Genomic DNA, 58,144 nt, shown 5'->3' with positions numbered 1-58,144 from the left:
TCCAGGGTGTCAGCTTTGTAACCTTCACCCTTCTCCTTAGCTTGCAATTCAGCAGCGAGCAGGGCTGGCAGAGAGACAGAAGTCAATCTGCCATTGCCGTGGCGAGGAAAGCTGTTTCAGTAGGCAAGAGAGCTGCTGGCAAGGCATGCATGAGGAAGTCCCTTACTGCCACTTTGTTCCACTCAGGTTCCCATCCGCTTTTTCCCAAGATGGGGGTTAACAACAACAATACACACACAAAACCACCGCCAACAACAAAATCTTTCCTATTCTATTTTTCAGTAAATGTTGACTGTCAAAATGGAAGAAGCACTCCCATATCATGTAATAATTATCTTTTTAGAAACCTTCTGCAGCCAAGAAGTATCACATGGGAGATTCGAAGGACCTCTCAAAAAGAATGGATTCTAAAGATCTTCTATTTGGGAGTTGCCTAAACAAAGAAAATCCTTGTAATATTTTAAACCCGTACCTATGTAGAGCTCTATTTTAGCATTCCTGCTAACCAATGCAGAGATGAAGATTTGCTCTGACTTTTCAATCATCTTTTCATTCTACAAATCGTTATCTCTGATATTTGTAAAGCAAGAAGCAACTCGAGGTGTTTTTTTTATTACATTAAATGTTAACTGCTTGTATCATTAACATAATATTCCATGTCCTGTGATCATCTTTTCTCTTGTACTTTTTCCAACTCAGATTTTACATTTTCTGAGGCAAGGATTGTACCCCAAAGTAATCGTTTGCATAGTGCCCAGCTCAGCCCATGGCTCAGTTAGTTTTTAGGAGCTTCAAAGCGAGAAAACGCATTAATGAAACAGTAATTGACATATGTCCTCACTTAAAAAGTTTCAGCATCAAAAGGAGAAGCACAGTGGAAATAAAAATGCAAAAAGAGATGCTCTGAAAACAGAGCTGCCATCTTAAATGTACCTTTAAGCTTCTCCAAATGCTGTGGCTGAAAGATTGCTACCCCTCCTCCAGAAAAGGAAGCTCTAGTTTAAAATCTAGCAGTATCATAATTAATGTGAATATTATGCTAATCTCGGGGAAAAAAAATGCCACTACTTATCAGGTTAATTTACATTTTTTAATAACTCCTTGGCTTAGGCTTTTAATATTAATTTCGAAAATTGCTTAGGAGGTTCCATGTGTCAGCTCACACCCTAAAGCCACCCAGCCCTTCCCTGGGGCAAAACGCACTCAGGAATACAGATGGCCAAAAATGCCTCCAGTCAATCGCCTCTCCCAAAGGAAGATCATTGCCACATCCTGTTTTGGCAACAGGACATTCAGCTTCACAGTATAGAATTGACCAGTAGCACACAGACATGTCACCAGCCTCCACTTACCTTTTATTATATTACTAAAGTGATACCTCCATTTTTGTTTGGTGCTTCTGAACATTTTCTATCAGGACAGATATTAGGAACTGGCAATTAAAACTCAGTCTACACTGAGCATCGCTCTGTTGTTATCATTCTGGGTTGCATTTTTAAGTGAGAGAACCATCTTTGCCCACCTTTAAACTGCTCATAGATCTGAGTGATGAATGCACAGTCTACATTTACTGCTGCCATCAAATACTCTCTACAGCCCAAGAGCACAAGTTTAACAAGTTATCAAAAAGACTGCCTTTGAAGTTAAAGTCCAAAGGAACAGTTTGAAGTCCATGATTATTTGGAACTAATGCAGATACTATTCTTTGCTTCTTTCATTTTAGTGAAAGAAAAAGGCAATTAAGCCAAAAAGGTAATACTAACAAATTAGTACTCTTGATGTAATCCTGACTAGTGTTGAAAGTGACCTTGTGGTCTGCTTCTTCAGGGTTGAAAGGCAGTTCATAATTTTATGTATTATTCATGGTAGTTAATTCACTGGGGAAGAGGGGGAAGGCACTGCAGGAATTAATACAGTAGTAAGTTAAAAAGGAGGCTGAAGAAGAATCTCACCTGGTAACAGTGCTCTTTCACTATGTTTACTGAACAAAACTTTTCAGTTCACCAGGTTAGAGACAGCCTAGTTTAAGTTAAAGGAGAAAAAAAAAAAAAAAAAAAGAGCAGCAGGAAATAATAAAAGTCCTATATCTTGAACATTGTTGAAGAGAAACAAAGTTTGTCTTGGGAATTATAGCAAAGTAACTGTAGGCTGAAGGTGAGCTACTTGCACTTCTGTGCATCAGACAGTAGCAGGGATTAGTACCTGTGTCAAAATCTAATAAAGATATGTTTCAGCTGATACAAAAGTTTTTCCATATGAAATAAAAAATAAGCAATGATAAAACCTATTCTAATAAATACCTGCATATATTATTATATTACATTACACTTATTAATTGCATAAGAGAACATTTACATGCAGTGTCTGAAAAAGAGCTGCTGTTAAACATCTTACATTTTGATTCTGCTTCTCCTTACCCTCCCACCTGCTCTTAAAATAATAATAATAATAATAATAATAATAATAATAATAATAATAATAATAATTTAAAAAATCATTGTTTGGGTTTTATTTTCCATTATATGATTCCATGTTCATGCTATGGATTTCACTGATGTATATCCTACAATGCAAAACTAGGAAGGAGAAATAATAGTCTCAGGTAAAGCTGATGAAAGGCATGTTAGCTGCCTGAAAAGAAGTGTAAGCACAAAGCTCCCACACAGCTGAGACACTCAAGGCCAGGATTTCCAGCAGGAACATCTCCCCATATCCTAGGGTGTAGCAGAACTTCACCGTTGTTGAAGTGAAATGATGCAAGAAAAAGCAGTTCTTGGAAGAAAATTTGTGGGCTAAAACTCATCATAACCTCAACAATACCTAATAACATCAGGTTGTTGCCAAAAAAAAAAAAAAAACCAACCCAAAAAAAGAGAAACACAATGACAAATTCTGTGAACAAGTACCTCACTAGCAAGACCTTACCCAGAGTATTGTGCCTTGTGTAGGGCATCACATTCAGCACAAGAAAGGCATCAACTAGCACTTAAGGGAGAATAATGAGAATGGACTAAACATGTCCAGTTAATGTAGTTTTCCTACACAGTCATATTTAGCAGACTTCAGATCAAAGGGGATGCAGTAGCAGTTTTCAAAGCTGTTGCATAAGGGAAGGATGGGATAGGGGAAACAGTAATCAGCTTAAACCATAGCAAGAAAGAGTCAGGTTAATCAGTAGGGAACTTCTAACATGCAGTGCAGTGAAGCAATAGAACAGGTTACCTGGGAATATGGTGTAGTCTCCATCACAGATGAGAAGGCGGCACACAGACTATTTTTTCCAGATAATACAGGATAATGGAGTAGGCAACCTCATGAAATCTCTTCCAGACTGATTTCTTCTGACTGTACGTGAAGGAATAGTATTTACACTGACCTATACTACTGGGTAGGCTTTTCTTCATGGCTGGTGTTCCAGAGAGACAAGACAAAAGATATAAATCAACAAAAAATATTCATGAGTAGTGATGTCATCACAGCTGCTGTTTGCTTTTAGCTGCCCTGTCTTCTATCCTCTTCCCCAGGGATTTTTGTTGCTGGATGTTAGTTCATATTTTGATTAACTTCAGAAAAGTCTTTAGCTTTAAGGATGTTACTGAAGAAGGTAATTTCCAAGAAGGATGCTCCTAAAAGAAGGGAGTTTGGAGGCATGGCAAGATAAAATTGGAAAGACAACTTAGAAATCACATAGTCTGAAAAAAGGGGTAAAGTAACAGAAAATAAACACAAGGAATATGGAAAGTTAATTATCTGGCACTGACAACCTATTCCCTTCTCACCATCTTGGTTTTAATAAATAAACAAACTAACTAACTTTTCTGACAGCTTATTTCCCTATGGTTACTTGGATCTATGCAACAATAATATCTAGAACAGATATTTCTCAAAAGCATATTAAACACATAAAACCCAGAATATTATAACTTGGTTTAAACTGTGTTGCTATATTGGGCACTTCCAAAATGTTGGTTTTAAAGGGAAAAAAAAAGTTAAATTGTAGCATGGGTTTGACCTCTGTTGCTGTTCCCTTTGGTCATGAAACACTGAGAAAGGAGAAGAATTCAAGAATGTCTAATGGATGAAAACAACTGCAGGATTCACAAGTGAAACCTGTAGTTAATCACTAGCATCTGCAAGTCAAATACTATTGTCAAAAGAAATTATTTCAGGGGAATAATTTTACCAGTGCAAGTGTGGGATTTAATTCATGCCAAGACAAATCATAGGATCCCAGAATTAGTCATAGGAGTGTGTTCACAGAAGTTGTAAGAAAAGGGAATATTGCGTTAAGCTGCTGAAGCTTCCTGAACATCCCTGAAGCTGCTATTTTCAGCTTCCACCGATTTTAACCCGTGCTGCCGTGTAACAGCCTGGGGTTTCCCCGCATGAAGTGTAAAGCAGGTATCACCCATGGCATGCTCCTCCCACAACTAATTTTGTGAAGGCCTTGGCCAAAACTCTCAAGATTACCACAGGATAAAAACAGGACACCAGAATAGAAGGAGGTATCCTTGGAGCAGAGCCTTTTTGAACCTTAATTAACCAGTTCCTGCTGAGTTTCTCTCTCAACCTATAACCAAATGTGAGACGTGGCATAGAATAGAAATAGGGAAGAAGTTCCTCAAATCCCTGCTGCAAAGGAGCTCTTTACCATCCTCTGCTTTTTCATCTCCACCACTGCCCCTAAGTGCTACCATTTTATGTCTTCTGCCTGTCCTCTCTCCATGTCTTCTCTCCAGTTTGTCCAGGTCCAGCCTCTGTCCTCTCCATTACCCTTGCCTGCAGCTAGACAGTACTAAGGGCTGACGTTTTGAAAAGCTCCTATAAAGAGCAGCTTTACCACGAGAGGGACAGTCCTTGTGTTCTAGCTTGGCACTAGCTTGGCAAATATCTGCAAGAAGCCTCCTTCCCACAAGCCTCTCCCAACCAGGGTTAGGAAAGGAGCCCACTGTGGGAATCCAGCAAGCAAAGCAGGCAGAGATCATTTCTGGGACCGAAGCAGCCACCTTCACTGCTCCCAGCCATGAGGTTAAGCCCTTATCGCCTGTGCTTGTCCTTGGCTGTCTGAGGAGAAACCTCTCTGGTGGACTGCTTCCAAGTACACAAAGACCTAAGAGGTTCTTTAAGACTACTCAAAAGGGCAGTTCGAAAGCAGTGTCAAGTTTCTGCAGGGAGAATCCTTATTAGTTAGTTATCTAGACAGCACACCTTATAAATACCATTTTTCCTACCTTTTCTAGAGTATCTCAGGTTCCTCTTCTCTGTTAAAACTGGGAGGAAAAATGACAGCAAAAGGTCAGAAGACAAAAGCTAAAAAAATACACAAGCCAGCAAAAGATCCTAAAATATTAAACATCTTTCATGAGAATGCTGCCTGCAAAAAAAAAAAAAAAAAAAAAAAAATCAAAAAATCAAACCACAAAGAAATGGCTATTACTTTCCTTATTTTGAAGCCGCTTCTGTGGGGATGCTGGACACAGAAAATTCTGCTGGTAGCAACACAGAAGTTGCCATGCACAAATCCATTTAATTCCATCCAAACTATAACATGAGTGAGGGGGGGAAAAAGGCAGCAAACAGGTACCCAGGTACTATAAATTCCAGGTAAACACAGCAGATATTATAATAAACATTAAGAAACCTGTGATAGACATTTATTTTTTTTTTCCTGAAGGGTACTTTATCACATTTAAACCTCTAGCTCCCCACAGTCAAAAAGGGGTACAACAAAATAGGAGCCACAAAATATTGCACAGGGTCATCATGTAGGTACCATCTTACCACACTTCTTCCCTAGGTATCTTCCAGTTCAGTTAATATTTTGAAATGTTCTCTGTGGAAAAAATAGCCTAAATAGATCAGGAAGGAAATACTACTTGCCTCTTTCATCACTGGAGATGACCCATGATTACAACAGAGTCCTTCTGACTCAGCTTCTCAAAGATGAGATGGGTAACAACATGAAAAGCAGGTACAGAATTATCTCAGTCTCTGAATTGCTGAGCGTGAAGGGGAGGCAGGATAAATCATTAGAGTAATATCCAGAAAAAAGAAAGCATGTGATTTTGTACCTTCCCTTTTTCTGCCACAGAAACTTACCTGCTTTGTTCTTCCATGGATTTAACAGACCAACACATAAGAAATCAGTCCTAGGCTTTCTCTTTTACTATCTAGAAATAGCACACTCAAAAAAGAACCCGATCAACAAACTGAATAACCAAACCCCAAAAAACCCACAAGACCAAAAAACCTCAAACTCCCCTAAACCAAACAGCACCTCCATACAAACACAGTGGTAGATACAGTTGTCATCTTTTGGGTTTTCTGGCCCCAAAGACCCACCAAATTTGACCAGCTGGTGGTAACTCTTATGAAAGAGAAATGAGTTTACGGGTGTGAATCAGTAAGAATCTCTCCTCTTCTGATAGTCTCCATTACGGCAGGTTGCTAAAACTTTTTAGCAGAAGTGTACATCAGGGTGGCATGAAGACAATTAGTTTTATTAAGCAGTGAGTTTCAGGAAAGAAGCCAGCCACCTTCTCTGAGAACAGCCCTTCTAACTAAGAACACATCCTATTTCAGAAAACATGGGAAATTCTGGGAAAGGTAGCAAATGTAGGAGAAGTTTTGTTTGAAACACATTTGAAGGCAGGAAACTCCAGTAAGCAGTAAGTTTTAAAGCTACAAAGCATTGATCAAAGAAAAGGATTCAGTTTCATCAAATGTTTACAACTAAGAGCAAATCAGAATGCAATTAATCAGGGCATTGAGACCACCATTAATGAAAAGAAGCCAGACATGACAGGCCTTGGTTTGAATACAATTTCTGTGTTTTTCTACTAACTATAAGCATGGAGGGCCAGCATCGGGTAGAAGTTGCTCTGAATTCTTTGTAACCATCTAGAAGTTTAGGCAATGAAAAACAGCAGGCAGATGGAAAACTACTTTTGTGAACTCCATTAAAAATTCACCATAGACATCATACCTGATGTTTTGGGGCAGCCACTGATGCCTAACTGACCTCGTAGTTAATAGAAAGTATATACCTAGCAGGTTTTACATAATTACCAGAGTACCTACTTGTATATTCAGGAAACCTCTAACCTTTAGAATTTATTGTAGATTATCCTGTTAAGGGTCTGCCTTCAGATTAAAAAACAAAACAAAACAAAAACAAACCATCAACAAAAAAAACCAAAAATGTGACCACCAAAGCTACAGAAATAATGTTCTTATAACAGCGCTTCATTTTAGTAATAAGAGCAAAATAAAGAACGCTTAATTTGCCATAGATGTGATCAATAGAGCCTCTGCTGATAAGGAGCCCCACTAAGGGTACATCCACTTGTCATCATTTTTTCCATTCCAGAGGATAACATGGAATAATCTTCCTAAAAGTACTGCAAAAAGAATTAAGCATTGCAAAAAGAAATTTGTCAATACCTTATTTCACAATAATTTTCACATTTATTAAACTGAGCTACATTTTATACATTGGTACAACTCTCCTAAGTGAACAAGTCTAAACAGAGTAGGTGATTCTTTGAAAAACTAATAAAAATGTCACTTGATACTTTTCAGTTACTCAAACGGACACATTAACAAGCAGATCTCTGTAAAACCATCTGAAGTTGCCTTTCTCAGAATCACCAATTCCAAGAACACTAATCAACAAAATTGTTCCAGCAAGAGAAATTCCAGCAGGAGTGGGGAGTAAGAAAATAAGAAGCAGCCACATCAGAATTCTCACTTAGAATAAGCATTGACAGAATTTGCCTTTCTCTGTAAACCAATACATACAGACTTTTGCAGCCCGAAAAGAACATCCCAAAATCCCTCATTTGAGGATTTAGAGCAGAAACTGCAATTCCAGTTACAAGTGAGGACAGGGCACAAACAATCGAAAGATAACAATACACAAGCTATTAGAACACGAAAGTGCTATATCTAGAATTAACCAGAGGGACGGACCAAAGTCCCTCATTTCAGTGTTCGTTTCAGCACTGCCCTTTAATTCCTACAAAACATAAATTCTGTTTCAGAGGAAGGTTCTGTTAACCACAAACTATAAATTCAAAACCAGGCAGACAAGCACAAAGAAAACTAAAATATTTTAATTGCATAGGCTTAAGAAATGCAGTTCAACATACAGTTAACTTTGGTGACAGGTATACTGAAACCAGAGGTAATCTCTCTCTATATATATATAAAATTAAGAATACATTTTTAATTTCTTAACATAAAGAATTTTACAGAATTAACAAGCTGTATTACATTGAAAAGCATATCCTGCTGAATATTTGAAGTAGCAAGGCGTATTTTAATTCATGGTTTGATTTTTGTTGTGACAGAGGTGGGGTTTTTTACACTTTTTTGTTTTATACTTTCAGAGTAGATAGGAAATGCTACATATCAGTCTGACAAAGGATATAACTGCTAAGTTTTAGTTAAAAAAAATAAATCACAGCAATAGAAAAATACAGAAACCAGGTATTTAAATATAAATTATTTGTTTTAAAAATCACTTTGCAAAATACAGAAGAGGAAGAAATGAATTAAAATTATACATGTGTGCTTATTAAAACCTTTGCGATTCAGTGCTCAGTTTCAGATGCCTGATGAAAAAATAAGATCAGTTGAGACGGTCCACATAGCAGTTCAAAGGCTAATTGGTGTGAACATCTCTGCACTTTCAGTACTGCAGACATCCTCAAAACTGGGAAAGGATGACCTGCTCTCTCTCAGGCCAAGTACCAGCATAAGAAACAAGAAACAAGACAAAGGATATTATGAGAATAAACATATTATTTTTATAAGAAGAAAACTCTGAAGAAAAGCTACCATTGTTTTTTACACAATCAAATCTAAAGCCTTTCACAATGCATCATAAAACTAAATTTGCTCTTGCATATACTCCTTTATGCATTTTAGTATTCTGATTCCCTCTTATTTTAAGATAGGCTACTTTATTCTAATATCAAGTAAAGGACATATTTTGGTATGGGGAACAGCCTTTTTTATTTCCAATGAAAAGGACTGAACAGCATTTCTATTAAAAAAGCAGAGAGCATTGCTCAACAGACACTTGTAAGAAATTTGCAATGTATTCTGAAAGCATCTAAAATATTCAGTCCCTGAAATCAGTTTAAGACACTAATTATGAAGTAATGTACATCAAGACTAAATCCTCCCTTATTTAGCTTACTCCTTGTTTGGAAAATATCTCTTCATTTTTGTTGTCTTCCACTCTAAATTCCCCAAGGGTTCCTTAAGATATTAACAAAATCCTCATCATCCATGATTCCAATACTTAATCCTTCATAGTAATCTTCGAACTCAGAATAGGACACTTCATGGGGGTTGCTGCAGGACTCTCCTAATGTTTCTAGAAACGATGATTTAATCTCTTCTTCTGTAGCTTTGCCTGCGAAAGTATATTTTTTCATTAAAGACATTTTCAAGAACAGTGAATATATAGCATTTGATATATTTCAGGCAAGAAACTTTTCCATTTTAGCTTGCAAACATTTTTTGCTTGAACAAATTCAATATTCTGATTTCAGAATGAAGTCATTGGCTCACTTAATACCAGCTGCAGAAATCATCCTACTTTAATAGCACATGATAGGATTAAATATCAACAGAGGTATGAAGCCACAGTAAATTTCAATGAACTTTGAGATCAGGAAGGTGTTTTGTTTTCTTCAAATGACTGCAAAAACTGAATAATGCATTCATAAACTAAAATTTTGGTAATTCAGAAGTTATCTTGTAATAAAGCATATGTTTAATGTAATACAAGTTCAAAGCTGTAGGAAAAACTTAAGATGCAAGTTTGCATTCAACAAGTGTTCTGCAATTGACATGTTTTAGTGACTTAATAAAGATTATACTCAAGATGATTTCATAGCATTGAGAAAAAAAATGGAAAAAATATAGCATTGGAAAAAACTGCATATGTAACATTCTATACCACCATGTGTCTTCCTGTGTTACCAATAAAATCACTGGCAATACAAAAACCATCCTCTCTTCTACAGGTAAAACAGAAAAGATCAGGACACTACGGAGACTTCACAATGACTAGGTTGGTACATGGAGATGTTTAGAAACTGACATACAAATATTTAAATTCCTACTTTTTCAATGGCAAATTCTAAATATTTTTGAGAATCCCGAAAAAATAAGGAAGACAACAACACTTCCTCTGTAAATGATGACAATCCTGTTCCAGAAGTAAATGAATAATTTATTCAGAAGGAACTTCAAGTGCTGAGTACATTCAGTGTCAGTTGGAAACCTTGCATATTTTGATGGAAAACAGTAATATGAAAATGAGAGAATCCTCCCAAGTGAAAATTACTAATATCATATGTGTCACTGGTAACTTGCACACCAAAGCTGAAAACTACCTACATAAATGTAGTCCAACACAGCAGGGAAAGGAACTACTCTGTGTGTATGCAGTATTTGCAGCTTGATAAAAAGCAACTATTAAAATTGTTTATATGTACTCATTTACTATTTATAGTCCTGTTCCAACTAGATATGTTATCAGCTCATCAGAGGAAAAAAAGTTCTCCTTAACAGCTCAAGTCTAAGCCAATATGAAAACAGTTTGTATCTGTAACTAGTATCTGGATCTGGTATCTCTACTAACAGATGACTTCAGCAGTTACAGATTTTAATTTTGTTTGTGTGAATTACCTGCCAATACTAGAGGATGTTTCTTTGCACAGTAACATTTTCTGATATCTACCATAGGCACCCTCCCAGTTTTGTTGAAATCTAGTTTCATATAAGCCTATAAAGGGAAAAAAAAATAATCATGTAAGCATATAAGGAAAAAGAAAAAAAACACCAAAAAACAAACAGGTGGAAAGCTCTAAAGATCAAATGTACTTAACTACCTAGCACATATTTTTAGATCTTGTGCAATGGATTATGCCAATTTACGTATTTTATTTAAGGCACCAGATAACAGAAAATTATTCCAGATTGTGGAATTTTGTGATTATTTTATCTCAACAGCTTTCACATCAAACGTGGTCCCCTCACCAACTCAAAAAAAAAAAAAAATTCCTTCTCTCTGAAATTTCTATCTTGTCCTTAGAATCAGAGGTTAAACCTGCTTCCCTTCTGCCTCCTCCAATTACTAAGATTCCTGCGTCATTCTGACAGGCCTCAGCACAGCCTCTTTGGCACTGCTAAAGGCAGCTTCATTTTCATTTCAGTTTAGTCAAATACACGTGCTTGATACATAAGGCAAGGAGGGTCAGATCCTCCATGATTAAAAGTATGAAAGTGCGTGTTACTTCTCTTGATCTTGATATCCAGTCACTACTCTGTTGGCTGGTTGGTAATCAGTGTCTCATACTGCAAACAGCTCCACATTACATTAAAGACATATAAAAAATGGCTTTTCAAATATAAGAAGACTCACAAATATGACTCTAATTGTAGGTCTCAAAGGAGGCAAGTATTATTGCCCCTATTTCAGACACTGAAGAATAAAAGTCTGCACACAGATACAGTGATCTGCCAAAAAAAGGAAGAGATAGTTTCTCTTCTCTGGAAGTGATAGTTTCAGGGTGCCAGGTGCTTTATCCACTGGACTGAACTGCAAGAATAGCACACATACGCATAAGCTCCAAATAATACAGGAATTAACTCTAGAGTTCAAAATTAACTCAATTCAACAATGGGGCAGCATGCAGTCTTCTAATTTATGTTTAATAAACAGATCTGAAAGTTTAAAAAGTCAATTACGAGACACACAATTCAAGAAAAACAACAACAACGACATCCCATCAACCAGAACATGATGAATAACCAGCTTCAAAGTCGGACTGCAAAATATCTACACCTAGAACATCTGCAACAAAACTTACTTTTCTTACAAATGCTTTCCGATATTCATTCATTTCTCCACATACAGCACGAGTAAATTCTCCATACTCAACCTTGTCGCTCTTGCTATCATCAAGAATAAGCCATAAGGATTCAAAGTCCTGAAATTTAAAAATAATTTGCCAAAGGTGTTCACTATGTCCTAGAATGAAACAATTGCTTTGTTGAAATGAAACAAAAGGAAATTACAGTATTCTCATAAAAAAACAACTTCAAAATCAAAACTGACTCAAAGATTCATCAAAATAATGCAAGACACCATCAGTCAGTGATGACCATAATTCACATTATTTGCAGTTTTGATAGCTGTGAACTGTTTTTAAAACATAATATATAAATCCAGAAAAAAAGATAAGTAAACAGCATCATATAAATTACTTTTAGAAGGCAAAGAAGAAAAGAATGGATTGCAATCCCACTTGCTTCTTCATGATGCAAAAAGATTGCACATTTGTACATTTAACTTTTTATTAAAAATTTCCCATAGGACTGAATGCAGAGATGCCAACATACAACAAGGGGAAAAAAAAAAAACCCTTTGAAAAAAATAGCTATTAAACTATTGATTTAAGCAAAGAAAGGAAGTGATTCTATAAATTAAGGTAAGATGATGCCCAGGATTACAGTCTCAGCTAGACTTACCCCTTCAGGTATTTCCAAATGGAATACTTTTAGAGCTTCTTTAAATTCTGCCTGAGAGAGAAAACCATTTCTGTTCTTGTCTATGTTTCGGAAATACTTTCCTAAACCTGTTATAACCCGAACTCCTCTTTTGCTTAGTGTCTTTCTGAGTATACCTGAGGATTTAGAGAAATAAAAGACACAACATTTACCTCAAGTTGGCCACATGCTATGGAGCTGATATAAAAGTAAACCACAACTACTTATGATACTGCTGATTAAACTGACACATCCACACATCCAGGCTCCCTTATCTTTGATGAGAGAATGTCAGTTCAAAATTAAACTCTCAGTTACCTAACATTTGAGTAGATATCATATAAAGCATCAGCCAACATATAAAAAAACATTTAAAGAGATCACAGAAGGAAAGGAAGAACGGACATCTTTGGATGGACATGGACAAATGGGACTTTATGTGCCCAGATTATAAAACTTCTATCTTCTGCTAGAATTGATTATATACCATGACTCAACGAACAAAGCGATTTAAGAACACTACTTTGGTAATACAAACATTCCATTATGGGACATGCAGTTGCTCCATCATTGTACAATATGGAAATACACGTGGAAACAAGTAGTTCTGCAAAATCATTCCAAAAGGATATAGACAGGACTATTTCTATGGTAAAAATGACAGCCTTATCAAAATCTCTAGGTAGTGGGTTTACTTTAAGGATGTGTGAGGTTTCTTAGCATACTCTGTTAACAGAAGTAATGTGATATTATAATATATTTTCAGATTACTTATATCTACAATTATAAAGCCAAATGGGGGGACAGGAGGGGGGGGAGCAGTGAAAGAAGAAAGTTTTTTCCAGTGAAGTTCAAATTCAGATCTATGTTAAAAGATGTCTTGAAGTATATACACATAACCATCTTCCAAGCCAAACCAGCAAACCTTAAACCTTAAAATAGGTTCAGCTAATGATAGTAAATAGTGGAGTTTTTACGAGCCAGTCTGTTTAAAGAAAGAGAGAGGAAAAAATATTCTGATGATTGGTTTATTCTGTCATCAGATTCTAATAATATTCTGATAAATATCTAGCTTCTGTTTAATTTCATTTATAAAGTTACTATTGTTCTTGGCGTTGAGCTGTAGAGATACAGAATTAAAATTAAATGGGTTCTGGTATACACAAACCTTGAATCTTCTTGAAAACTTTGCTGTTATCAACCTCTTGCTTGGAACACTCCTGCTTGAATTCCATAGAAGAAGCTCTAAAATAATCAAAATTAATCTTGATTGGTGAAAGTATGTGTAATATTACTGAATTCAAAACAGCTGTAACAAAAAACGTATTGAGCTTTATATTTAATTCTTATACTACCCTTAAAAGCATACTATCCAATCGCTTGAGTTTAAGATGGCACACACAATAGTCTGCTGAACAGCTGCAGATATGCAGAAATTCTGACGATATTGCATTAGCAGCTCCTCTACTAATGCATTAGTCACGGATAATTTCTCCTGTACGTAAAATCTCCAGAAATCTATTTCAAGACAGTCCTAATCTTCAGCTCAGGCCACTGGAAGAGTTTGTTAAGGCAAATACATTTAGTTGCCAATAGAAAAATAACATGATATAGCTACATATTTCTCTTTAGAAGAGACATAGCAAGGGTGTAGACCAAAATCTGGACCATCATATCTTAGGTATGATCTAGGAATTAAAGTTACATTTTGTGTTTTGTCTGACAAGTGATTCCCTTCTGAGAAGAGCTTCCCAGAAACCCACATTAGAAATTATTATAGAGTTTGATAAAAAAATACTATAGAATAACCTATTTGGGGGGAAAAAAAATGCAACAGTTATTTTAATCAAATAGGAAAGCAAAAGCAAAAATACTACTGTCAACTTTCAACTGCTTGCTCGCTAGTGCTTTGCCATGGAGCACTCCTCCTCCTGCTTTCTGAGGCCAAAGACTTACCTCTCTACTGTTCATTAAGACTTTTCATCTCCACTTTGGGTATCTCCCATTATGAAGTCCCCAAAAAACTTGTTCTATATCAAACCACCTAATCTGTAAAGTCAACAACCACATACAGAGGACAGCATACTCTCTCTAAAATACATGTTAAACAAAAGATTCATGGCTTTAGACAGCAGGGCATAGCTGCTCCCAAAAACCCGCAATACCAAGACCTTTTGGACTGAGCAGGATTCTCTGTGAGTAGAGTAATGGAGGTAAGAGAACTCAGTTGAAGAGTTTTGCACCCAGAGAACACTGAGTTCAATAACACTCCCATTCAGAAGAAAAAGACAGACTTCACAATCTGAAATTTAGTCACTAATGGAAAGAACACAGAGAGAGAGTATAAAAAAGAAACAATCTGTTCCACCAGAGGTAGCAGAAAATCCAAAATTATAACCCAGTGAGCAGGTCTTCTTTCCAGAGCTTTCAGAGATAACATTGGATCAACTCCAAATTTCACAGGTATAAGATCAGCAACAAAAGAAAGAAAAAGCTGTTTACCAGAGTGATAGGCTTCTGAGATGTAAAATGTCTTACATAAACTATTTGAAATTAAACTATACTGGTTTTAATTTCATGGAAACCTTGCAGAGAGAGAACAATTAGCACTAAACATCATACAACTATATATTTCTATAACCAATTACATTTTAATTTACTGTTCTATGCACTTTTAGCTCGCTATGGCTCCTTTGCACAGCTTTCCCTGTAAAGCTCTAAATACCTTATAGTGAATATTACTGTAAATGAGTACAAGCTTCCTGTGTCTAAACACTTGCAGAAAAAAAAATAAAAGTCAGTTAAGCTGTGCTAACAAAGTAGTCTTTAGATAGTGAAAGTATTTAACTGAGATTCTGTTATTGGTGTTCCTAGTCAAAAAGGGATTAAAGCATCTGATACATGAGGAGAGGCTGGGAGAGACAGAACTGTTTAGCCTGGAGAAGAGAAGGCTCAAGGGATCTTATCAGTGCGTACAAATACCTGACACGAGGGAATAAAGGATTGACTGAGACAGGCTCTGCTCAGTGGGGCCCAGTGGCAGGACAAGAGGCCATGGGCACAAACTGAAATACAGGCAGTTCCCTCTGAACAGCAGGAAGCACTTTTGTACTGTGAGGGTGATCAAACACCAGAACAGGTTGCCCAAAGAGGCTGCAGAGTCTCTGCATCCTTGGAGATACTAAAAAACGCAACTGCATGCAGCCCTGAGCAACCTGCTGTAGTAAATGCTGCTTTGAGCGCTGGGGTTGGACTAGAGATCCTCTTGAGGTCCCTTTTCTATGAATCCATGAAAATTTTTACCTTGTAATATCTGCTATTCACTAACACTGCTCACCAAAATTTAAGTAATCAAACTCGGACTATACTTTCAATGCTGTTAAGTAACTTCCATGTTCAGGCAACACAGCAATGCAATATATTTTATACCAAGATTTTATTTGTGCTAAAAACCACTGTACTCACAATGAAAGCCACAAAATCCAGAGAAAAATGCTTCATTCCCTAGAAAGTTTACTTCCGTATGATACTGAGATGAGAATATTACCTTCAAAAATAACTCATACTCAAAGATTAACCATTCACTTAACCACCTGACAATGTTCAAAAAAATTCTCATCTTTCACACTATGGAACAATATAATTTACTAAAACTTATTTTGAAAGAATAAGTGCAGAAATCCTGTCCCAGAGCCTGAAGTCTTCAACATGTGGCAATATCTAGAAGAATGAAGGGATAGCAAAAGGAAGGGAAAAGAAAATGAGAAAGAAAAAACAGAAACTTCCAATCCTTCCCCTACCTGTGTTCAAACACTTGCGTTATCATGACTGATACCAGCTTTTAACACAAGCTTCACAAAAGACTTCATTCTAGAAAGTAATTGAATTACAGAACACCCACTAAGATCTATTACGAATTTCTTCTAACAGCAGCCTAAATAGAGATATATTTTTTAGCAGTATAAGGAATAAGATATTAGAAGCTCTTACTAAAAAAATCTTTTTTGCTTAAGGAAGGAAAGGTAATTTGAAAAACACTTTTCTGCACTTACTTTAGAAAATCCATAGCTGCTTCATCAATACCTATCACACGAAGGGTGAGAACTGGGTTCTGCTTAAAACTTTCTGGAAGGTTATGATCAACACTTCGGAAAGTTAGGTTAGCTCCCTGTTGGTAAAGCATACAATGATTTACAAATAGGTGGTGTATTTGGTAAAAAAAAATACTGCAAGACTTTCAAGAAGTATGATTGTTAAAAGCTTTGGTACAAAATCATGAAAAAGCTTAGCTAAGGTCAGACCTTCTTAACCCCTTTCTAGTACTGAATAAAACCAGCTGCAGGCTCCAAGATGACACATTATCCTCTACATAGAGGTTTGTCTAGTAAGAGGGCTTACTGTTGCCTAATCTACAGCTGAGAAACATGAGACTACAGATAGTTGTTCCCGCAGCCAGGCTCTACTTTTCAATATTCTTCTTCCTTCATCTTTATGGGATCCAAAACTCACTGGACCACGGAAGAGTCACAGAAGGTGCCACACTGGTTCCATGACAGCAAAGTTCTCTCAGACTAGAAGAAACCCTCCAGTTATTTTCAATAACCTGAAAGCATACTTGAGATAAATAACTAAAAAGTAGCCTTCCCAAAGTTCAAATAATTCCTGCAATGTTTAAATTTAAAGTTATTCTTTAAAATTACTAGATTTCACTAAATAAATGCTGAATAAGAACATGTTATTAGTAGCATACAGTTCTATTAACCAGTATTTTCTCTTCTGAGTATTACAAATTCCCCTTCGCACCAAGCTGGGGACAGAGGACACACCTCACATATTCTGCAAAATTAAAGATGCTTTTTGGTTTGGGAGAAGAGGGAAGGGGAGAGAAAGAAAAGCAGTAAACTAGAAGCAAAGAATGCTGAGAAGAATCAAAAAAAGCAGTAGCTCTAACTGTAATATCCATGCAGGCTTGGGTTATAAAGCCTCCAAAACTCATAAATTAGGAAGGAGACAGAGTCACTGTTACTGTGCCGGTGTCTCAACCATTTGGACTTTGTGAGAGATTTTTGAATCTAAATGTCAGCACAGAAACCTAGTTTGCAGATACGAAGATTCACAGATACGACGTCATTCCTAAGAGCTATCGAACTCGGTATCAGTACATTTTCGGGATGGCTTTAAGACGCATCTTTATTCAGAACACATTTCCATCTGCAGGTTGCAAAAATACACATGAAAATAAATAAATAAAAAAAAAGACCACACACAAAAAAAACCCAACTAAAAAAACGTCTAAAAATAGCTTCAACCTCCATACCATAAAGAAATATATTTCATCTTGGAAACTCTTATATTGTAGCCACATGTAAACAGTTAGGATTAGGCTGGTGATTAGACAAAACACTCTAAAAACTAATGTTGTCTTTTACTTTCAATTCTTCCTTCAAACACAGTTTTTGCTCTAAACTTAAGATTTGCAGGAGGATGTGAAGAACTCAGTGGAAACACTCTGTACTTGAAATATTGTTAAAGCATTTATAAACCAGGAACACTTAGCCCAGTACAGAAGTACAGCAATACAGAAGATGCAATATGATTTGTAGTCACTCGTCAGATTAGCTGGGAGATGATGTTTACCACTGTTTCAGAAGCTCTCTCTAAACAGCTGGTGCTAAACATTTTCAAACTTCAGGTTAAAACCAATTAACTTGCAATTTCCTCACATTTAAAAAAATATTTAATAATCACCTCGTGTCACTTTGGTCTACATCTTCAGGACTCTCCTTCCCAAAACGTTCATTTTGCCTACAAAAAGGTCTACACTGTCTGCAGTGTTGTGCCCTCTAGTGGGAAAATTACAAACTACAGCTTAATCTGAAACAAAAATGGACCCTCTAAAACGTGGGACAACAAAATAATCCTGAAAATCTTTAATTCGAAAATGTTACTGAAGGGAAAGACTTCTGGTCTTCCTTGAAAGCTAGATCACAATTATCAACTCGAATATCTAAATATTACTTCCAAATCACCAAGTGACTTATGTTCAACAGAAGAATACTTACAATATAGAAGTCACTAAGATCATAAGCTTTTCCCTTCTTCTGTCCACGTTGATGTTGATAAACTCCCTTCTGAATGAAAGGCAAGGCATTTGTTCTGTGAAATAATTCAGAACTACTATTAATATTAAAGCAATTAAATTTATTTAACTTTCTTAGATAGTGGAATATGTTTTCTAAAACCTTTTTAAAAAGTAATTTATCCTACCTATTTTTTCCAAACTGTCGAAATTCATACACAGTAAGAGATCTGTCACATGCAAAAAAAAATCCGATCAACTCTCTACAAGCATCACGACCATTTCTAGAAGGAAAATTGAAAAGTACCTTTATGTTTTTGCATCTATATAAACCCAATTCAACCCAAACACAAATAATATTTCTGTTTTGGAATATCCATATTATTTCCAATGTTGCATATTGTACAATCTTTTTATTTTAAACAGGTATTGGACTATTTTCTCTAAACCACTATGGAATTAGACTTCTGGATTTGGACACATACTTTTATGTAATATTCCATTATCCATAATGGTTTCATGTTTTAGTATACCAATGTAATTTTCACTCATTAAAGGATTACTTACACCAGGACTACTGCATTCATTATGGTATATGAAGCTATGTGGCTGAATCCTCAGCTATGTCTAACAAGTACCCAGTTCACTGCTTCAGAAAAGTGCCACTTTCAGAGCTGAAGAACGTGTTTTTGTCACTGCTACTTAATTCAGAACACTTTCAAAAAAGCCCTAAACCTACAAGTTTTCTACTTAATACGTAAGGAGCTACAAACAACACACAAAGCTACCCTTTCCATCCACAGTGGTTGCCATATACTAAGACAAGGCTAAAATAATTTTTAATCAACTGAGGTGCAACACCCAAGACCTCTATTTTACACAGCCCCTGTGCTAGCTGTCCTGCACAGAGCTATGGGTATGATGGTAACGTAACATTACTTACACATCTTAACACTGTACAATGGGACAGTAAAGCCACTATCCATCAGCCACGTCAAAATTTATATTATACATATATATATATGGGGTTGGACTAGATGATCTCCAGAGGTCCCTTCCAACCCCTGTCATTCTATGATTCTGTGATATATACCCACACGGCACATAACTTTTTTCTAAACATAGGGAATAGAAAGGTTCAGTGCAATTAATTAATTTCAAGTGGGTAAAGATCATCATTGATAAAGTCATAGAATTGAAAAGCCTTAAAAAATTTGTGATTACCTTGATATAATCCTACTATCAAAGCGTAGCTTGTTAGAGAGCATGTTTTCAGTTAATCCTGATTTGGTCCTTATTCTGTGAAAATAATGCAGCACAGCATGGTAATGATACCTATATGCTCACAGAGAAACGTTACATAAAAATCAACTGTTTAAAAACAGCAAAAAATGTGAAATACGGTAACCTTGGCAACTGGCTGAGGAGATGATCTCTAATAGTTGAATTAGAAAGCACCTCTGAGTTGTAATGTGGAAGGTGTTCTGTCATTATATAATATGAGCGTACATTCACAAAAGGCACAAACATGAATGGGATATTTTGTTTACATACACTTTATATCAAGAATTAAAGCTCTACCACTCACCATACATCCACCAATCAATGTGTTTTCTTGCAAAAATACCCAGGTTGGGGCTTCTTAACCCACCAATATTGGACATATTACCAGTTCCAGAAATGGAGATTTGTCCACGTGACAGGTGTAAGAGATTGAGACTGCTTTTGTTGACTTTTTTTTTTAAGAATACAAAGATGACATTTGTTGAGAAAGACTTTAAAGCAGGATGTTAAAACGCACAAAGCAGAGATGTTTGCCTGCATGTTGAGAAAGATTAAATGAACAAAACTCAGACCTGCAGATTCATTTAATGTTATGGATCACAATGTTTTCAGTTTTTCTTAAGCCCTTGGAGTTACTATTTCAATGCTCACAGGCCAGGAATGACACTTAAATGCCAATATGGTTAATTATTGCAGCAGAAATCAAAACATGAAAGAAAAGTATGATTATATTGTGAAGATGTACATTAGCATTTACAGATGCAGATTTATGCAATTTTATGCACCTCAGGATAGGAATCTCTAAAAGGATGTGACAAGATTGCAAGCATTCAACAGCTCAGAAAAGGCTGGCAAAACCCTGTGATGAACAATATCAATATAAGCTTAAGAATGTTCTCCCAGGTTTTATGACTTCTATGAATCAATCACTATACACAGAGAACCCACATAAAAAGGTCCCTCTAGGCAACTATACGCATGGGGAGGCGACAAAAAGGCCTCACATGAAGCTGGTGAATCCAAGCCAGAAATAAAACATCTGGAAAGGCAAACAGACTTCACAGAGCCCAAAATAATAAAAGAATACAGCAGAAGATGTAGTTCTAAAAAAAATGACCACTAGAGAAAACTTACTTTGTTTCATGCAGCGTTCTTTTTCTGAAACGCATTGGTGCTGTCCCAAATCCCACAAATCCATGAGCTTCCTTGGAAACATCAGCACGCGTGGATTGCTCCGGGTCACTTATAACAGCTCTGACCAGAAAGAGCAGGGAGAAGCTCTCTGACTATTAGTAAGTTTGAATTTCAGATCTTACATATTCTTACTCAGGGGAGAGTCCCAGAGACATCATCCAACAAAACCATTGGCACTTCCTCTTCCAAAGCACTGACTACCCAGCCCATAGGATCTCAAAAGTCACATCAAGCAGACCAGAAACAGATGAACTGGTTTCTGAACATTTTTATATTCTCTGTATCAGTTTAACAAGTAAACAAAAGGAGCGACCCCTTAAGAGTACCTTAGATTCTTTTTATGTTATTGCAATGGTTCATAATCAGAAGGAAAGAATAATTTTGCACAGCTAATATAATTTTATGAACTTGCTCTCTGATCTATACAGATCCATCTTTGCACACATCAGTTACACCGACAACTGCAAGATTGGCTCTACTACAAAAAAAATAAAATCTCAAAACACCTTTGAGTTTCCTCTAACAGGTTTTTTTTAATGCAACAGTTTTGCACTAATCTTCCCCAAATAACATCCTGCTCTCCCATACCAATTTGTTTGGCAGTACTGCCACAGTTATATTTGGAACATAGAGAGATTTTTTTAAATTAGAAGTTCATCCTGATGCAGCTGCAGCACTACTGAATATTGTTTTGACATTGTCCACACAAGGGTTCAGAGTAGGAGAAGGAATCCATGGAAAAATTAAGGCAAAGCAGCTAAAGGAGGGTAAGCACAGAATGAACATCCGTGATCCAAGATGCACAAAACAGTGCATTCAAAAGACTTTTCATTTACTGATCTTTTAATTTAAGTTAAAAAGTCTTTTCATTTAACGAATTTATGCAAATAATAACACTACATAAGACTACATAAGGCTTGGAACAAGATGATCAAAACATATTCTAGGCAAGAAAAGCCATGGACTCACAGATCTAAATTCTTCTGTAGGGAAAACAGAAATTTCACATTATAAGTTCAGTTACCTAGATAATTGATCCACCATCACTTGTTCTACAACAGCCTGTTTTCTCCTCTCTGCAGCAACATCCTCCTGCAATGAAAAACTGGCTGAGAGAAAATGAAATATATAACACCAGACACTTCAAATAATAAATTACCCTTTAAGATAGCATTCAGAGGTCACAATCTTTTTTTTCCATCTTTTTTGAATAGAGTTCTATTTGCATAACAAATAGACAAACAATATTCTCTGCTACACACTCAAATTGTCTATGCATATTAGCTGAAAATAAATATAAGAATTCTAGTATTTCTGTTGACAGACAGCATCCTTATCTCTGTATTCTTTCCAATAAATTCTGTGAGTACAACAGAGCCTGAGGAAACTCACACTCTTCCAGGTTTCATGGTTGACACATATTCCAACTCAGAGAATGAAACTTTACCTCCAGCAATATTTAGTCAAAGAAATTCTTTTAAGACTTAGTCTCAAGGCACAATTTTTACTTGCTGTGTGCCACAATGATTTTCTGCTGAGACAGGCCATTCTGAAAAACCTTCCAGGAAAGATCATCCTAAGGGGGAAGGGGATTTAACATGATCTTATTTTTATTAGAATAACACTGAACCATAACCTTGTGCCATTCACTGTGAAGTGCTCAGGCACTGATCATTGTTCATTTCATAGAAAGAAAAACCAAAGCACAAGAGGAAGCCCCAGGACAGCATGGAGGCCACTGGCAACAACCAAGCCCCAGCATATCTCTTCGACTTATCTTTCAGATTTCTCGACTTCTTCTCTGCACTTAAATTTGCCTTTTTTTCCCCAAAACATAATTTTAATATATGAGAAAACAGAGATTATTATTACTGAGGGGGTTTATGTAACCTTTTTGACAACTCTGTAGATATTCTGAAACTGAAGAATTAAGATATTTTTCTGATTGGTTATTTTTTCTGCACAATTCTTGTGTGCAAACCAAATTCTAGATAGATCAAGCCTTCCCATGGCTGAAGAAGAACCTGAAGTTGGTTCTGTACCAGGTAACTGTAAGGAATGATCTCTAATTCCATAGAGATGTTACAGGTATAATTCACAACCTTCAAGTAAATACTGATGGGCATTAGCCAAAAAAACCAAACCCATCCCCCCAAAAACCCACCAACCATAAAATGCAAATAAATAATGTAACATCAGACCAGCTGGTGTTTATTCTGAACTGACTTTAAGCCTTAAAAGATTTTTGAATTATAGAAGATAAGGGGCTTTTTAGTTTTCTTTCATATTTCATCTTTGCACCTACCAGAACTACAAGTGCTTTATCCCGAGCTACTGAATCTTTGCCTGTTAACCGTCACAACAGATGTATTAAAAAGCATTATGTAAAGAAGGCCACAGGCATGATACAGAGCAGTGTTTGTTAAAACACAACGTAGTCCATGGGCCCCAGCTTATAGAGCCAAACCAGCTAGCATGCTGAAAAAAGAAACCTTACACTTTGAATTTCAATTGAATACTAGGTCAACTAAATGTACTCCTCCATGGAACATCTTCCATTCACTTCTTAAGACAAAAGCTCTACTATGAATTTCCAAAGTTGCTGAGACAAAAGCTCTGCTACGAATTTACAAAATTGCTGAGGCAAACACTAAACTTGCAGCAGCTCTCACTGTTTAAAAAGTAGTAACTCTTGTTCACGATATATGATTATTCAGAGAAAAGCAACCTTCTTCCAAAAAGCTCTGGTTTAATTATACGTAGCATCTATTGGCAATTACACATGTACTATAATCTGTCTTGACTATGGAACTTTCAGCCCAAACTACAGAAAAATTAAGAGGAATTCTACTGTACAGTTTTTGGTAATGATTACAGTAAAAGGAAACTTTAACAATGCATATTCTTAAGCAAATTTTTAAAACACCTTAAGATCAAATGTCAACAATTGAGGCAACATATACCCCGTGGAATTAATATGTATGCAGTTTCTACTGCCAGTTTTTTCCATTATTCCTACTGCTATCAGAAGCTCGAACCCGAGAGATACTCCTAGAAAGAGACAGCCAGCCTGTGCAACCACCAGTGCTAATCAATAACAAAAGTGCTTCTACAGGTCCCTGTGACACCTTGCTCAGACGCCTGCTGGCTTCCTTTTAAAGCACACCAGCTGCAGTGTACCTGTTATTTTGTGGTCCTGCACTGCTCCCTTTCTCAGGGTTTTCAGCTTATTTGACTTAGCATTAAGTAGTTACTCTAATGATACTTCAAAACTTCTTCCCATTATCTTCACCCTGTAGTATGGATTTTTAAATTTATTCTAAAAATAACAAACAGGAAGTTCTTCAAGTTCTTCATAAAAGTACTTTCTGAAAAGATTTTCTTATCATGCAAATGAATAGTGACCTCAGTAGTGTAACACCCACACTCACTTTGATGAGACTAGAAATCAAATAAATGTTTGCAGTGATGCAAAACTCAGTGCATAGTGATAAGCAAACAAAATATATGAAAATTATTTACTTCTACAAGCTTATAACATTTCTCGTGGCTTAGAATTCCATGAGAAAGTTAGAATGGTAACTCTGTTCAATAATACCTCCAAAAACCAGTTTTGAAAGCCATCACTCTGCACATGCAAATACTGAATCATGCAATATCAAATCTCAAGGTTCTTCCTCATTGTAAATGATCCTAAATTCAAGGCTTTGCCTTAGATGGGCAAGACTCCTATTGTTCAGTTCTAAAAAGAGTAAAAATCGTGTCTATGTAAGAAATTAAAGAAACATATTGGGTACGTCCATATAAGAAAAGTTTTAATTCCCCTCTACACATGCTAGACGCTATACTTGTTGCCAGTTTTTGGGGCTCCCTCCTTCCCAAGTTCAATAGGGATGAGAGGAATCTGGAAAGGATCTAACAGAGGACTGGAGCAAAAGCAATTGAAAGGGAAGGCTAAGAGGGCTTGGGTTTGTTTAGTTTGCAGCAGCAGCAGCTATGAGGCATTCTGAAAACTTCCTACCAACCAAAGTGAAGTTACAAAGAAGACAGAACCAAACTTTTTTTGACAGTGGCCAACAGCGTAACAGGAGGCTAAGGTTAAAAACTGAGCCTTGAGAGGGTTGGTGTGAATAATAGGAAGAAATTCTTCACAAGGATAGTAGTGTATCACGGGAAGATGTTGCCTGGAAATGATGTAGAAACTCCATCCTTGGAGCTTGAAGACTCAAAGCCATGGCCGACTCGATCTAATACCCACAGCAGAGCCCACACATCTTACAAAGCCAGTTCCTATCACATACTACATCTCAGGAGTAAATGAGGAAAAACAGCCTATTTACTCTAGAAACAAGTCAGAGTAAACGCTGATGGAGTCATGGAATCCATGGATCATGAAATACAGGCTTGGGTACAAGCTACAGACCAGAGGAAAAGTTATCACTATACCCAGGATCACACAAGTCAATCAGTTAATCTTAGTTGTATATACATATTTGTATTTATTTTTTGTAATTTGCATTCTCATTTATATACATTACTGCATAAAATACAAGCATTGCAGATAGCATTAAAAAAATGCTCACTGGATTGCGCAGTTCAGCTCTCCTTGAAACAAATGTTTAAACTCCCATGATTTCAATGGGTCCAGTTACATACTAGGACCACATCATCAAAGGCCTAACGTCTGTTGAACATCTGGGAAGTCATTCCATGAGTCTAGACATTTAACAGCATAGTATAAGCCAAAATACTTACAACTTCTGATTTCCTTATACTGTGCTGCATATTATAGGGCTTGCTTGTATAGCATTGTTGCAGGAGAGCTTTCTCATCGAGAGCTGTAAGACCATCATTATGTCCATCTTCAAGCTGTGTACCCCATACAGAAATACATTGAAAAACAAACAAACAAATGCATTTTCCAACAAACACATTTTCCTCAACAATTGATTTAAAAATATTTTCCTTTTTTCTTCTTTTTTAAAGTGTCTGCTTCTTCCACTACACAGAAGCTGAACTTAGAAATCTTGTTCTTTAGTCTTCCCTTACAGCTTTTGAATACTCACCAGCTTTCGACCACATTGAAAAAAAAAGAAAAATCTCAAAAATACTGTGTTCCTACAAGCTTTGTGAATTTTCAGCAGCATCTCAGAGAAAGCAGACTGTTAGCACCTCTCTGAAGATGACAAGAGCTCATCCTTTCTCTGTTCTGCTCTAGAACAGCCAAGAGAAAGAGGCAGATTTGCCATTATGAATATAGCTCGAAGTTCACCATTGCAGAGATGCTGCTTTTTGACCAGCAAAGAAGTTAAATACAGTCTAGACAGGGCAATACCAAAGCATACTGCTGAACTGGGTCTAACAGACTTGTTAATAAGTCCAAGGTTATTACAGAAGTACCTCCTACATGGAGGATATAATGAAAACTGAAAAAGGAGACTGTGTTTACAGAAGTCAGCAAGGAGGAAACATAGGAAAGAAATCAGAAGAGTAGGTTTTGTCAGCTAGGCTCCTCTAGGAACAGCTTCTTTTCAGATATGAAAAGTTATTACAAGTTCCACTAATCACATAAAATAATAAGTACCTTGAAATCCAAAAAGATTTTGATTTAGTAATTTAATCAGGTAGTGATTATATATAACACAGAAAATTGTTCAGCTAGACTTTATATTATTATCTGTCATAAGAACTGACATACATGGCTTCTAGTGATTAGCAAGTATCTTTCTGGAACCCAAAATCAACAGAATAAGCCAGTCCTGCTTTTTCTCTCCCAGTATCCACTTGCCACCTGTTTCTTCAGTTTCAGATTAACTTGGCTGCTCCTGTAAATACCCTTTTGATGGGCTTGCAGTTCAGGATATACAGGAGTCACTTCTTGGAAAACAGATGACGTGATGGTGTCAGATTGATACATAAGAGTGGAATCGTTAAAAAAAAAAAAAAAAAAAAGTAATACTACAGCAAAACCCCAGAAATGACAATTTTAACTGCTGCCATAAAACTAAGCTTAACAAAACAACAGAAGTGTCTTTTTTACACAACTCTTTGACTGACAGAAAGTTTACTTACAAGGACTTGCAGGTTCTCCAAGTTTTATCTGAACAGTAGAAGCATGACTATAAGAGGAGAAAGCCCCTTTAAAACTATTAACAATACATGTAAAACAATAACAACAATACATGAAACATAATATCTGTCTCATGTAAGACCTTCCTTTTTCAGTCTACTGAACATTAAGGAAATAAAATCAGTAAACTGCTTGTAATTCATCACAAACTTTTTCCTCTGAAAAGCAATGAACAAAATATGTTCCCTCAACACCTGCATACTTAACTTTTCATTAAGATTCTTAAATGGTCATCTACCCCTAGCACTCAATCTAGTATTTGGCCAGTCGTCACAGGTGTTGCTTACTCTTTCCTTATGCCTACAATGATGTGTCTTGCTCTGGGCAACCACCCTTCTACACTATCTCTTCCAGAACAAGAAGAAAGTTGTGGTTTTTTCACCCCTTTGTTTTCCAGTTTCTCTCCACTGATCTTCCCTTGTTTACATCTTAGTTTTAATAAAAACACAAAAGGAACCTGGCAGAATTAATACAGCTTGCAGTCCAACTTTGCAGTCCAACTGTACCGGATCTTATACAACATCAAAACAAAAAGTACAGATAACATCTTTCATTATTTTAACCCCATACTTCTTTCCATTTACAGAGTTAATAGTTCTCTAAGGTACAGATTACATCTTTCACTTCTCCTTTTTTAAGTCCTATATACAGTCATAATTGAAGAATAATTACTATACTGCTATATTTAAAAAATAAAAAAGCTTGAATGCATTTTTATATTTGGAAATAACATTCTACCGAGATCTTCGTGCTGTCTCTCATCTTCTTAGGCTGCAAACTCTTCCCTATCAATCATGCTGATCTTCACGTTGAGGCTAGAGGTGCACTATGAGGGCAAATGTTACATTTCTTACCAGAGAATACAAGCACACTTAGATTCTCAGAGCACCTCAGTTTCTTGCTCTGGAACAAGTGAAACAAGCTTCTACATTTTATTTCCTACTCAACATCAGATGCTGAAATTGCACATTTTTATTTCTTTCCAATAGAAATATGGAAGAAATTAATTACACATGCATGCAAACCTCTCCAAACACTGTAATGAAATACCAGCAAACGTTTGCTATTTAAAAATGCAATTACTTCTTTGACAGTTACCTTTACTGAAGCTTCTGGACACTGCAGTTGGTCTTTTTTCTTTTCTGCAATTCGCTGAGAATATTGTTTATATTTTTCCTTCCTATCTGCTTGATACTGGCGATATTTCAGTTTATACCTGTCTGTTAGGGGTGGCAGATTTTGTGGTATTGTCTTCTGCTCCAAAACAGAAAAGCAAAGAATTATCAATATAAAAGCCTCTGGGTGATCTATTGAATAAGAACAGCATTACTGTAATTCCCATCCAGTATAACTGCTAAAACTTCTTGACACTATGCTTCACATTAAGAAAAAAATGAATATACTACTGTATATTCAAGCTTAATTTTCATTGAGTTCTTCATATTCTGCCTTTTTTCAATCTAAAAAGTACACAGCCAAACGGGTTTACATCACTTTTGAAGAGAGAAGCCGGGATTCAGTGCTTCTGTCCTATAGGATAATGTTACAGATCACTAAAATGGGAATTTTGACCAAAATTTGGTTTTGGATGGCTGAAAATGGGCTAATGGATTTTTTCAATCAGAAGTTCTAATATCTTGGATGGCTGGTAAGTATTAGTTACTAGGTCTTCCTTCCCTAGAACAACATAGCTGAAAAGGCTGTGAAACCAGCTAAGTAACTTCCTAACTTTACACCTGTTTCAGTGCTCTACACAATGGAGGCCGGATCAATAGAAACAGCAGAATGACAGAAGGCCAAGACTCCATTCTGCTTTTTCTCCCTGAATAATCAGCACCTTCAATGTTTAAGTGACATTCCTTCAACACTAATAAAACTAAGACAGCCTTATCTAGCATCTTTACTTGACACATCTAATCATGCAACACCAGTCCTGTTCTAGAAAACCATTCCCAACACCCCAAAAGATTTGTGTTCTTGAAAGGGCAGCTTTCTCTTTCAAAAGAGGATGCACATACCTTCACTGGTTAATTCCTGAATGATAAGACTATATTTAAATTTTTCTTCCAAAAGTGACCTATTTTGGGAAGATTTACTTACACAGTCTGTTATTGAAGAAGCTGAAATATATCTTGCTAAAGGAATGCTCAGTCAGGGCCCCAGAAGCAAGCAATGCAGAAATAAAGGCCGCTCAGAGGAATACATTAAAATATTTTAGAACTGCTTGAAAATCCTCTCCACAAAAAAAAAAGGAGAAAAAAAAAAAAAAAATCAGGCAAAAAGAGAGAGACAGAGTAAGAGCAAAAGAAGGTAGGCGAATGGAAGATACATTCCTGCACATTCAGCACTTCCGTATTTAAGACATAATGAAGGCAGAAAGGAAGCAACGGGAGATAAAGAAAAGGAGAAAAGAAAGACCCTAAGGAACAGACAAAGCCATACCAACCTTCCATTAGCCTTCCTGCAGCTAGACAGAATTATATCTATGAACTTTACATTAAAAAAGAAAATGGTAAAGCAAGCAGTGAAATTATAGGCATCCAGACCTACAAAGAGTATAGCAACTTAAGTATGTTTGCACTGCACACTTGCAATGCAGTACAGAGGAAAATAATCTATCCATAGTTATATATATTTATAATTACATCTTAAGACATGCATAAAAACCTATGTTGAGCACACAGATACTCTGAGAAGTAGCACATTCTTAGTCCATTATTTAAAAAAAAAAAACCCAAACATTTAAGTTTTCATTTAAATGCATAATTTTTTCCAAGTTGAGAAACCATTTGGCTATATAGAAAAGCATATAAAATTATGATCTTGGCAGATTACCCTTGAGCTCCAGCCAATTTGGAGTCCTGCCATACAAGTTGCTATATTATTCATTTCAAGGGGCACAGGTCATATACAAATTAATTAATAATTGTTTTTCCTTCCAGCTATACTTCTGTTTGAAACACACTCATTAGAGTATTTCTTAGGTTTACGTAAGTTAAATACTTTTAAAATAATGAATTTTTAAACAATTTATTTTCTGATTCTTCCAAAGAAATAACATTGATAAGTTAGGATATTTCCTGCACCCTAACCAAATAAAAACATACTAATAGTAGTAAGATTTTTACTATGATTATATATAGTGCACGATTATGACAGAAAATAATCATGTAGGTAGCATTCTTGTATTAAAGGTCTAAATATGTAATCTCTCAAATATATAGGGACTACAAAGAGAAGACTACTTTTTGCAGTACTTCAGCTTTTTCCCTTTAATTAACACATTTGAAAAACTCAAAAATATTGGTGGAATGACAGATTAAAAATAGCGTCTCCAATAAAATAGTTCCTATCACACAAAAGTTAAAACATACTATATTTTCAGATCAGGTACTACAGTACTGCTACTGAGTTGCTAATGTTATTTTGTCAGTGTATATTTTTTCAGCTACTTTTCCCTTAGTTTAAACCGGTGCCTAAAAAATGTTGTCAGAAGAAAACAGAGGTAAAGAGAAATTAAATATATACCAATGATCAAATAAAAAATTGTCACATTCATTTCTTCAAATTTAATTCAGATATAAGAGTTCAAAGGAAAATTTTCCTGCATTCAGGGAACTGTAATAACTGAGTAATTAAGTTAATTCTTAAACTTGTTATAGTGGATATTGATCCTGAACAGTGCTGTTAAAAACTATAAAATAGAACATTAGCATTTAGGCTACTGATTTTCCATATAAAGCACCTAAGATTAGTAGTGATTAAGTTTCTTAGTCATCCAGGGGAAAAAAATGCTGATATGTGATCAGGAAATTTTACAATAGAAGTGCTCTGACAAATTGAACATAATTACGAAGTTAACATCACAGTTCTGTTTTAAAGACAAGAGACTTAAGAAAAACCTTATGAAATGGCTGCATGTAGCTCCCAAAGTCTCATTTTCACCAAAAGCAACTACTCTTCCATACAAATAATACATACTGTTTGTAAACTTGGGTCTTTTCTTCAATCACTCAATTACTACTATTGATCTTATCTTAAGTTCCACTTTGTTTAGAAAGACAAACCAAAATTACATGCTACCTCAAAAGTATTACATTTTTCAGTTGCTTTGACAAATTGTTAATAAAGCCAGCTATGAATGTATCTCTTCAAAAATAAGTACAATGAAATGGATGAGTGTTATCAACGAACAAAGAACAGGTAAGGTATTTAAGAAAATAAGATTTTTTAAATATTCTAGACGTTTCTCAGTAAAAAGTACTTTGCCAAAAGTATCTTGGACCAATAGCACTTTCAGATACAAGCTTAACCAAAAGAAATAAAAAGAACTTGTATAATAAAGGTAATTATGCTTCTCTAAATTACTACTAAAGGGGCATATTTTAAAGATACTTTTAGCAGCAGGCTCACCTGTTGAGCCTGATGATGCTGTGCATATGACATTTGTAATGATGTTCTCCAATCTGAAGATGAATCTAGACAGCATGTCTGAGGATAACTTCCACTGTATGGCATGTAAGAGTCCCCATCCTAAAATTACAGGGGAAAAAAAAAAAAGGAAGGACAAGCAATCACAACTGTTTTATATTCAGAGTGATATTTTTATAAACTCCTGCAACACATGAATTCTAAAAATTATTCAGGACAGAATTAATTTATAATTACCTCTTCATCAGAATCTCCCAGCCTCCCTAGATCTAGGCATGGCACCCTGCAGGAAGTTAAAATGATTTTAATAGCAATAAGTTCTCTTATTTTTCAATTATAGTAGCAGCAAACTGCCTATTAGTTATTATCAACTCTCTCACAAAAATTTCCCTGCTATGAACAGTTCCACCATGACTGGAGATGGCCTACTTGGCAAATCCCTATTTGCCCCTCCCGCTTCAGTTCTGGCCAGTGAGCTTTTCCTTTTCCCCAGTTGCAGAGTACCCTAACGGCAGAAAAGAGCCCCTGCAAGGCCCTTCTTCGTTCCCAGCATGGCCATCCTGGATTCTCTTCACTCCCCAACAGGAGCTGCAGCAACAAGATCATAAATCAAGGATTCCTTACTCCTGTCTTCCATAGTAGGTCTGTGGCGATACTCCTCTATAATCAGTCTCCAAAGAGGCAACAGGGAAGCAACAGCTCCTTGGGATGCAAACCTTCCAAACTTTTTGGAAGAGATTAAGCAGAATGAAATACTGAAGTACAGTTGGCTTTCACTGTGCTAAAGAAATGAAAACATCTCCCAATTCATCAAAGCATCTGTGTCTGCTGCCTTTACTCCAGATATACTCTGGAATTATAACAAGATTACTGCTTGGAATAAGAGAGCTCCTTAATTTCCAGTCTTTTTTTATTAGAGGATGACTGACGGTACACAGAAATTGAAGTTTTTTGACTTCAATATGAACAAACCAAGGACATGGTCACATACACATGTAAAATAATGTAGATACATAAATTGGCTGTGAGGCATTTCAGTAAACAAACCCCCATAAACTATCAAACAAGATCCTTGGAAAAGCAGATGTTACTTATCTGCCAAAGTCACTATAAGGTTTTAAATTTTATAGGCATGATATGAAATTTCCCTTTGCTTGTAAAAACCCTTCACAACAGGTCCTTTGTAATTGTTACTGTAATACCTACATAGAAGGCTAATAGTTAAAACAAAAAGAAGTTTTTCTCTTTTTGCAGACTATTATATTAAAAATACGCAAGAAATTTACATAAATATGAAAGTTCTGAGTACGACTCCACCATTAAGCTCAACCAAGTGTAAATCAACTTAATGCCAATGTAAATAATGCATCACAAATTCTACTCTAAATCGAAATAATATAGAAAACAAACCTATGATGATAAATTTCATGGAACACTGATTTGCATACCAATATAAATGCAAATGCATTGTGTTAATAATGCACAATTACACAAACTGATCAAAAATAGAAGCAGACTTACTCTGGTGGGCGAGGACCATGACTAGCCCGTGTATCTGGTCTCCAGCCCTAAAAGAATGACACATTATTACATATCTACAGGGATCAGGATTAAAATAGTCAGTTCTGTCTTTCAAGTTCCCCTGGAATATTTAAAATCAATGCCTCAAATTATCTGTCTGACATATTTGACTGAGATGCTACTAACAAAAGGACAAAACAAAAACTTTGAATGAAAAGTTGATTCTTACAGATCATGAGCCTGAAAGACTGAATATTCATCGTGACAGGAAGATTTCCAACCATTAAGAATCCAGACAATATCCATGTCAGCTATTAATAATGCATTATAAACAATCCGCGTTCCTGACACTTTGTACAATCACTGCTTACAAGAGTTTAGGTCACATAGTCCTTGTTTGTTGGGAACCAACCCCACAGTCAACCCTTAAACCAAAACCACAGTACCGACAGCCAGCTGGCTCATGTGCAGCTAGCTCAGACCCCAAAGAAGCCCTGATATTCCATGTAACCGCATCATCTCAGCTTTGGTATAGCAGCACATGATTAGGCAGCTTGTGTACTCACACTGTTCATTTTGCATGGCCTGTGTACCACAGACGTCCAAACTCAAATGAGTGAAAATACAGCAAGAAGAAAAGACTCAAAACCACAGCTCCATCTACCCCATTATGGCTTTCTGAAAACAGCTAACAGCAAGTCTCCCAGGAAGACAGTTTGACTGGGGCAACCATGTAGTAACAATTTTCCCCAACTGGCCTCCCAATCTGACAAAAAATGCAGTTCAGGGATGTTCTGAACCAGGGCCAGCATCTTTGTTTTCACACTCTTCAGCTCAGAGATCTCAGCATCACAGTCTGAACTGAGCAGACATTGGATTTCAGCACTGCCCTAACACCTTTCATAATCTGACGGCAGTCACAAAACTCTTAACTGCCTTCCTGCCACACACCCTTGTAGCCTGCTCCTGAAAAAGCTTGCTCCTTACAGTTCAGCAACACTACCCTCTAGTGCCTTCAAAAAAGGGTATTCAGGTTTAGAAAAAGAAAAGTTTCTCTCCAGGAAGGTTGCACATAATAAACACCACCACCTTGTGGTCAAATACGCAAAAAAAACTTAAGAGATATAACACAATTTAGTCTTATTCTTAAGACTAAATGTAATGCATTAAAACACAAGTATCTATTTTTGTCTGTACCATGTCAACTGCGATAAGATAAAGAACACACCACATTCTACATGTTAAAGTCTTAGTGCAATTCCTTTTCCAGAAGTCATCAAATCCGGAAGAAAGCAAACAAAAATCATCCTGAAGACTGTCCACATTTACAAGGTGAAGCATGTAGTTTCAACCTAATTTTAATCTATGTTTATTTTTGCAAGACACCAAGAATCAGATGGCCTAGAGAGTCTAAATTTAGACACTGAGGGGCATGAGAAAGAAGAAAAAAGGAATGAAAGATTAGAGAAAAAAGGACATTTCTTTTCTTTCACAACCTACACTACACGCTCCAAATGCTCTTGTGTAAACAGGTATTTAATTCTCAAAAGACTGGCTAAAAGGTAACATAAAATTGATGTGATATTGTTTACAAAAGGTCATTTTTCACTCCAAATCAAACAAAAAAGGAAAACAGCAACTCAGCAGTCGAACTCCAAGAATTCCTCGTGCAGTCATCCAATAAATAAGGAAGTTAAATGGGTGTTTGGGGCTGAGGGAAGATTACGAGTTAACTTCACTTCATGGGCATAAATTACACAGTATCTGTGAGAAAAATCAACTGTTATTAAAAAAAACTAATATGTACCTTCGCTATAATAAAAACAATGGCCCCCAGAATCCAAGATCTTATTTTTACTAATCCAGCTTTCAAAAGTTAGCCTTAAAGTTTCTGCTACAGTGATCTTGTGAGGGTTGCGTACCAAACTCATCTCAAAACATAGACTATTAGGAACACCTGGAAAACACAATTCCGCTTCCTAATGAATGCCGAACACCGAGATTCATTTTACACATCAATCTGAAATCAAGCCTTTTGAAATTATGTTTTGCGAGTTGCTTTACTTTCTTGCTGTCTTGCAAAACAAAACCACAGGCAAACCTGTTACCTGTTTCACCAAGAACCTGAGACAGCAAACAGACCTGAGATAGGTTCAAGCCTCTGTTGCACTTAATTGCAAGCACTAGTTTGTCCCCCGAGTTCTCCACATCCTAGCTAAATACCCAGAACATCAGCTATTTTAGGTCAGCTGTTTTTATTGGAAATTCTCTCCTTTATTTGAGAAGCTGTCGTAGTAAACTATCACTTTCTGACAAAAATAATTTCAAGTTTCCTTCTCTACAGAATGTATTATAACCTCAAGCTAAAAGCCTTCTGAAGTATGATTAAAATATTTGTAAAAACATCAAAATAAGGAAGGAAAACAACCACAACCCGTTTTCATTAACATACCTGACATTTCTTCCCCATTGATGACAGCTGAGTCTGCCTTTGAGGGGACACAGCAACTCCTTTAACTTCCAAATCCATGCAAATTCAGTGACAGCCTTCAGAATAAACTGAAAAACAGAAAAAGCCATTGAGAAAATTTTTTTTTATATATAAGTACTTCTGTAAATAAACACTGCATTAGAGAACGTGTCTATCACCAATTACCTGGGTCTATCGCCAATCACTTCAACAATCTGTGAAACGTTGCTGGGTTCCCTTTTTAACCGCCTCTTAATTTTAATCTTCCCTTACTAATGCTTAACCAGATTCCTCTTTAGATTTACCTCAAGTTTAACTCCCTCTTTCCCTCGTGCTTCTCTTGATACCTTCTCATACCAGGATTAATGATAACAACATCAAACCTTTTTTTACTCTTTGCTTACAGCTGCCACCTGGCTCTCAAATGCACCATGCCCTGGGACAAAATATTTTCAGGAAGACGTAAGGGCCCTCCTGGCATGCAGCCGGCCTCCGAGAGCTCCAGAGCGACGTTTTACCAGTATGCTACCCACTGCATTGCTGATTCCTCCTTCCACCCAGCCAGTTTTGAACCAAGAGCCTGTCATTTAGTTCCCAGAAATCAGACACTCCTTTTTCAAATCACCATCCACAAAAGCCGATTTCTAAAAAATCCCATTTCTACCTACTGAGCAGGTTTTAACTCCCAACTACTCTTTCCTTTACCGAGCAGAAGCACCGCCACAGGGCCTCCTTGGAGATGGCCACAGGGCTGCTGGCCAAGGGACCAGCCTTCCAGCCATTCCCCCTTTCCCACAGCGCTGAGAACATGGAGCCACCGCCTTCAGAGGACCTCAAGACGGTCACTGAAACGCTGCATCCCCCCAACTGAAGGCCCTGGGGGAAGCGTTGTTGCATCGAACGGTTAACGCGCTAAAATAACTTTATCACAAAGAACAACACTGTAAGAGGTAAAATAAACATCGTGGGCTCGGACGGTTGCGCGGAAACGCTCGGTTTTCCCGGGAGCGGCCGGCCCTCAGGAGAGGCCCGGAGCCCCGGCAGGGCAGCGCGGGGCCCGGAGGGGTCTCACCAGAGGGGGACGACGGGCCGCGCACGGCTGGCGGAACGGGCCCGCTCCCCGGCATCTCCATAGTAACCGCGCCCCGCCGCGGCCCCTGTTCCCGCCCGCCGCCTGAGAGGCGGAACCCGCTCCCGCCGGCACCGTACCTGCCCGCCGCCGGCCGGCCGCGCCCCGCGGACCCGCCCCTGCCTCCCCCCGCCTCAGGGCCGCGCTGGGTACAGCAGCGCGGAGGGGACAATCCGAGCCAGGCTTCGCAGGGAAAGTTTCGCAAGATTCCGCCGCGGCTGAGCGGGGAAGGCGGATTCCATGTTGCTCCCGAGGTGATTCCCCGCTCGGGGTACGGCTGCGTGCCCGAACGCCCCTCCCTGCGCTCGCTCGCCAGCCAAGCCCCGGGGGCCAGCGCTTTGCGGGCCCCGCAGCCACCGGCTTGCTAGGACACTGATTCGTGTCCTCAAAAACCCCCAACAGATGGAATCAGAGACTTCAAAACAGACGCAAAAGGGCTCAGGGTGTTTGTTTGTAGCCCTGGCTCGGAAATACAGCAATTAGCCCAAAGTTGCTCAAAGCCTGATGGACAAAGGCTTTGAGCAGCAGCAGCATCCAAAGACTAGTGACCGGAAAAGCCACGGCACTGACGATTCAAAGGAAGGCCACCAGCAGTAGCGACGGCACAGCAAGACCGGCCTGCATCCACACCGGCTCTGGCAGCCGAGTGAGCCATGGAGTCACAAACGGCCAAAGCCGTGGTCGGGCGGCACACTCTGTTCCCATTCCTTCATTCTCTCTGATTGAAGGCTTTTAGATTAGAATCATAGAGTCATAGAACTGACTAGGTTGGAAGGGACCTTTAAGATCATTGAGTCAAACCATCAACCTAACACTGCCAAAACCACCACTAAACCACGTCCCTCACCACCACATCTACCAGTCTTTTAAATACCTCCAGGGATGGCAACTCAACCACTTCCCTGGGCAGCCTGTTCCAATGCTTGATAACCTTTTCAGAGTAGAATTTTTTCCTAATATCCAATCTAAACCTGCCCTGGCACAACTTGAGGCCGTTTCTTCTTGTCCTATTGCTTGTTACTTAGGAGAAGGGACTGACCCCCCACCTGTCTACAACCTCCTTTCACGTAGTTGTAGAGAGCGGTAAGGTCTCCCCTCAGCCTCCTTTTCTCCAGGCTAAACAACCCCAGTGCCCTCAGCCGCTCCCAAGACTTGTGTTCTAGACTCAGTTCACTTTAATTAGCCTTATTAGTCCTCTCAGAGGATAGCCTCTATGCAATTATGATCTTTTTAAACAGTTCCAAGTTGTCCTGAATGCTTATGCTTAAAAATCATGTCCAAATACCAGTTCCGATTCATCTATTCTGTCTTGGGGAAAAAATCTGTCACCTTTCCAAAGACAGGCAAAAATCTCACTTATTGCAAAACTACTAACACACCGACACTAAGGATGTATTTCTGGATGCTGCTACTTCCAAGCCTGTGTGATACTTTTTTAGAACGAAAACCATACCATGTTTCTCCACAAGAATGAACAATTTATTCCCTTTCAGTGGGTGACACAGTAATAGTTTTGGTCCCTTTAACTACAGTACATTTCCTCCATAAAAACAAATCCACGTGTTATTTTCCTGCAAGAATAAAGATGACAAAACAGTTCAGGCATTATAACTGGCCTACTTAAATCTTCTGTTTTATAACTGCATAGCTTTTAACAGCATTGTACTTCAGACCTACCCCTAATGTAATATCTGTCATTAAAGGGTAGCAGCTCCATAGGCATGTACATTAAGTAAACAGAAAATCAGTAGAAAATAAAGATACGGACAAAGGAAGAAAAAAAAAAATGTTTTCTTAACACTGACTTAAAAAAGCCACTATTGAGTTGGCAAAATGTATTGAAAAAAGAAACTCCCAGGCCCCACAGTTCTTGAACGATACATAGTAATACATCTGTTAACACTGATCTAAGAAAATGTGTATTACAATTAATCAAAAGGCCAGATTCTATTGTGTTAAAATAAATATTAAACAGGGATATAGTACTAATAGGTATCAATCAATTATTAGGCAGCTGCTGATTTAATCAGTGGCAGGTGGGGAAGAAATTAAGTAATCCAGTGTAATGTATTAAGGTTTAAATTGACATACAAAACTATACATCATTCCTGAAGAGACAGCAAACTCAGACATAATTATTTTAAAAGTGTCTGTGGCTACATTTCTCTCTCCAAATAATGAAACTTGACTAAGAATACATCTCTAAGACTTAACCCATACTGCTTTTCATTCCCCCCTAGAGAAAAGTTTTCCACAAAGAGCTAAACTCATCAGTGCATGCTCTTTAATGAATTCAAGAAAGTCACAATTCAAGTGGCACCATGCTTACTAGTTACAAAACATTTAGGAAACATCTATTCTTTAGTCTTAATTACAAGAAATTCTAATATTTTAGTGAAGCATCAGATATAATTACAGTGCATTATATACAGAGTACAGAAATATTTTTATAGGACAAAAATAAATAGAAAAAAATATGTAAACATCCTGAGTGAAATTCTGCTGCCGAAGTCAGTTACAGAACCGTCAGAGAACCACAGGCAGCATTTCACTCCTCTTTTTAAAGCATATAGCAGTGCACGTAACTTCATTCAAAACAGTTTAAAGTGCATACAACATTATAAAAAAATAATTCATAAGCTTTTGAAAGTTTTACATATGCAGATTTTATTCATATCTATTACGTCTCCTCAGTCCTATCTCTTCTGCTTCAACAGCATCTTTGTTTATCATTTCTTGGCCTTCTACCAGATCTGGCTCAAACTGATGTACTTCACATTCATCATATAACTCATGCTTGTCTATTTTGTAATCATTATCAACATCCTCATGCAAATCCTCATTACTGTCATCTTCTCTGTCATCCATTTCTTCCTCTTGAGAATGTTCAGCAAATGACTGAATGAGATCTTCAAGTTTCTCATTACAAATGTGGCTGACACCTTATAATTTACCACAAAAAAAAAAAGAAAGTTTAAATTACTAGAAAGGCTCCAAATTTCAGGGTCAGTTTAGAAATAGAATATTTACTTTTTATTTGTTTTCTCTTCTTTATTAAGACTCAATTAATGCAAAAATTCCCCAAATTTCTAGTGAACCATTCTTAACATTTAAGATTTCTCTTGGACTGCTACACACCTCTTGGAAGTTCCCAGCTGAAACTAATATACGATGTGCTGTTTAGTGGATTATGCAGGCACAATCCACAGCCTCAGAGGTCCCCATTTGGGAACCCTCAGACTGCTGACCAATACGAACAGACTGCTCAGGAACTCATGTTCAAGAATCCCGTTTCAACAGAACAGAACGTGACTGTGTGGTGTACCCCAGTTCAACGTCTTTTAGCACCCACTCTTAAAAAAACAAAACAAAAAGCATGACATATCAAGAGTTCGAAATTAGATACACCTCAAAGAGGAAGAATATTTATTCCTCCAGAATAAAATCAATCCTACATGCATTACCTATGATGCAGGAGCTGAACATTATTATAGTACTATCTGTTTATTCTTTTAAAATACAAACTACTTAGTTATCTATCCTGCTGGAAATCAAAGTACCTTTCATCTTGTTTTCTGATTTATCCAATCCACTTTCTTTCATCAGTCGTCTAATTGACTGAAGCTGTGTCATTATTTCATCCTTCTGCTCACAAGCTAAAGCATTAACACTAGAAAAAAAGACAGATGTCAACAGCTGAAAGATTACCTTGGAAGTGAGTGCTTGATAATAATGCACATGATCAGTATTTATTCACAGAAGGAAATACTGCATAGTTAAGTTAGCAACATGTTTAAGTCAAGCTTTTCTTTGAGAAATGTCTCGTTAAGTGGGGAGCCCACCACATAAAACTACTGAATAATCTAGTCACTGAATGCTAACATCGGAGCCTCCATGGACAAGGTTGAGCAATGACTACTGAAAGAAACAATTATCCAAAGTAGTTTTATTTTTAGTACAACAATGCCTAATACAGAACTGTACAGTTTAGAGGCCTTTCTCATTTATTTCAGATTTTGTTTTACTCTCTTTCCTCCCCAGCACTACTAGAAATGTGTTAGCCAAATTGTTCAATGAATTTGTGGCTTAGTAGTTTCAGCATCTATTAAGTTCAGAAGTACGCAAAAGAAACAAATCATGAAATTCTGCATCTTGGCTTCATGAAGAATGTCAGTCCACACAAAATGGACGAAAAGAGTATTTTTATTTCCAGCAGATGGGTGAGGGCCTAGTGTCTTAAGAACAGAACATCTCTAAAACGACAGGGAGATTATATTACTTACTCCCTTATTACACTACAATAGAGAAGTTATATTTCCCCAAAACACACGCAATCACTTAATAGGTTTGCTTCAAAACACAAAAATAAGCAGCTATGCCTTGATAACTAGTTTTGTCTTCTAGTTATATCAAAAGGAAGAAACTCTTTCTCCTACCAGAAACGTAATTCTCACAAGGGCAAATGCTACTGAGCTTAAGTATTTTTTCAGTTTTAGTCTCCTCAGTCAATATTAAACTTCAACTTGTTAAGCCACAGTAATGTGATTGTAAGTCTGAGCTTTTACATTTATGTTTGGTGAACAAGAGACAGGAGGTGTCTGTAGAAACGATCACAAATTGCAGAAGATGTATTACATGCAAAAGGCTACAGAAACAATAAAGTTCCCTACCTATCTATAAAGAACATTTTCAGAACTCTTTGTTAACATTTCAGAGAACTTCAATTTACAGAAAACAATTCTGAGATGTTTTAGAGACACTCACCAGTTTGACAGTGGATCCAACTGAGTCAATAAAGAATTTAACATTTTCTCTGTCTGTGCTAGATGCTGCTCCAGTTCTAAAAGCTGATGCTCTAACAAAAAACAAGAAAAAAAAAAAATCAAAAAAAGAGGGAGGCAGAGGAAGGAGGAAAGAAGGCGGGGGGGTGGGCACAGGAGAGAGAGAACATTCTAAGAAACATTCTAAGAAATGTATTACAATACCAAAAGGATATTAATTTGTATTTTTCATTGGGTAGATTCAAAACCAATTTTTTTCTCTTTAAATTCTATAATAAGAAAAGCGAGTGGTGGGAGTAAGAACAGAAGCCTTACTATGTATGACCAGAAGTCCTTCTCACCCAATAACCTGTCTCCAATAGTGCCCAAACAGAGGACACCTTGGTAGAAACTGAGCAAGAATGTGGCTCTCACCTTCCCAGCCTCAAAAACTATGCAGTTCCAAGACTTCCTGAGGTATAACTTCCTGAGGTATTTATACTTAATATACTGTCATGAATTTGCCCACTCACAAATATATTCAACACTTAATGCACTAGAGTTAAGAGGAGTAGCTCCTCCCAAAATACTATTAGACTTTGAAGAAGAATGCACACGCAAGGATGGTGAGTAGGCAGTGTAGCGAATCATTGCTGAGCCTGATTACAGATCTGGTGTACAGAGACCCCAAAAGAGGCTGCTAGTTGTTTAATTAACTAAAAATGTGTCCATACGAGGGGAAAAAAAACCATGAAAATAGCTCAACTTTGATGTGCCATAACTTTTTCTCCAAAGGAAAGCCCGCTTCTTGGCACATGCAGCATAGACTGAATCAGTCTAGAATACTCTGTGTCATGAAGAAAAACATGGTATCATTTATTCTGCCTCTTCTATAAACAAGTAATGTTTTTGTCAGGCCTCTAATTTGGCCCAGAAATTCAACAGTCTCTGTAATTGTGTATCCATACTGTTCCACTATCAATATATTCAAGTCTAAAGCAGACCATTATATCCTTTTTTAATACCCTACTAATTCTAAAGAGGGTAAGAATTCTGAAGAATGCTAATATAGTTCTAGATCTATTAATTCTAAATATCGTATTTAAACATCCTCTTCTTGAAGAGAGAGGTTGAGGAGAGCATCTGTCATTCATCTCAGTGGCCAGTCCAGCCCAAATCACGACACATCCTACTGTACTGAAGAAAACTGAACAGTTATTAAGTGAGAAAAACATCAGACATTAAAAGGCAGAGAATCATACTATATTACCATAGATGTTTTAAAGAATATTACCATCTGGAGTTTTTGAACAAACCTCTAATAAGTGTTTCCAATATATATAATAACAAAGTGGTCTTCTGTAGGTTCCTAACTGCACGTAAGTAACTTAAAAGATTGCTCTTGTTTAGCTAGGCTGCATCAACGAAAATACATAGCTTTTACCAGCAGGAAATATGCATTTTTGGTGAACATATGCATTCTGAATTGGTTTTTTACCTGTTTCCTTTGCCTTATCTTCTGTATTTTTTTCCTGTTTGGAGAGACTTTCTTCATGTGACTTCATCTTTAATAAATACAATCATGTTAAAAAACTTCATCAGTATTTGTATATTAAAAATAAAAATTCATTTAGAAATTAACTGAAATTAAATAGAAACCACAAAAATGTGCTCAATTAATGAAACCTTTTTTTATTGCCATGCCTTCTTCCTATCTTAAACTAACACTTCTGATTTTAAGCAACGACAGCATGACTGACAAAAGTTGTCAAAGAAAGCAGTTGCTATTTCAATTCTGTTTTTCAAAAATGAACAGCAGGAACCCTCTAGGTTACTGGATCCAGTCTCCTATCATCAATGAGGAGGTAAAACTTCTTTTTTAAAGTAATAAAGATGCTATTATAAAAATATCTACATTTTAATTCCGCAAGTGCAAGTGTAAAGAATTGTAATACCCAAAATATTGCGTTTATGATGTTTAAATCTTATTTACAACCTAATTAAATTTATTTTTAAAGCCTAACTAGTCAGCCTCTATGTTCATCTTGCTAAGCTGTTCTATTTTTCTCACATAGGAGATGATATGAAACTAACTATGGAAAAGAAGATGCTGTCTCTGGCCCTGTTCAGGTTTAAGGTTTTATTTTCCCTGAAGGCAAGCAACAATGTTCCAGGTCCACTCTCAGCACTGCAAGAGCTGTAGTATCTCTTACTATAAATAATACATATCAAGACTGATATTTAACAAAAACCCAAACAGCTGATCATGTGTTCTCCTGTCTTAATTTACTAATGGTAAAAAAAAGGTATCACATTTCATGGATAAAAATCTATGTTGCAGCTGCATGACCAAATGAGAAGTCCAAATAAAAGGTCTACACTACTCACTACTCTATCTAATTGCTAATCTAAGACTCTTGCTCTGCAGGAGTCATCCATCTCCTTCCCATACTCAATCTCATTCTGAAGGATGAAAAGAAAGTGAAATACTGATGAGTCTTAAGTTACAGCTTCAGGTAACAGCACTGTTTAGGTTCTCAGATTCTTATCTGAGGTCGGGGTGGGGAGGGTGGTGGTAGTGGGGGCAGTGCGTGTGGGTAAGATTCTCACTTCTTTAAGTGTCTAAAAAAAGATCAGAAGGAAGAATCAGATATGCTGTAATTTTACCTTTGGAGCTCACATTCAAAGTCAAACCAAGCAAGAAATGGCTTTCGGACAACAATATACATAAGCTCAGAAATGGGGAAAAAAAAACCCCAGTTACACCTCCTCCTAATTTCAATAATTTAATGCTTTTCTTATGGCTTACCTTAAGAAATTTGTATGCTGCAAACACTCCCACTCCAAGAGCATACAACGGCATGAGGGTGAACGCTAACTCTCTACCATTTCCTCTAGTTCTCTCACTCTTTATCTCTTTTTCCATTGCATTTCTCATCTGCTGAAAACTCTTATAAGTATTACTGTCAGAATTTTCTGGATTCAGGTGAACTTGATGAACTGTCTGAGGACTACCTTAAAAAATAAATTGAGAGAAAGAAGACAAAGTTAGAAAGGAAATTAAGAGTCCAATTAGTTTCGCAAATGGAATTAAATTGCTTTCTTCTTGTGTGACCATCTTTGTTCATTACTCTTCCAAGATGGTGTGGTCAGCTCTGCATCCAAATAAAGTTACCAAAAAAAATAAATTAAAAATCACTCATTCATTAGTAGAATTGCAAAGATAAATCTAGGTAGCAAAGACTCTCAAACTAAGTTTCTATGTTTCTTTAAGATACAAGTTTTAGTTTCTTCACAGCAACATTGGCAAACCCACAGTGAACCACAGAAAGGTCGATGTAACAAGAAACAACTTGAAATTAAAGCATACTCAGAGAAACTATTGGTAATGCCGAGAACAGTTACAAATTAGTATTTTTCCTCTGTAACAAAGAAGTAGAAATTAAACTGTCTAGTCAGAGAAAAAAAGAAAAGTTTTGTTGAAATATACATGATAGTGGCTAGAAATATAATGGCTAGTGCCATTGCTCAACTTAAGAATTAGGTTATTTGGTAGTTAAATCTGGGGTTCATGGGACATGCACATGAGAAACAGTGCTATCAGCTAAAAAATGCAGATGCATGCAAAGACAGACAGCATGTGATTGGGGAGTGTGAAGTTTTACACTGATGTCTCAACTGACTGCCTAGACTTACTCTTTGAACGTTTAGCTCATCATCATTTAATATATGAGAACTAAGTATGGTTTAAAAACAAGGTTCACATTCTGTAAAAATTCCCAAACAAAAGACCATTATGCAAATAACTCCTTGTCAATTAATACAAACCAGTGGCATTTCAAGAATTTACAGTAACATGAGTGTCCAAGAGACAGCCACAATCAGGTAGAGAAAACAACTAAGTTAACACTCTCAGTGAAACAACTGTTTGGCTACAGCTTCTTCCAAATACAAGAGAAAAGGGAATCTAATTTTGCTAACCTAAGCTGGTACTTTGTGATAAGAGATCTCAAATGGTGTTTTAGAATTGGCTGAAGTGAGTTAGCCAGAAAAGTTTTTCAGACTTTCAGGGATGACTGACTGTAGTGATCGTTACTATCCACTCTGCAGTCCTAGTTGTGCCAGGCGAGTTCTTCCACATGTCATTGATCAGTTTGCAACATGCGCATTTGGAGAAGACCCTTTATCTGCATGTTTGCTCATTGGATCTTGAAACAGAACTGGAGACTTACACAAAAAATTAAACACCCTAGCTGATACAGGCAGAACTCAAGCTACCTTAATCATTTAATGCAAATTCAGACATTCTACTTTCAACACAATCAGGTTTCGAATTACTAAAATGGCACTAAATAATCTGGAAATCACATTTTATCTCACATATAGTTTTCCTTCCTTTCAGAATGTTTCCCATTGATTACTAATTTGAAGTTTGCACTCACTCTTCTTTCCTTACTTTCAGTTATCTTTGTTTTTAATGAAATAAGGATACTTACTAAAATATCTAATAGCACAGATGAAAAAATTTCTGCAGGTCATACAAATAAGAATGCGGTCAAGGGAAACAACACCTTCCTGGCATGGAGGAACCCTAACTGCATCCAGTATCCTGCACCAAGTTTATCCAGAGAAGAGACAGCAGAGCGAGTTACTGGCCAAACAGAAGAAAAGAAGAACCCAGGCAGCAGATCTACCTGAAATTTATTTTACACAGTGCTGGGCTGATACATCAGTAGAATCAAAAGTATATGAAGTGTTTCTTTTTTTAAGGTTTGGTCTTTAAAGAATTTGATCTATAGGAAATGACAGCTACTATAAAAATTAAAAGTAATCAAGTAAAACATCTAGATAGCCTAGAGCTTATGAAGCACAGTCAGTTAAACATCAGCTGTGAAGAACATGGCAGCAGCTCAAGCCTCACTTTTTCTGCCTTTGAAAGGTACTCCCGGGGAAAACCACAGACATAATTTGGAGGATTACAGCGACCATCTATCCCTTGGTTTACAATGCCTTGGAAGACACTACCAATGAATCACAGAGCTAACTCAATAAAGCAGGCTTTTTGTCATTTACCAAATTGGAAGTGGACCTTTGGACCTTGAGCTAAATCCTCAGCTGATGTATGCTGACATAGCTTAATGTATATTTATTTACATCACCCAAGCTTTAACAAGCAGTAAGATCTCTAGCCCATTCAGTGACATCTTTTCTAAATAAGCATTTTGGACTTTCTCCAATACATTACCTGACAAATCTCACACGATTCTGCGCTAATGTTTACTAACACTAACACTTGGCTTCTTTATTGCAATTCATGTTAGAAGTGAATTCTTTCCTCTGACACCTCTCAGCTACTCATCAGTCAGAGAAACTAACTGTGTTCCTACAGGCATTATTCATTAAACTGCCCCGATAAGATATGCTTCCAGTAACAGGGTGTCACCTGCATTCAAAAGCAATTTTATCAAGACAACACTGACAAAAATCAAAACACTAATGAACGAAGAAAGCAGAACTCAAAGTGTGTGTGTGTATAAGGTTAAGGCGAGGAGCCTGGAGCACAGACGCCAGCTGGGAGCTGTGTGACAAGGCCTCCCCCTCCACAGCCCGTGCGAAACACCCAGCGCCTCCCGCCAGACCAAGCACAGCCTTCTCCGTCCCTGGGGGCTCCCTTCGAGTCTCCCCCCAGACACGGGGGCTGGCTCCGGCCTCGGGCACCGCCGCAGCTCCTACCTCTGCCGTGCTGACGGGGATCGTAACGGCCAGGGACGGCCCTGCCGCCCCGCGGAGACCGGCCGGTCCTCCCGCCTGCTCCTCCTCCTCCCCCTCCTCCTCCCCCGAACATCCTGGGCATGACAAGGAAGACGCAGAAGACCAACACCACTGAGACCACCGCCTGCTGCACCGCCGACAGCACCATGGCGCCCGCCGCCGCCCCGCCGCCCTCCTGCCAAAGAGCCGCCCGCCCAGCGCGAAAGAGAGGCGCCCGCGCGGCTGCCGCTCTTCTCACCCGGCCGCACAGCGCCCCCTTCTGCGGGGGCGGGCTCCCCGGGCCGTTCCCTGAGGGAGAACGTTCTGGAAGGGGCGGGTGTCCCTCAGGCGAGGCCCCGGCGGTCGGGGACATGAGGCCGTGGGTGGCGGTGCTGGCTTTGTGGCCAGTGCTGAGGGGTGCAGCCCGGCAGTCGCCCGCCTTTCCGAGCATCACAGACGAGGCGTTCATCGAGGAATGTGTGCGCGTCCACAACGACCTGCGCAGGAAGGTCCAGCCGCCCGCCAGCAACATGCGCTACATGGTAGGGACAGGCCTGGGGGTGGCTCCAGAGCCCCGCCGGGGAGGATGGGACAGAGGGACAAGGGGCTCTTAGTGGACCCTGGGTGAGGTGACCAAGATGGCATCACTGGTTTGTGTTCAAATATCATTACATTTATTTGACTGGAAATACTGTAATGAGTTGAGTCAGTGTGTAGACAGGTCTGAGTCTAGAAACGACAGGTTGCAGTGAAACAGGCCAGCTGAAGATGTTCATATTTCACCCAAAGAAACTTCTCCTTCAGGAGAAACAATGGTCCAGCAGCAGGACTGACCCAGAGGAGTCAGGCTCTCCATCAAAAGCAAGGGTATAAGCTGCAGCGGCGGGGCTGAAGGGGTTTTCTGGTGGCAAGGAAGAATTTTTGCCGTAGCCAAAAGAAATTACACTCAAAAATTTTGGCTGGAAAGGGTTAAACAAAACTGAAGAAGATGCAGAAAAAGCCGATGTTTGACGTCTAGTCTGCTTCAAACCACAAGAGGAAACTAATGTGAGCAATGAGCAGCTGAAGGACGAGTACCCTGAGGAAGGCTTGGGAACACGCACATACTGGGATGCTGATGAAAAAGAAAGCTGTTTGCTTTGGTGGGTTTGGAGCCAGAATGGCAGATAAGGTGGGGGGGGAGGGAGGTATAACCTCAGAAGTGAAGAAGCTTGTGAAAGACGCCACACTTGGTTTTAGTACTCAAGAATAGGAAAAGCAGGAAAGATTATGAGCAAAGATATGCGTGTAGAAATACTTTTAGAAAAAACTGAAGGCTTTAAGGAGAAAACTATCAGCAGGCAGTGGAGTTCTTGTAAGATCCACATAGGGACTAAGAGTGAACTGAAATACAGGGACACCAATAAAGCTAGGCAATAAAACACAGGATCTTTTATGTAAGACACAAAACTAGGTACTTTAATGGTAGAAGAAACTTGCTGAAAAATAGTTCATGACTAGAAGACAAATACCAAAGTTAGTTCATGTTCAGGAATCAGTTGTTTTGTTAACTGTGGCAGACTGCAAAGAAGTAGGAGGTAGCAGAATGAGTTACGGGCCAAACATTGGCATGTTTACTTCTTGAAGCTGTCTCTAAAATGCTCAAATGTGTGTTTAAAGCTTTACCATGGGAGGAGTAAGTATTTTTTTTCTGGAGGCTCTCTTAAAAATACTTAAAATATATACCTCGGTCTACAGTAGTTGTACATTTCTAATTTAAATTCACTTCTGTGTGCCAAACAGAAATCCTTAATGACCTGTTCAGCAAAGAAAAACCCCCAAAACAAAAACAAATTTCATATTTAATTAATGTGACAGTAGTTTCTTATCTGAAGATAAAAATGCATTTCAAGCATCTTTTCAGTTGCTTGCAAGCGCTTTTACAAAGTTAATTTTCAACAGTGAAGGGGGGAAAACTTATCTGATTAAATTAGTTCATATTTCTGTGCTGCAAGAGGAAAAGTCAATGAAAATAAAACACAGGTACTTGCCTAGACAAGGGAAGGCATTTCTTTGTGGAAGTCCAGCATATGATCTCTATCTGTAGTTTATTGCCCGACTGGCTTTATCTGATTATTTAAGATCCAGTTGTAACTTAACATTGCGCAACTATTTCACCTTTCATGTTTTGCAGACTTGGGACGAAGCTTTAGCAAGGACTGCAAGGGCATGGGCAAATAAATGCATTTTTGAACATAATGTGTACTTACGTAAGAAACATCAGTGCCATCCTAATTTCACATCTATTGGAGAGAATATTTGGGCTGGAAGTCATCAAATATTCAAAGCTGGTGATGCTATTAAATCATGGTATAGTGAGGTTAATTTCTATACCTTCGCAGATCAGAAATGTACTAAGACTTGTGGTCATTACACTCAGGTAAGAGTCATCTTTGGTAAAATGTCCTGTATAGTGCCTACCAGATGAATCAGTAGGGGCTATAAATAATGCAGAGTTGTATATATGGTTTGTAATGACTGACAGCTTACTATCTTGTAATCTCAAGCCGTGGCCGTACTACCAGTTAGCCCTGCACTGGTTCACCTCTTTGTTTTCTGTAATAATCCATTCTTTTTGTCCACGGTATTGGCCTCACTGAAAGCCTTACTCTTTGTTTCATTATATCAATACTACACAAACTTTATAAAATAATCATTTCAAATTCTCTGGCTGCAAAACCACGCAGTTCTAAATTCTGGAAATTTGGAGCTGTGGTTTGAAAAAATCACAGTAGTTGCAGAATGTCTGTGAGTACTCTTTCGTAGAAATGTTAACAAAAGGAGAAAATCCAGCCTTGGGAATATCCACATAACACTGAATTTACTGTCAAAATAACAAAAATGGCAACACAGCATGTATATTTCAACAAAACTTTTTTTTTTCTTTTTCTGGGACTAGACAGTTTACTAAACTGTTGCTACATAACTCCTTTGTTACAGAGAAAAAAATATTAATTTGTAAGTGTTCTCAGCATTACCAATAGTTTTAATATCAAGTTTTGTTTCTTTTTAATCGACCTTTCTGTGGTTCACTGTGGGTTTGCCAATGTTGCTGTACAAATCTTGTAAAAAAAGAAGGGGGGAAAAAAGAGCATCAACAACAAAAGAGGCAATTTATGATATATTTCTGATTTCTCAGTGGTAATTCTGACGAACAATTCTGCTGTGGAAGTAAAGCTTTTCATTGAACACAATATTTTAAATGGATTTGTTCATTCCTGTGTTTAAAAAATAAGCTTTGCAGTAGAATTAGTTTCATCTATGAGCTAACACATAATATTTCACTGATCTTGAACAGACAACAATTTTAATGTCAAGTAGATCTTGACCAGTAAAAGTGACTCTCTAATTTCTTATCTCAGTATTCAAAGATGCTTAGGCTTCTCTCTGTGCAAACTACAGATGAAATACTGTGGAGTACATTTACAGTGAAACTGTTAGCGGACACAATGGTAGCTGCGAGGTTCTTTTTGAGTAGACTTGGGTTGTGAAATGAAAATACTTGAAGTTACCAAAATCATATACAAAACATTTTATTTTGGGGACTTTTTGCATTTCTTTTTTATGTCTTTTCTCACATATTCACCTTAAGTGTTACTTCTTGTTTCATGGCCCCTATAACAAACCCAAAAACAAGGCTGGAGGATTTAAGTTTTGCTGTTTATTGGACAATAAATCTTTAGAAGATTAGAGCTAGACAATGTCTTAGGAAAATATTTTTCATGTTTTCTCTGGCACAATAAGTGACAGAAAGTTACATAGCAAGGTAGTTCCTGGCATCTTTAAATTTGGTGTTCAGCCTTGTCTATGTAGAATTCTGGAGGGTTTTGCACATTTCTCTTGGAGTGATTTTCACTTCTTAGTTTTCTTTCCCTTGATTAATATTGCTTGCTTCTTTCTTGTTACACATAATTGAGTCGTATCAAAATGTTCATGCATTTCAGGCAGTATTTCAGGCAGAATTATAAAGTAAACTAATCACTAGAAAAAACAAGCAAGAGTACGTGGGTTAAACACCAATGAACATGTAAAAGTACATATGTCATCAGAAATTAAGTTTCTGTCATATGTCATCAGAAATACTTTTAAGTATGGCAGATAACACTTGTTAGTCTGAAAATGTGCAGTGCTAAAGCTTTCAGATGTAAGTTTACAGCCAGACCACTTCTAGCACACAGGAGAAGCCCTTCTTGCACACCTGAGTTACGAATGCTAAAATTAGTAAAGGAGCTGCTGGGTAGTTGCCACTAATTTCCCTTTCATTCCATAGAATTTACCCCTGAATCATGAAGTCAATGGCTCTTACTGAAATTGTTCTGCAGAAGATTCTGGAAACTTGTAGCATAGGTCACTTCATCATGAGGGGTGAATCTTTAGAAGTTCATCTTAAAAAGCTTACTTACCAGCAATTTTTAAATGCATAAAAAGATCAGATGTTGCAAAATGAAAATAATATGTGGGCTCTTTGAAAATAACGGAAATTTTCTAGGTAATAGGCTAAGTTACTGTTGAGTGTAGTTTTTAATCTCCTTTAAAACTTTTTTTTTTTTTAGGTTGTTTGGGACTATTCATATAAAGTAGGCTGTGCTGTTACTCTGTGTAAGAAAGTTGCAGGAATACGAAATGCAGCAAATTTTGTTTGCAACTATTCACCAAGGTAAGTTGCTGGTTTATATGTTAAAAAAAAAAGAAAGCAATTGGAATGACCTTCAGCTGAAAGTAAATTGGGTTCTTTATTTACTGGTCGTCTTGTAAAGGCAAATCGGAGAAAAAAATGGTTGCCTAATTTAGTTATCAAGAGAGCCGGGAGCATTATAATATGTAATTGGTTAATTTTTTAATCTGTTAATTTTACTGATAAATCTGTGCCAATCTTAAGCAAACAAATCCTAAACTTAGCTCATGCTCCACTTCATTGATTTCTTTTTCATAAGAAGCAGAAGAAATGAGAAAGTCGCTGCAGGCAACTGCTGTCAGAGCTGGAATTACCTCTTGCAGTTTTACACATTTTTTTAATTGGTCTTTTTTTTTTTTCCCTTAGAAGTGATACAAATAATAGCACAGGTGTTAGATTAGTTGCTTTTCCTTTCTGTGTAGCTGAGTAAAAAAAAAAGAAACATTATAATTTCTTGCCTATTTGATAGCTGTGATTATACCAAATGTTATTTAAGCATTGGAAAGCAGTAAATGATCGATGCAATAAAAAACTAACTGCAACCTGTGATTTTACATTTAAATTGATATTCTGAAGAAGGAAAGGCCTCAGCCAGTGCTGTTCCTAAAGCAGGAGGAGTTTAAAAATATAGATGCAGATAGTTTTAAAATAATATATTATGTCTCATAATAATGCACAGTCCATAATCAAGCACATGCATATGTAATCGATTTGTTGTTTTTAAAACATACAATGTCAGCTCAGTACTCACTAGCTGTCAGAAGCAAATGAAACGGTAGTAATGATTAATTAAATTGAATGATTCTTAAACAGCAAAACATAAAACACATAATGTAACTTTTTATGGAGACAGCCTTTTAGATTCTGTGGTCTAAACCAGCAAGACAAGTGAAATTAAAACTCATGTGGTAGTCTGCCATATATTTTTTTTTTTTAATTAAGTAGTACAGTCTTCAGAAGCCACCTGAACTTTCTTGGGTGAGTGACTTTTTTTTCTCGCTCCAGAAGTTAATTTGTGCCTTTTTTTACCATTCCTTAGACCTTTTCAGTGAGGCAGCACTCTACAACCTAGGTGTTAAGCAATCTGTAGATAGATAGATAGATTTACTTATTTGTAATGACAAGATAGGGCTTCTTGAAGAAAAAGGCAAGGCCTTTCATCTCTCTGGATCTGTGACTGAGAGTTCTATCAGTCTTCTCAAAGAGGATTTCACAGTGGATTATGAACTGTGTGAAGTTACAGTGTAATTATCACTTACAGTGGAAGCTTTCGATACCAAGCAAGACTTGCTGAATTGCAGCTCAGGCAACATAGGTACCTTTTTTGTATTGCATTCCTGCAATTGAAACATGCAGAGTCAACAAGTGGGTCTGTTTTCACATCCTTGTGAGGCATTATGTTCTTGCCAGAGCTTCTAGGAGCAGTGCTTTGTCCTTCAGTCTTTCTTGCTCTGGATTCTGAGACCTTTTTTAAGACAACCCTGTGGGTACTGTTTGGAATCACCCATGCTGTGAATGTATATATGGACAGTCACCCAAAAGATACGTTACTTAACCTGTAACTTCTTATTTTTGAGATATTTATATATACATATATATATATATAATCATAGAATGGCTAGAGTTGGAAGGGACCTTAAAGATCATCGAGTTCCAACCCCCCTGCCATGGGCAGGGACACCTCCCACTACAGCAGGTTGCTCAAAGCCCCATCCAACCTGGCCTTGAACACTTCCAGGGATGGGGCATCCACCACTTCTCTGGGCAAGCTGTTCTAGTGTCTCACGACCCTCACAATAAAGAATTCCTTCCTAACGTCTAATCTAAATCTCCCCTCTTTCAGTTTAAAACTGTTACCCCTCGCTCTGTCGCTACACTCCCTGACAAAGAGTCCCCTCCTATCTTTTCTGTAGGCCCCCTTTAGGTACTGGAAGGCTTATTAGTAAGGCTATTAACAACTCTTTGGCTCTTCTCTGGCAAGTTCAAAACTGATGCCCAATTCTTGGGATCATAAGATCCTCATTCAATGTTATTACTGCATGGACTGCGTATCAGGGCATGCGGCTGCGATATGCCACTCAGGCCAACAGTATACCTGTGGGCAAATGTGTATAAAAGACATGTAAAAGAAGAATAGTAGCAAGTAAGTCACAGATAATATTTTGGGGTGTTCTTCTCCCTCCATCTGGTACAACAACATTATACCAATCCTTACATCTGTAAGGGTGGTGGGTAGCTCTTGGTTATAAATACAGATGATATAGGGTGTAAATACAGACTTAGAATCCTGAAAAAATTATCATAGGTCTTGGTGCAAATTATCTCCTTTGAGGAGTACCCACAGTGCCCACTGTGGAGGTGAGTAGAATGACACATAAAGCTAACTGATTGCCCACAGTCCTTTGAGAGGACCAAATCTACCCCTGTGTTCCCAGGATTAGGCTATGAAACGTAACATCGCTTCATCTTCTGGAATGGGTGTAGCATAGACCAGATACTGTTTCCCATTACCTAGTAGTAATATATAGGTGCCAGGATGATGGTATCTGCATTGTCATTTTCAGCAGTTATACGCATAAGGAACTTTTCTGAGAATGTGCGGTGTTAAGTACTGCAGGCTGATCTTCATACTTAAACGCTTTGGCTCCACTTGGATGAAGTACTTAAGCATGTAAGGATCCCACTGCCTTCACAAAGACTGTGTAGTTACTTTTGGACATTGGCATTTTGTGGAATAAAAGTCTTGTTTCAAGAATTCAACAGTAAGTAGCTCCCAAGATTTCTCTTTTTGCTAAATAGTTTGTTTTAAGCTACTTGGGAGTGTGTCAGTTTTAAAATTTTCCACTCTGAAGTCCTTATTGTTCCTCAGTTAAAACCGAGCTCCATCCAGAACATTCTGTTTTAGTAGTTCATATACCAGTGTAAAATTTGAGTATTTTCCCATAAGAAAAATAATAGCTTTTTAAGATTCTTTTCTTTCACAGGGCCAGAACAATGGAAATGGAAAGAAGGACAAATATTCTGATGTTTTTAATGCAATGTCAGCAATTCATTGCACTTTCAGTGTATTTACTTCAACAAATGATTTGAGATATTGAAGAAATCATTTGGAATTATGTATGAAACTTTTCTTTTTCCTTTGTAGTGGTAATCTTCCAAGAAGACCGTATAGAGAAGGAAGATCATGCAGTAATTGTGCAAAAGGGGACACCTGTGAAAATAAACTGTGTAGTAAGTAAAAGCAAATGTAAAATGCAATATGTAAAAGTTAAAAATACAACCACCTACTTGGTAAAGAATGTTGCAAGCTTTGTTTTACTCCTCAATGGTGTTCTCTCAGGTCCAATTCACAACTAATTTAAAAATATTCGTAAAGCCATTTACATTCAGGAAACAAATAGATAGTTCCTATTTTACTGACTCTGGGCCTCAGTGACCATCATGACGTCTTCGTTTGATTATAGAAAGGTATAATTCAGGATAATTCTTTCAATTCTGTTCTTGTCAAGAAAATGAATTAGAGTCATGAATTGCTAAGTATGCATTATATTTCGATGGAGTGAAACGTAAGAGACAATGGGTCATCTCTCTTCAGAAAGCTCTACACCTGACAACTTCCACCTGCTGAGGAGTCCCAGGCTAGAAGTTTTCTGTGGCTAAAGTTAGGACATTAAAAGGATGTTAAAGTTAGGACATGTTTTTAAGTTTCATTTAATAAACTGGGATTAAGGCTTGTGTTTTCTGCTTAACAGTTAATTATTATATTTGCTCAGTATCTGTGTTAGTATAGCTTTAAAAACATTGAGCGATTATGTAGGTCTGCATTTTTAGGTAGCAGACACCTCTGAAAAACAGATACAAGGAGTACAAGGTTGTACCTGATCCCAGGATTGGGCACCACTTAGTTAGGAAGCAGTTTGTCTCCCATTCTCATCCATAAAATTGTATTTGATAGCTGAATACTTATATATATACATACATATATATATACACACGCATTTTATATATATATATATATATATTTGATAGATAAAATTTGTATTTACCAGCTCATGTATATTCTGAATATTAAACAGTATTTATTATTTTGAGAAAGGCAAAGGAGAGGGGGTTCAAACTGAAAATAAAGGAGCTGTATTATATGTCCCTCTCCCTCATCCTTGTCGTTGTTACAAACAATAATAGCTTTATGGAAACATTAATATTATGAAGTATTGTTTTTAATTTTTATCAAAACATTTCAGCTTCTGTTTTATTGTTAAGGTTTATCAGTGAGAATTCTCAGAGTTTTGCAAATCTATTGATTATAAATCTGATGAGTTTGTTTTAGCTAGTCACTAAAGATTCAAGGAGAGAGAAATCATGGCTGGCTGGTAAAACTGTATATTTTTTCCCTTTTTTCCAGGAAATCCAGAACGTGATAAAATTATCAGTACGTATTTCAATTTTACACTTCTGTTTACATTCCTCAGTTACTTCAAATGTATGTACTCCCAATAAATCTTACATTTATGTGCTTATTTATAGATTACCCAGGATGGTACCCCCCTTGGGAGTTCAGATTTGTGTGCAGTGAAGTTTGTATCACAGTTGTAGCTTTGAGACAATTGCTGATGTTTCTTGCTTTTGTAGCTGTTTATTTTATAAAAAAACGCTTTACAAACATGCTTATGTCTGCCTAACTGGATTTGAAATACATACTATCTTCTGGAGATACTTGGTAATGAATTAACAAAAAAGTAATACTGACGACTTCAAAGACAACTTTTTGACAATGGTTTTGTTTGCTATTACTTTATGCTCCTTAGAGACAGCTAACATGCCAAAACAAGTGAAATTATATGTAGGTAAAACCCATATTGGGAAAATACTAAGCTAAAGATATTACCTGGTAAGGTTTGAAGCCTTATTTTTTAAATACCAAATTTCTCAAAACACTGACATACTCTACTCCTGGAATTCAAGGAGAAAAGTGTGTCTCAATTTAACAGCTGTTACAATTCATACTAAACCCATATTTAAAATGACAATTGCTTAATTTTGATGCTGAGAGAAAGGTAGCATATTAAGTACTCAGTCCTGTTTTCTAGAGTGACAGAATGTTCTGAATAAAATGTTTAAGGAGTATTTTATAGACGGATGGTTCTTCAGTAGCCTGGATGTTTGTGAAGTTAGCGCAACTTGTTATTTATAAGCCAATGCCTTTATTGTTCCCCATTCAAAATGTGAAACTTTAGGTTTATTATTAAATATTTTGTTCCTAACTCCCTGTAGTTTTATTGAGTTTTATTCCTTGTTTTAACATGTACTGTTACTTACGTATAGCATATTTCCTGTTTTGTAAGTGTTAAAAAGTTTTAACAATAAATTTTCCTTATTTTATCTTGAAACTTGCTCAGGTCCGTTTAATCAACACAGATTTTAGTCTTATATATCCAAGACTTGAAGTCTTTGATTAATATGCTTTAATTTAAGTTTCTTCAAGAATCTGAAGCTTTTTTTACCAGTATAGCAAACTAGATTTTTTCCTGATTGTATCTTAGTCTTTTCTAGTGAAGATTAATTTAAATTTAGGCATGTGCTAGCTGTTTCTTCTGTTTTCTAATCTAAAATTACTGAAATACAGAACAGACTTGCCAAAAGTTTTATTATTTAAAACTTGGATTACATTCTCAAATCTAGAAGCCTAATAATATATACCTAAAACCATAAATAGGTGGCTTCTACATAGAAAATTGTGCAGTATGAAAGTTCCTGAGCAGCAGCCTTTCCTATTGATTTACCTGGAAGTTGCTGATACCATCTCTGAAGATAAAATCATTATCTAGATGCCATATTAGGGTTGAAAAACTTACTGCAGAGCTAAATTTCAGGTGTCTGCAAGGAAAATAAGTTTCCTTAGTACCTGAAATGCAAAATTTGGTACTACAGTAAAACTCTTCCAGGTTTTAAAGTGTTAATATTGCATAGGTTTAGGTTGCTGGTTTTTTTACAAATAAACCCCCCCGTTTATGTTTAGTTCTTAAAACGTATCAAACACAGTAATTCCTCTCCCTGAGAATAACTGTCCTGTCATTTAGTAACTCCATTACCGTTAGGATGATGACAATC

General features: G+C 37.2%; 3 protein-coding genes across 5 annotated transcripts; 1 reads left to right on the top strand and 2 right to left on the bottom strand.

Moving 5' to 3' along the window:
- Positions 1-9,248: 9,248 nt before the first annotated feature.
- Positions 9,249-35,739, bottom strand: CAPS2 (calcyphosine 2). 3 transcript variants are annotated; one of them, XM_074168507.1, is made up of 17 exons: positions 35,662-35,739; positions 33,210-33,256; positions 31,926-31,971; positions 31,653-31,790; positions 28,357-28,511; positions 25,883-26,006; positions 22,152-22,219; positions 21,068-21,187; positions 19,874-19,948; positions 18,838-18,933; positions 18,633-18,726; positions 16,623-16,738; positions 13,739-13,815; positions 12,553-12,707; positions 11,892-12,011; positions 10,708-10,804; positions 9,249-9,424 (listed from the first exon to the last, which is right to left on the bottom strand). In XM_074168507.1, the coding sequence occupies exons 1-17, from the start codon at positions 35,737-35,739 to the stop codon at positions 9,249-9,251; spliced, it is 1,782 nt and encodes a 593-aa protein (XP_074024608.1). The 3 variants fall into 3 exon arrangements, with proteins under 3 accessions (XP_074024608.1, XP_074024609.1, XP_074024610.1); XM_074168508.1 differs by having other exon boundaries at positions 31,671-31,790; XM_074168509.1 differs by lacking the exon at positions 28,357-28,511 and having other exon boundaries at positions 25,883-25,996; positions 31,671-31,790.
- A 2,531-nt stretch (positions 35,740-38,270) lies between these two features.
- On the bottom strand, positions 38,271-47,514 carry CCDC107 (coiled-coil domain containing 107). Its single transcript, XM_074144249.1, has 6 exons — positions 47,302-47,514; positions 44,378-44,583; positions 43,067-43,133; positions 41,573-41,663; positions 40,369-40,478; positions 38,271-39,750 (listed from the first exon to the last, which is right to left on the bottom strand). The coding sequence occupies exons 1-6, from the start codon at positions 47,486-47,488 to the stop codon at positions 39,476-39,478; spliced, it is 936 nt and encodes a 311-aa protein (XP_074000350.1). The 5' UTR covers positions 47,489-47,514; the 3' UTR covers positions 38,271-39,475.
- Positions 47,515-47,690: 176 nt separating this feature from the next.
- Positions 47,691-56,715, top strand: LOC141478544 (GLIPR1-like protein 1). The gene is made up of 6 exons (XM_074167585.1): positions 47,691-47,861; positions 49,493-49,738; positions 51,912-52,015; positions 55,179-55,264; positions 56,439-56,465; positions 56,561-56,715. The coding sequence occupies exons 1-6, from the start codon at positions 47,691-47,693 to the stop codon at positions 56,713-56,715; spliced, it is 789 nt and encodes a 262-aa protein (XP_074023686.1).
- The last annotated feature ends 1,429 nt before the right edge of the window (positions 56,716-58,144 follow it).

Source organism: Numenius arquata, chromosome 2, assembly GCF_964106895.1.
Source record: "Numenius arquata chromosome 2, bNumArq3.hap1.1, whole genome shotgun sequence".
Lineage (NCBI taxonomy): Eukaryota > Metazoa > Chordata > Aves > Charadriiformes > Scolopacidae > Numenius > Numenius arquata.
Note: the sequence above shows the minus strand (reverse complement) of the source record. Positions and strands in the feature narration are given on the sequence as shown.

Excerpts from the sequence above, each read along its gene's own strand:
- CCDC107 (XM_074144249.1), bottom strand. The coding sequence starts at position 47,488 with ATGGTGCTGTCGGCGGTGCAGCAGGCGGTGGTCTCAGTGGTGTTGGTC. Across the intron at positions 43,134-44,377 it reads CAGCATACAAATTTCTTAAG|ATGAAGTCACATGAAGAAAG; the intron begins GTAAGCCATAAG and ends TATTTATTAAAG. Across the intron at positions 39,751-40,368 it reads ATCAGAAAACAAGATGAAAG|GTGTCAGCCACATTTGTAAT; the intron begins GTACTTTGATTT and ends GTAAATTATAAG.
- CAPS2 (XM_074168507.1), bottom strand. The coding sequence starts at position 35,739 with ATGGATTTGGAAGTTAAAGGAGTTGCTGTGTCCCCTCAAAGGCAGACT. Across the intron at positions 26,007-28,356 it reads TGTCCAGAAGCTTCAGTAAA|GGGTACACAGCTTGAAGATG; the intron begins GGTAACTGTCAA and ends TATTTCTGTATG. Across the intron at positions 13,816-16,622 it reads GCAGCTATGGATTTTCTAAA|AGCTTCTTCTATGGAATTCA; the intron begins GTAAGTGCAGAA and ends TGATTATTTTAG.
- LOC141478544 (XM_074167585.1), top strand. The coding sequence starts at position 47,691 with ATGAGGCCGTGGGTGGCGGTGCTGGCTTTGTGGCCAGTGCTGAGGGGT. Across the intron at positions 47,862-49,492 it reads CCAGCAACATGCGCTACATG|ACTTGGGACGAAGCTTTAGC; the intron begins GTAGGGACAGGC and ends CATGTTTTGCAG. Across the intron at positions 56,466-56,560 it reads AGAACGTGATAAAATTATCA|ATTACCCAGGATGGTACCCC; the intron begins GTACGTATTTCA and ends GCTTATTTATAG.